The sequence below is a fragment of the Cupressus sempervirens genome, chromosome 10, assembly GCF_028749045.1.
Source record: "Cupressus sempervirens isolate cs-2001-9-10 chromosome 10, ASM2874904v1, whole genome shotgun sequence".
NCBI lineage: Eukaryota > Viridiplantae > Streptophyta > Pinopsida > Cupressales > Cupressaceae > Cupressus > Cupressus sempervirens.
This window is the reverse complement of record NC_143127.1, coordinates 152,857,954-152,930,042: the sequence shown is the minus strand read 5'-3', so window position 1 is coordinate 152,930,042 and position 72,089 is coordinate 152,857,954. Positions and strand designations below refer to the sequence as shown.

The window sequence follows — 72,089 nt, the reverse complement described above, 5'->3', positions numbered from 1 at the left end:
ATCCAACCTCTTAAAATAAACACAATTATTTGAATGACACCTATTATATCCATGCTCATGCATAAAACTATCAAATTTCAGATACCATTGCCGAGGTGCTTGCTTCAAGCCATATAAACTTTTCTTTAATTTGCACACTAAGTTCTCCTTACCTTTGACCACAAATCCTTGTGGCTTAGCCTTATATATCTCTTCATCCAAATCAGCATGAAGGAAGATTGTTTTAACATCAAGATGCTCTAAGTGCAAATCTTCAGTAGCCAAAAGACTTAAAATAATACGGATAGAAGTCATCTTAACAACAAGAGAAAATATCTCATCAAAATCAATGCCCTTTTTCTATGAAAATCCTTTCACAACTAACCTAGATTTAAATCTTTTCTTACCTCCTTTCTCTTCTTTCAACCTGTACACCCACTTATTCTGTAAAGCTCTTTTACCTACAAGAAACTTGCATAAATCCCATGTCTTATTCTTCAGAAAAGAGTCCATTTCATCTTTCATTGCAGACTCCCACTGAATCTTCATAACATTTAGGTTCACCAGCATCAGTAAGTAAAATTGAATACAAAGAGGGAGAGAATCTTTCTGGAGGTCTAATTTGCCTTGTTGACCATCTAACATTCACCGATGTGTGTGGTATTTGTTGTTGCGATTGTTGCACATCATGAGAAATGGCTGGAACATTAGCTTGTAGAGTATCATCCAGCACTACATAATCATCTTCTTTCTTCTCATTTTGCTGCAACATATCTTTATACAACACTTTCTCATTGAATATGACATCCATGCTTCTTAAAATTTAATGATTTACAAAATCCCAAAGCCTATAACCAAATTTATTAATGTCATATCCAACAAATACACATTTCTTTGACTTAGCTTCCAGCTTGGTTCCATCTTTAGAATCTATGTGAGCAAATGCTTCATAGCCGAATGTTTTGAGAAAAGAATAACTCACCTTCTTACCAGTCCATGCTTCCTCTAGGATACCATAGCTCAAAGTAGTAAAGGGGTCTCTATTAATCAAATAGATAGTAGTATTGACAACCTTCGCCCAAATGTGTAAGGACAACCCAGCGTGCAACCTCATGCTCCATGCGCACTCCATTATACTCTTGTTAATGCGTTCAGCCACTCCATTTTCCCGTGGATTCCTTGGAAAAAATTTCTATCTATGAATACCATTAGTGGAGCAATAATCTTCAAATTCATGACTGCAATACTCACCACCATGATCAGATCTAAGACATTTTAATTTTTTACCAATCTCATTTTCAACCAAACATTTCCATTTCTTAAAAGTTTGAAATACATCAAATTTTTGTCTAAGGAAATAAACCCATAATTTTCTAGTTGCATCATCAATAAATGTAACATAATAATGAGAGCCACCAAGGGAAGATACTTGAGCTAGTCCCCATACATCTATATGCAAAAGCTCTAATTTCTCCTTTTTATTTTCCTTCCTAGTCTTTACAAAACTTGCTCTCTTTTGTTTTCCATACACACAACTTTCATAGAAATCCATATTAACACATTTTAGACCTGGTAAAATTTTCTGTGAATGAAGTACTTTCATACCTTTCTCACTCATGTGCCCAAGTCTATTGTGCCACAACACTATATCAGAATTTACAGTAGCTATTTGTTCCCCCAACTCAATTGTAGCAACTATTCCTGAACATTTATTTTTCTCTGAAACAATTAAAGTAGAAGGAACAATATGACTTGTACAAAGATATAAGGTGCCTACTTTCACACCTTTTTCTACTACAAGGGAACCTTTTGAAACCTTCCAATTTTTATCATTAAAAGTAACTACACAACCCTCATCACCAAGTTGCCCTGCTGAAATTAAATTCCTACTCAACCTTGTAACATGTCTTACATCATGTAGTAGCCAATGATTCCCATTCTACAACTTAATCTTAATTTTTCTCTTTCCAAAAATTTTATAGGGTTCATTATCCCCCAAATAAACAAGCCCAAAATTCCCTTGGACAGAATCAATGAAATAACCTCTATGAGTTGTAGCATGCAATGAAGCACCAGAATCTAAAACCCATGAATCATCAACACTTTCTAAAGAGAGAAGCAAAGCAGCCTCTTTGGATTTGTTACTTACCACATTTTCCTTCTTGTCTCCATCTAGTTTATCTCCTTAATTTTTCTTTCAATTCAAACAATCTTTCTTTTTATGACCCGGTTTCCCACATTACCAGCAGTTGTTCAGTCCTCTCAATTGAGACATCCTCCCCTTTGACTTTCCTCTTGATTTCCCATGATTTTTGAAATTACTTCATCTCTCAGTCGTTCTAACCCTACTTTGTGCATTCAAAGCACTCCCTGATGTAAATCCACCTGAGGATTTCCTACGAGTTTCCTCACTCAAAATAACACCGATCAGATCATCAAAATTTAGGGTACTAAATCCAAGAACAGAATTTCTCACATCTATTACCAAACCATTTCAACTTTCAAGCAAAGAACACAAAATCAAGAGAGCCCTATTTTCCTCCTCAAAATTGATACCCACAGAAGATAACTGACGAGTAATAGTATTAAACTCATTTAAATGATCTACAAAAAATCCACCTTCTACCATTTTCATATTAAATAAATGTTTCATGAGAAATACCTTGTTTGAAGCAGAGGGCTTTTCATATAGTGTCACTAGGGTTTTCATCAACTCTTCTATTGTCTTTTCTTTTGTAATATTAAATGCCACTGATGGTGCCAAGCATAATCAAATGCTTCTAAGTACCTTTCCATCCAAAAGATCTCATTCATCATTTGACATAGATCCCTAATTCTTTGCTTTGCCTTCCAACGGCTTCCATAAATCCTTTTGATAAATATAATCTTCCATTTGCATCTTCCATAACTAGAAGTTCTGCCCATTAAACCTGTTAACTCTTAGCTGACCCTCATTTGCTATCACTCCCACTCAATCATGAGACTCCCACTCAACCATGAGACTTTCCTATAGAGGATAACTGAAAAACAACTAGGCTCTGATACCACTTGTTAGGATTAAACCACAGATAGAAATAACAATTACATGCAAATATAACCAATAACAGAAAATAATCGATCACACAGAAAAGAACACAAGATGCCAAGATTTAACGTGGTTCACCCAATCCTTGGGCTACGTCCACCAAACAACAAGTTCGATATTATTACGATCCAGTGATTATAACCTTATTACAATCCATAATCCCTTCCAGCTCAATACCATCGCAAGAACCAATTTCACATCACAACTATGAAACAATCCCTAACCCTAAGCTCTTTTATACAAGTATTTTTACTGCTTTAGGGTTATAATTAATAATTACATGTCAGCCCAAAATCTCGATAAAATAGTGCACAAAATTTTTTTTGAGCCCCAAAGAATTTATGATGTATAGTACTTTCCTAATCAATCACCACAATCTAACAACATCAACATGGAGTTGCAAAGGGATCTTGAATATGGTTAGAGTACTTTAACCTTGGGGGGCTTGGTATTATTTCTACATCATACTTCAAATTTGATTCTTTGTACCTTCATACATTTACATTATTTTACATGCATTCGCATGTACATGCTAGGGTTTCACTCAAGGAGTAGATTCTTAGCATTTTAGCATATTTACATTCTAGATCTACACATCTAGTATATACACATACACACGACATTGATTTTTGGAGAAGTTGGTTTTTTTTATGGTGCCCCTGATAAACATCAACCTCAAGGGAATGTGATCCTCCAGGTCAACCTAGACCCTGCTTCTCTTCTAGATGAATGATTTATGGGTTTTGTTGCTTTAGTCATTTCATTTTGGAATCCACATTTAGATGTTTAGAAACAAGCATGGATCCACAATTTTTGGAGCTGAATTACATCTTCCACTATGTATTTTAAGGTGAGAACCTCATTTTTTATTTTACCTCTTAGCATTTACTTTTTTTCAAATCTATATTGGGGCATTTGTGTACATTTCAAATCTACATTCATCTTACCTATCTTGCTTTGATCTCCCTTCAATCTCATAATATTGCATTAAAGAAACCTTGCTAGTATACTTCCTTGATAAGTTTCTAGATTTTTTGTTGGTATCCATTTTTTCTCTTTGGCTTTTGCTAATAAAATTTAGGGATTGTTAAGAGTTATGCTTGGAAGCCCCTCTTTATCTTGTGTTGAATGACTTAGGGAGAAAGTTTTGAGCTTGTTTCGCCTTGTTTGCATTGTTATCATTGATGTCAATTTCACACTTGAACACCTTATAAAATTCTTTAGTATAATCCTTCACAGTCATATCCTTTTGTCTCAAGTTCTATAATTTCTTACACAATTCAAGTTCATAAACTTAAGGAATTAATTTAGCCTTTAATCTAGAAACCATAAGTTTCCATCTACTAATCTTAGGTGCATTCTTGTTGTCTCTATCTTTCTGCGACTCTTTCCACTACAAGGCAACATGACCTTTCAATTTAGCCTATGCTAACCTAACCCTCTATGGATCTAGAATATTCTGAAGCTCAAAATAATCCTCAAGTTCATTCATCCAATCTATCAATTTCCTAGGATCTAATAAACTAGAATAGTTTGACACCTTTATTCTATGACTCTTACCAACTTGTGCCAAAGAATTGAATCAAAACAAAAAGAAACTGCTTCAATCTTCAACAACTTGTTCACCAAACAAGAAGTCAACATGTCTATAATAAGTTACCAACAAGTTGCACAAGTTCTTTGCATTTGCAAGCAAGAACTATGGTTTTCCACCTCACAACCAAGAAGTCTAGATCTTGACAAACCCATCAAGATCAACTACACTTTGATACCATTATATGCAGTACAAGGTTGGTGTATTCCCAAAAGAGATGACCAGAACCACTAGCGAAGACAACACAATAGAAATAAAAAAAGATACAAATGAGTACAACCTCTTTTATTAACAAAATATATTGAATTACATCAAATGAACACCATCTATGTCAAGTTATAAGTCCTTCCCAGTTACAACCAATACATTTCATATTATAGACCAACTCTTATACTTTAAGCCTTAGCTATCATTTATTATCTATATTAACCATATTACTAATGATGATCCCTTACATGACACATCTACATCACAAATATAGCCATCTAAACATACAATTCAACTTGAGTTCACATTCTCCCAAAATAGGAAACATGTTATACAATATAAGGTTGACCCACAATGAATTAATGATCAAATACATAATACATTATAAGAATACCAGTGACCTTAGATATAGGAGCTCACAGGATCCAAGAAACTATATGAAAAGCCAAAAAAACCTCGTAGAAGAAAATACCCTTCCATGTTGGAATAAACACATAGGAAATCAACACCCAAGAAAATGAAACATAGCTCTGAACATATGTAACATTAAATTCTGTGAACATAGGAGACTAATCCAATATGGGTACACAATAAGAAGGAAAGCTTGCAGAATATGGAACAGGAATCAAGTGATCATCAACTAAACCATCAGACAAGAACTAGAAAATAGAAAACAAAGCAAATATGTTTTTGGGCGATGCAAGATTGCCAACATCCCAAGGATGCTCTTGCATCAAAGGAAGACTCCATGGATACATGGTACATCTATAGGTCTCCCATAGAACTGTAGGGAGAATGATCACACAAAAGTGGATAATGTTGGCAAGTGACACCATTTTCTAGTACCCTTCCAATGCTATTACTCAAATACAAAACTCAGTCATAGTGAATGCGTTTCGTGACACTTATATGTATGTTTACTTCATAGTTTTGGAAGCTCCAGAGGACACCATCCTTATTCAATGGGTAAAGGAAAATAATGCACTCTACAAACTACCTCAAACATGTGTAGGAAAATACACTTAGGAAAAAATAGCTAAGAGCTACATTTTCTTTAGGAACACATCGTTGTGCATGCAAGCACTTCTTGGAAAGTAGGAAAACTATCTACTAATTACAAAGAATTACATTAAAAATAATGAAACATGACTCGTTAGAGAAATCAAGAAGGTAGGAATGAAAATTTTGGTTTAGGAATAGAAATTAGATGCTACAAGGATACCAATTAGTACAAAAGTAGGGTACCCCCTATCCATGGTAGTAGATTTAAAATGACAACAAATAGCTACTTAGCCAAAGTGATTTGTGAGATAGGTAACAATCTCAATTCAGATTCACAATCAAGGAAAAATGCTCCCATCACCTTAATCCAATTAGAAGGATGTTTGACCGTTGTAGAGAAATCACCCCATGACTCATTGCATATTTATCACTTACCTACAATAACTACATTAAAACAACATAGGTGGTTGAAATATTGAAATGATGAGATAAAAAAATTAGTTGTTTCATGTTTGATGGAGGTCACACGAATTTTAGCACCTCAAGAACCCTTTGAAGAAGACATAATGAAGGAGTTATTTCAACTTATCATTGATAATTTTCAACATCTTGGGGACACTGGAAGTTGTCTTTTTGAAGAAGGGCAACCATACTCAAGTCATTTGCAAAAATCATACTATGTAACCTCTTACTTGATATGGGATTGCATGATTTAATAAATACCATGTTTCAACATCTATGAGACACAATAAGCGAAGAACACAATACAAAATTTATTTCAGCCATGAAAAACATTATGCTCATGACAATTAATGAGAGTGATGCCCATTTCAAATAATTCTACAAATGTTGTTAGCAATTTCAAGTAGAGAACAAAAGGCTTCAAAAGGTGCTTATAAATTGGTCAACATAGTTTTGAAACAATGTGAGCCAAAATTTTAGAAGTATAAATAACAACAGGCTAAAGACAAATTAAATACCAGGGAATTATAGGATGTAGGATCCCAGGAAATGAGTAAGAACCAAATGTGGAAAGAGCATATTTATTTCACTTCCAAACATTTTTGGTTGGTCACACTTGCGAGGATAAAAAAGAGGAAGAGTCAAGTCAAGAAGTGCATATTAGTGTTGGGAAAGTTGAGAATTCGTTAGTCCAACTTCAACATGACAAGGACCGTGAGAAGGATGATGGTGAGAGTTATTATAGCATCTTATTTTGTGAATTAGAGGTTATTATTGACAAACATTATGGTGATCATAAGGCTGAAAATGAATCTCTCCATGAGGCTGAACTATGTGAAAACAATAACATCATATTTGATAAGGAAATACATTTGCATGGGGAAGAAAGTCACAAAAAAGGAACAACTGAAAATGATGATGTTAATATAGGGGCTGATTTGAAATACCAATCATAAATTCCATTTCTAGTTTATTATTTTAGAGCATAGAATTTGAATATAAGATGAAAGTCTCAAATGATGCAGTGATTATAGCCTTTGTGCATTTTTCTAACACCCATAGAAACATTGAAGAAATCATGTGGGAAGTTAAAAGTGTTGAAAAGGAGAAGGGAATAAGGATTGAAATCAATAGTGCACATCTTCACATTTTTAAGAAGGAATTGGAAAGAATGAAATCAAACTACTTGAAACTACTCCAAAACAAGGATATAGTCTTCAAACATGTAGATGATAAAGAGAAGGATATAGATGAGTTATGTCTGCAACTAAGTATGATTAAATACTCATTACATAAAATAGAAAATTAAATTTATGGGACAACTCACCAAGATAATGATCAAGAAACTAAAACTAAGGAGATTATACAAATAATATAATGAATTCATACCCTTAGTGAGTATGAAGGGGGGAATAATATGTACACTTCACCTTATCAATATGAGGTTTGTTATGTTGAAGAAGACGTTAAGACTAGCAAGTAATCAATTGCAAGAATTGTGATTTTTATATCAGTAGTTATACAGCTTCACATTACTAGGTGAATAAAGATGAACCAAGTTGAAACTATGAGTGATGATCATTTCGTTGATGGAGATATTGATCTAAGTGAAGGTATCATATGAGATGACAGCTATTTATTTATTGGTTGGTGATTTTACCTATACTTCATCTTCATCTATTAGTGGTTTCCCTATGCAATCTATCATTATATTTTCAAAATTGACATGGTTTACATGGAGTAATGAGCGTACATAGATTTGTGGAGTTACTTTTACTTGAGGGAAATCCCATATGAGGTGTTTTTCTTTCCTATTTTATGGCATAGTGGTGGCATTGTTAACATTCTTGATGTTGATCCAAGTTATGATTGTGACATCTTGAGACCCGATGAGTTGGTTTCCTTGCATGTGGGAGTTGTGTTTGGCAAGTACTTGTTTAGTTGGTTGATTCAAGAGATTAGTGATTCATCGATCTTCTATTTGCACCTAAGATCGTGTTGATAGGTTGATTTGGGATTGAGGAGTTAATAGGATGGTCATTTTGCATTATGTGGACTATGATGAGATACTCCACTACTCGAGGCTTGACACAATAGATTAGAGTCACAAAACTATAGACAAAACAATGTTTCATAGACCAACATGGCATCCAAGGATCATAGTGCTAGATAGGTTGCATTATTATTTTTGGTGCTACAACATTGCAGGTCCTAACTTTAGAGTTATGATTATGGACCACAAGGATGCTAGTAGATGGATTTGGGACCCTATTATTGGTTTATGGACTCATGATTTTTTGAGGGAAGGCACTATCAAGAAGGGAGGATCGTATTGTCCCCTTTATGGGACATTACGAAATTGAGGACAAATTCATGTATTATTGAAATTGAACTATGAGAGAATAATGTAATTGTATAAAAAGGGGAGTCAATTTAATATCATAAAGTGGGCTTAAATGTGACAAAGGAGGAATAAGACAAAAAAAAATAGGAGAAGGGAGCTAAAGTGTCACAGATTTAAGCATTAAAAGAAGGAAGGCCACATTTATTTGGACAATCTTGATTATTTCATTTCAAATCAATTTTCTCATGGAGAAAATTTCTTTCATTTTTAGAACCAGATATGAGGACAAAAACCCTCTAGTCAGATAGCAGTGGACAAGAACCCGTTTCAAGTGTCTCACTCATGCTTACACTTATCTTTATTGTCCAATTTGACTGCCTTTGATATTTTTTAGATTGGAAAGTATTGTGTTATTATATTGTTGATTTTTATAATACAATAAAAAATTTGAAGTTGTTTGGAACTAGGTATTTTACTGAGCATCTACTAGCTCATTTACTAATTTATACTATTGGTTTTATTTGCATGAGCTATTTTTATGTTATGAAATTTGTTTTGAAATAAATTTGGGAGAATATCCATTCAAAATATTGCATAAACCAATTGAAGTTGAAGAGTTAGGAATTATAATCCAAAAAGAATGTGAAGAAGTATCTCCAACTATGATTCTATCATCAAAGAGAAGAGAATCCCCCTCAAGTATGTCTCCCAAATCTACAATATGAGACTCAATAAGAAATGTTGAAACGCCATCCAAGTAGTCATCCCACATTGCCAAATTTGAAGCTCTATGATCATCATGCTGAATAGTAGAACCCATGGCTAAAGAAGTAGGAGGTGGATGAGTAGGAATGTCAACACTTGTCTCAAGAACACAATGATTTAAGCATCCAAAGTTCTCCCCACTTACAAAATTCACCCTTGGTAAATGGGAAAGCACATCATGAATATCATCATCATCTAAAAAATGTGAAAAGGAATAAAAGTGTGATGCATGACCAACAAATCCCATAAATATGACATCTCTCGTCTCCATGTCCCTAATATAGGCATAATTAAGAGTGAACTCAACAATTTTACATTTTTCCTCATGAGTAATTTGGTAAATCGAAAGGAGATTAGTGGTCAACGATGGTACACAAAGAACATCATTAAATGTCCTCTCTCCTACAGGAACATAAACTTTCTCGCAAACCTTCATGCACATGTTGTTGCCCATTAGTATACGTCGAGAATGACAAGGTTCAATAGAAGAAAACATATCCATAGAAGATTCCATACGATCTAATGCACCCGAATCAAGATGTCATTTACCTTGATCAGGTTGTGTGGAAGTAATGAATGATTTTCCTTTACCTTTATCTTTAAATGATGATGTAGATATAGATTTTACCAAATATTTAATAGGAGTAGACACTAATGAGGAAAACTTGATATTGCTCTTTTGAAGAATGTGAGTGTGCTCATCAATCTTCTTGTGGAAACATTTATGCTCACCATGTCCTAAATTTTTACAATATACAATTGTATCTCTCTTTCTTCAATAATTCCTCTCTTGAAGAGGACTTGGATTCAGACTTATGTTGTGAAGGAGAACCTTCACCTTTTTCATGTTTCTTATAATCCTTGTGTTGCTTCTTTCATTTACCTTTGAAATCCTTTGGAGTGGAGTCATTTGCAACCAATATTTGATGCTTTGAAGGCTTCAATAGACCTATGTGTGTTATTTTTTCTTATTCCCTTGTGAGCTGAGCTACGAATTCATCAAGAGAAGGTATAATGTATGCACTACCAAGAGCATCCATAGTAGCATAGAATATCAAAATAAAGATGGATTATTTAGGACCTAGTTTGGAAACAATAGATAATATCAATTTTTCATCATCGTAAGTAATGTCACAATTTGAAAAATCTAATCTAATAGAATTGGAATTAGAGAAAAAGTCTTGAATATTGTTAAAATCATAAGGATTTAGACATATAATCTCATTCTCCAATCTAAATTTTCTCATTCTATCAAGTTTACCAAAGATTCCTTCCAATGTTGCCTAAGTACCATGAGGATGTGTGCAAGATGGCATGTAATATAGAAAATCATGAGAGATGGTAGATCTAAGATGTTGGAACTAAAATTGAAACAATTGTTATGTTGTCATTCATGTCAAACCTTATTAGTAAGATAGTTACACTATCTGAGTAGAGTGTCATATCAAGATAATTGATGAAGAGGATTTGAGAAGATGAGATACAAATGAACCTAGAGGAAAGGTTGAGTTATGAGAAACTACAATGAGCACTTGATTAGTTAGACCTTGACAATATAATTTGATTGTTGAATCATAACCTAAGTGGAGAAGATGGTTGTATTGAAGCCTAGAAAAGTGATCAAGAGAAGACCAAATGCATAGGCTTGACCAAGAAAAGAGCAAAAGATTAAGGAACTAGAAGTATATGTTGAGTGATGCTAGTGTTGATCGAGTGATGGTATAAGCCAAGCATAATACAATGTTGACCAAGCATTAGTATTGACCGAGTATCAGAAAGTATGGTGAACAAGAAATTCAGTGATGACCGTGTGACAACATTTGACAGTTTATGAGGAAATCTTGATTTCTAGCTGACATAATTGAATTCTTGGAATATGTAAAACGTGTTAAGGATGGATGACCTAGAGAATTTAATACATAACAAATTGTGTTTGAGCATTTGTGTGCATGGATTCAAAGAGAAGTTTTGAGAAGTTTCTAGAAGAGAAAGGAGGACACGAAAATATGGAAGGACTCGATGAATCTGACCAAACCCTAAGATCTACGATGATGTTCAAGAAGCAAAAAAATACCTATTTAAGTAGGCATAAGGGCTAACCTAATTAAGGTTGGAGTAGTTGATGTTATTAACTGGTGAACTTGAAGGCTAAACAATGAAGAGTGATTGCTTGAAGGGTTGCCAAGTGAATCAATGATGGAGATGATAATGGAGGCCAATCAATGAGTCAATTGTTGAACCAAATTTGTGATCTATATTTCCAAAGTGAGTTGTATTTATCAGATCAACCCATTGTTACTTTCTAACCACTGTATTAGTATTGAAACCCTTTAATCAAGGTTGACCTAATAGTCATTTTTAAATCCCTTAATCAAGGTGACATTCTAATCGAATGTTATAAAGCCCTCTAACAAGGCCACTCCTAATAGGGTGATTAAATCCTTTAACAAGATCACATTTAACAATGTATTTTGTAACCATTAACAAGGTTGGCTCCTCACACGACTCACTTTAGAAGAGTGAAAAATTGTTAGCATGTTATTGGTGGTTTTTTCCAAATTGGGTTTCCACATTAAATCCCAATGTCATACTTGTGTGGATGTTATTTGAGATGTTTTACTATTAATATTTTACATTCTGCAAATTTTCTATAGAGATCGAGTTACTCAATGATTAGATCTAAAGTATTTGAAGTGATTAAAAGTTGAATAAGTACATCATGACCTAAGGATAACTGATTTACCCCTCCCCCTTCAGTTATTCTAAAACATTCTAACATAAGAGATCCAAGTGGTTTATCCCTTTGATCAAACTCATTTTTCCTTTCTGCAACATTTGTAGCTAATTCTAGATTCTATCCAAGAATCATCCTAAGTAATCCAATACTCAACAACTGATTAGAAACTTCTTCTTTCCATTCATGATAATTATATGGAGTGCGCATTGCGACTTTTGAAAAGTCCAAGTATGAACCTAGATAATGACTCAAAAGAACTAATAACTCTTTCAAATGACTGATGCAAATTAGAAAAACTAAAATACAAGTATTAACCAAGTGCAAATGTATCCTCAAAATGATATATTTCTAAAAGTGATGTCCATTACAAATCACTAAAAAACTTATTGTAGATCTAAAAAGTAGATGAAATATCATGCACCTTCAAAAAAATTTGCACATGAAAATGCTCGTATTTGCCCAAATGAAGCTCTGGATATTGCCAATTCTAGGATTAGACATGTATAGTCATAAAAATCTACAAATTCTGATCAATCAGGCCACCAAAATTTGAAACTAATTCCACCTCTAGGAAATTCAAGAAATCTGACCCCAAATTTAAAAAGAAAAATTATCAAAAAAGAAGCAAAATTGAGCAAGATATGAGTCTTTAAAGATGAACTGCAAAAGAAAAAGCTCAATTGGTAAAGGGAAAGAAAATAACTAGTGATGGTGTCAACAACTTGAAAGATCAAATTTGATGGTCGAATGACATTTGTAGGAAAAAAGACCCCTACTCTTGTTTGATGTGCAGATGGGCATCAATTTTAACCCAATGAATTTGTACTCATGGAAAAAAGGACTACCTAACTAAATCATTGACTAGTTTGATTGTTGATGTGGCAGATGACTAGGAAAACTTGAATTTTTTTACTCATGTGGTGATTTTGTGTTTTATGCCAAGAGAAGGTCGTGGATTTGATGCATCACCCCGATGTGATGAGGTAGATTGAGTTGTCTTCAAATGCCACATGTCAATGTCTGATTAGCTTTGCTTTGCAGGTTGAAGATGCTAGAATATGCCCACATTGTGATTGATTTGTCATTGTTGGTAGGGGCAACAAATCTCAATGCACCACCGAGGGAGACCATCACTTATTGGAGATTTTGGTGGACAAAACTCGTGAATGATTGGTTCGTACATGGATCTATTATGAGATTTATCAAATGTGTCATAGAGGAGAGGGTTGCTAGCTATGTTAGGTTGCTCAATGGGGTGTGTTGTTGGGTAGATGTAAATACCACCTTTTCACAGGCTTGTCACATAAGCCAAATTCCATAAATTATAGAAAAGTCAAAGTTAAAGTCAAATGGTGATACCCATTTATCAAGTGAGCAATAATAATTTCTTCCCAAAAATAATATCTTAATGATTAATTACGCATGAATTAGACCTACATGTCAAATGTCAAATAGATAAACGAATTACTAGTCAAGTGTCCACCAAGATGTTGAACATTAAAAATCATCACATGACTAAACATGTAATCAATTACATTCAAAAAGTAGACCTACACACTTCAATATAACAAGAGAATACATAAATCCAAAGTGTCATACATCAATGAGCATCATAGAAAATGTCAGCATGCATGTCAAACATGAAACAATAAGTACCTCATTCAAGTAAAATGTCATGAAAAGAGAAACCATATACAAGAATATAAACAATGTCATTGGACCGATGTCCATCTACACGCATCCATGTCTCCTCAGCCATCGAACATCATCCATTTTCTACCTCAAGAAGAGAGTGTGGCCCAAACACTTTTATCGTTTAACCATCGAGTGGTTAGCTCCCCCTGGGTTCTTCCTGACAAGAACTTGCTAACCCTACCCGAGAAGCCTAGCAACTTGGAACTAATGGATCAAATGGATTTGATGCATTTGTGTAACCTATCTACACGCACATATGCCTATATATATAACTAAACATTGATGTGGTAGGAAGATGAAACATAACCAATGCATAGAGAAAACATATGCATAAAATAGCTTTGGCTAAAGCATTTAACACCAATTTTCCTACTGATAGGTAGAAAAGAAAAATACATAATTTCCATTTACTACCTTTCCTTGTTAACCCACATTCAACAAGCTTCCAAGCACAATCTTCCTTACAGAAGGAAATGAAGAAAAAATAGGACACAACTCTCAATATACTTTCTCATAATGGAAAAATATTTTTAATCCATTCTCATTGCAAGGAAATGACATCACAAGGTAAGGAAAAGTCATATGTTGTAACAAGTAATGCGCAATAATAAAAGAGAACAACCATCACTATTTGAGCTGAAAATTATACATAACACATTGAAAGTCAAGCTAATTACTTCATCCAACTGTATATTTCTCAATACAGTGTCATAGTTAGAAAACCATCTTCTAAATAAGTAATTCAACATTACATCTAATGCATGCACCACTCAGAAGATAAATATAATAATAATTTTTGATCATTTAGGATGGTCACACCTTAGTGAACAATCAACTTGTTAGCATATTACAATTTGGAAACTCAGTAGTGTAAAAATTTCACAATGACGTGCATGCTTAAACATTTACCTATATGGAGGAAGACACTCATCTACAATATACAATAAAACTTACAAAACTAATATCTGATTTGAAAGAAAGCTCAATTAGATCATGTCTCTTCCTTTGCATTTCAGCCAAATTACCATAAATACAAGTGTTGGATTAATTAATTTATTGACATCAACATGTGTTTTTACCATTTCTAACTCAAAGTTTAAATTCCTAATTAATGGACTTTTCATTTCACCAAACAATTCTAATTTGTTTGAAGCTTCCTCAGTAATGGGGAATATAAAGTTCATTCCAGATCCAAGTCACGTTTTAAAGTTAAAAAGTTAATCATTTATGTTCTTCCCATATTAAGAGTTGTCTTTTTAGTTCCACCTACATCGTTGGTATGCAACAAAGTTTATGAACTGAATTTGATAAAAACAAAACAAAACATAGGGTTGCACTCTATGCTTCTAACAATGTTAACTACAAGAATCTAAATAAAAATCATTTATGTAACTCTACGTGTTTATAGGATGTTCAACGTATTGACTGCCCATGAAAATAGATCAATACTCGTTAGTAGTAATCATCATTAATATAATCATATCTCATTTCATTTTAAATCATCAATGAATATAATCATTTCAATATACAACATTATCAAAGTTGTCATAGAACACATACTTATCTTTTGGTATACATCTCATATGATAATCATCATTAGGACATCCAAAAGCAAAAAGATTAAGATGCATCAAAGTATATCATCAACATCATGTACCATATCAACATGTATGTAGAATAAATAAGACATGATTATTTAATTGACTATATCGAAACAAAATATTATCATGAATCAAATCAAGCATATCCTAAGGAACAATATAGTCACATAGTCGATCAACACATCAATCGAATAAGGTCTAAATCAAAAGAACTCAAGAAGTCTGAAACACATAATTATATAGTCGAACCACAGTTCGACTAAAGTCTAAGTCGAACAACATATCGACCGAAAGTCCAAAATAGGCAACTCAAGAAGACCAATACTCATAGTCACCAGTTGACATCCAATGACCAAGTCAACTGAGTCAAATGTGTCGATGACTTTCTACAAGATAGGAGTCACGTAAGGTGGGTCGTAACAGTAGAGGGATGCAAAGGCACCTTGGGGCTCGGAAGGCTGAGTTGGTGGCAATGAAGAGGGCTTGCATGCCCTTCACTAAAGGATGTCCCAATTATGACGCCTTGGGATTTTTTCTCACATGTGCAAGCAAAACAAAGTTTTGGGCTTTAGATAGAAGAATTCACCCACCTAGACTCAAAGTAATGGTGTCCGATGAGTAAAATTTATCACTTCAATTGCAATCTACACTCGTTGCAATGAGCAGATTGATCGAGGTTAAGAAGTGACAAAATATTTGGGTGATGGTTTAACATCTGATAGAATATGTCGTGGTAGATTTGATTCAAGACCAAGGGATTTAAGAGAACAATTTAACTGCAAAGAATAAATTGGAAAAATTTCATGATCGAGTTGTACAACTTGATTTGAATTTTTTATTATCTAATTTTGACTTTAGTCGAATATAGGCGTATTTATATATTCAATTTTAACCGAAGCTGCCTTTAGGACATAATGGTAATGTCTCAATTTTGACTTTAGCTAAATATAGACATAATTATAATTAAAATTTAATTTTAACTGAAGCAACCTCCCCAATGTAATGGTGGTGTTCAAATTGTCGCACCTATAATGAAATCAAGCTAAAATTGCACTTCTTGAGAAGAGGTCTTCACACCTTGAGAGCTCTGATATCATGTTAGAATTTTAGGTGACTCTACAACACTCTCAGGACCAAATGAAAGACCAAGATAACTTCCACAAAAGTTGGGCATAACATATTTAGATGCAAGAATGATATTATTCATAATGAAGATCAATGGATTACATGGACATGATTGATTGGGTCCAATGGATTACAATGGATTGATTAAATTGTACATAATAGACCTCCTTATATAGGAAAGGCGATGAGAGACAATGATAAGGAGAAGATAACCTATCACATGCACAAGTTAAAATGACATGTTTACCAAAGATAGATCATCCTCCATTTATCAATGATAAAGGACAATTATGTGATATGTACACTAAAGGTGGATTGAGATAACAACTATCATTACTTAGAGACGAATCCTCTTACACCATGTGCATAATCAAGGTGCAAAATCCTAGATGTCTCAATGACAAACTACTATGCAATGCATTATCCTAATTAAGTTCAAGTAAGTGTAATTAGTGAATATTTAAATACACCAACACATGTTAAAAAAATCTGGCATCTCTATGTTTCTGAGCTTTTTATTAGTGTTGTTGGAGTTGGGCTTGTTATTAATGATAAATGGCCAAGGCTAGTTCTTGGGCAATCAATCTCTTAACAGAGTTCAACTCATTACATGTCTGATTGGAAATAGGATAGGGGTGTCAAGGTTGAACCTATATTATTTCCATTAGGAATTCAACTTCATATTCATCTTCAAATCAAGGATTTATCAAGGAGATAAGTTTGTTACCTCCATCCTCCTTATGTTTACCTAGAATCTCAACTTCTAAAGAAATCACATTATTAACATTATTATTTGTGGAAGGAGCTTGTTCATTAGGGTCCTTTGAGATTATCTCAAGGTTAGGCATCTTATAGGTTTCAACATTAAATCCCCCCTTTCTAGTTTTTAAAAGGGTCAAACCTTCCTTCCAAGTATGTGCATTAACTTTGCAATGGAATCAAACATTTAAATTACACAGGAGGGATAGATCCCAGGAATATTGTTCATTCTCGATGCACAAAGAATTTTTGTCAAGAATACCAAATATTTGGGGCTAGGGCTATAAAAACCCTAGTGTTGAGGTCAGGGAGAGTAAGCCTAGAATCCTTAACTTACAACACTAAACCCATAGGCTTAAGAATTTGGTTTAACTTCATAGCATGGAATTTATAAAATAAAAACAATTTCAAGCAAATAATTCCAATGTGCCCCATTCTAAAATAATATTTAACAATAAATGATAATAACATAACTAAAATATAGAAATAAACATAAAGGTAAGTATTAATAATACAATATAATATAATTGCGTATTAATAATACAATATAATATAATTGTGAATTAATATACTTAATCAAGGTCAAACTCCATCAGTAGAACAAGTTAAACTTAGGCAAGCGCCTATAATACAATGGTAAATTGTGAGCCTCTTATCTAGGAGGTTTTGGGTTCGAGTCTACTCAAACTTTATAAATAGTAATAATAGTTAATCAAAACACATAATAATAATTACCCTTTAAAATTTAACAGAGATTAGATTATATAAGCAAAGGTAAAACCAACCCAAACAATAGAGCGAAGAAATAAGGAGGACAAAGAAGTCTAACATATACAACTGTTTGTATGTTAGTCATGTAATATTCATTGGTTCAACTACTTATATGTAGCGCTTGTGTTGTGTCAAAAAAATATGTTAAACAATAGTAGGACAAAGATATTGAAGTACATTAATAACAATGATTTGAGAGTGATATACGCTAATGTCCATGAGTGAAAATTCAGTAATAAATGAAAATATTAAGCACCAAGAAGACATTACGGAAGTCACAAATGTCGTCCATAGTTACAACAAGAGATATAAAGAAGACTGTAGAGGGGAATTTATACATACATGGATTTAGATTATATGTATGGATAGTATGTACTTGCAAGTTCCTCTTAGGGCCCATTTGGTTGCAAGCGTAGGAATTGAGAATTAGAATAGAAAATTTGAATGAAGAATAGGAATGGAAAACTGCAATCCAATCTTGTTTATCCTTTGTTTGGTTATGCAAGCTTAAATTGGAATAGGGATAACTTGCAATCGGCGCCATTGGAAAATCGCTGAAATATTTGAAAATATTTATGAAGATGCAATCGACGCCATTGGAAAATCGTTGAAATATTTGAAAATATTGAAAACAAAGTTCAAGCGCTCACCCCAAGTCAAAGCAGATTTGAAAATTTAATCAAAATTGAGAAAGTTAAAATGAATGCAAGAATAGCAATTCTAATTACAAGTATTTTTTGGAATGGACAAAAGCTCATTTTGGGGTTAAAATGAGAATACGTTTTCCTATTCCACACACCAAACAAAGAATACAAATCATATTCTAATTTCCTATTCCTATTCCGGTTGTATTCCAGCAACCAAACGGGCCCTAATCACTTGCTAGTACAATCAAGAGATTAGAGCATTTATAGAGTAGCAAAGTACTCTGGTCACATGTCAAGGTAGTCTGAACATGGGTAAAAGCGTTGAGGGAGCATACTTATACATCATTTTTCCACCCTGCTCACACTAATCCTACCGTCTTCTTACAGTTAGTGATTAGGATACTGATATAGAATTAGGGGTGTAAACGTGCACTATATAAATCAGTGATTGTTTTCTTAATCTAATTTAGATGCATAGTATATATGTTGATCATGGTCAATCGACGAGTTCTTGGTAAGAAATATTACAATACAGCTAAATTTACATTCAATCCACATTCTAATTGGCAATTATAGTAAATATCGATTAGGGACATTACAATAAATGTCTCGACTATAGGGTGCATTTAAAAAAATTATGAAGATTTCAAATTTGCCATAGATGTATTAAAATTTAAGTTTAATCCTTTACACATGGATGGGTCCAACATTGTTCTCGAATATCCTTCAATAAAAATAGTAAAAATGATGTGAAAAAAGTTTATCAAACTTCGGAATAAAAGTAAAAAGGTCTCACTGCAAAAAAAAACTACACATAAATGGATACCAGGCAAAGTAAGATGTAGCGAGTTCAGAATTTAATAAAGACCGCATAAAGAGGACGAACGTGAGAAAATTAACAAAATAACAAGAGTAAATGATAAATGACAAGTCTCTTCACTACCAAGAAAAAAGTTTTTAAAAAATGTGGAGAATCAAACATACTTCTTATGTTTAGAAAGGAGTGCAGACCAACTTCAATAATCAATGACGGCACACAAGAAATTAATATTCAGGATATAAAGGAGTTAATATTTAGGGTATAAAGCTTATTTTGGCCGTCACTGCTTGCTCAACATTTTTAGTAGCAATTTGTGGAGCTGATGACCCCATGATTGCGGATTTTTGTTGCTTATTTTTTAGCAGCTATTCAAAATATAATGTTTGAATGAAATTTTAATAATAAGAATTATATATTAAAAAATTTGAAATAAAATAGGAGGCAATAAAGGAGAGAATAATTTGCAGAGCCATGTGTCATATTTCTCAATAAGCAGCGGCTGCTTATTCCAACCCCCCATTTATCATAGGGATAGATTTCAATTTATCATTTTCTCACCATTAAAAAATGGCATGGGGACTAAGAATTAGGATATCAGGACACCTGTTTCTTAGTAAAGCACTGGAGCCATATTGAAATCCCTTCAAAACGATTCTCTCCGGGTTGGATCAGATACATCATACATCATAATATTCACCCGTCAAAGCTATTGTTTGTTGATGCAATAGGTAGATTAAAAAGCTGAAAAATTCATTCCATGTTTCATTAGAAAACAGAAAACCACAAATTGCTTCCATATAATGATTAGCGACTTGAAACAAAACATAAGAAATAACTGAACCGAAACTCTGAATGATTTGTATAAATATTGCATGACTTCCAAAATCCACTCGTTACAGAGTGAAAATATTCCTCATTCCCATGTAGAAACGCCTGCCAGATTTTCTTTCTTAGTGCATTCCCCGATTTGTGAGTTAAAATAAGTTTTAACAAACAGAAACTTTTATCCTTTCAGAATTGGTCAGTAAAAGCAGATGGTGTATATAAGCTTCCGTCTGTGCTGCCTCTCAAATCTTATAACTATCTCATCTATGTCATCCTCCCAAGCATCAACTGCCTCAAGCTGCACACAAGAAGGTTGATTGAATTACTTTATTGGAATGCAGAGATTAAATTCCAGACACACCCGAGATTCAGTCTCAGCTGTTGCATGATAAGCAAAATAATGATGTAGCATGATATAGTTCCTACACCAGTAAGGAAAGTATATGATCACAAGTATCCACTATGCAAACTTTTTAAGGATGTAAAGTAGTAATATTGGGATAGTGCAATCTTCTCAGATAGTATATAAACATCTCACCTTCTGACATAAATCCAGTGCCAAACGTGCACCAGAAGCTGCTTCTTCATGATTATCTTTGACATCCAAATTGATCACCAATACAGTTTTCATTAAAATTTGATCTCTATTATGAAGGTCTGCAAGCATTGTAGAAAATCAAGATTAAGTGATAGAAATTAAACCCTAACAGTGTCCTTCCTGCTCTCATAATTCACACATTTTTTCAGACTGTCCATTAGTTGCAAAGTTTTGTAACAAACTCTAATATAGCTGTGAATTGTCAATCGCCTCCGAGAGACTTATCACAGAACCCTAATTAGTTTGAAAACTTAACCATAAATCATGAATACTCATGAATACAAGTTCTCTAATTAGAGAACTGTGAACGAAACAAGTCAAGCTCCATTATACATACATTGGAGCAAAGGTTTTGGAAGCTAATATAGAAACATGCATTTCAGAATCCACAAATAAACAAAATCCAACCTTCAATGACCATGTCAAACACCCTCTCTTCAAATGTGAAAACCACATCAAACGAACCATCAGCAGCATTTTCCTGCCACCGCTGTGGTGCCATTTTCACATTTAAATTCCGTTTAAGCATCTGCAGAAGTCCATTTCTCTTATATCTGTTCTTTGGTCAAGGGAACAGCTGGATGATCAAATCTAATCCATTAAATCTTAATATCAGTGATTAAAATTTTCAATTGTGCACACAAACACAATGAATTTTGCCAACATTAGTAGGGATAATGCTATGCTTAAACAAGTGAAAATTTTCAAAACCATTCTTAACATCTATATTATTAAAAGAGAATAGTGCATTTGTATTGATAACAAAAGCATGCTATATGATTCTTACAACAATCTTAGTATTATTTACCATAAAAAGGGTAGGATACAGCTCTGGATCTTTACGCTTTAGATCATCAAACATTCTTCGATAAGGAGTTCCAAATTCATATACATTGGGCTCCCTGATTGAAGGTCCGGGCAATTTCACATGGGCTCCAGTACCATAAGAACTTACATCAAAACCATGCTTCTTTAACAAAGCATGTGCTTCCATACTGCGATTCTGGTTTGATGCACACACCATAGCATGCCGGAGTCTCATTTTCAAAACAGCACAAGATCCAATAACTCTCCAAAGCTAATGAACAAAATGTAGAAATCTAGATAATGTTCTTGTCTAACTCATAAACTGAATGTCACACACAATAATCAGCCTCCCTTCAAGGTGATGGAGATAATTTCTCACTTTCACATTTCCTGAATTTATTAAAAAAAGTCAATTAGAAAACTCTTTCACGATCCTCTACACCAAAACCTTTTACCAACATAGTAAAGCTTCTTAAATAATCTGCATTTTCCTAACATTAGTTGCATACATCTGAAAAAATTGCTATCAACAGAAAGAATTCAGAACAAGATTCAGCCACCTGATACATATAAAGGGAACATGAAAAACTTTAAAAACATATTTAAGCCCAAGCGATTGAGCTCAAGTGGAACCAATTCACTGGATTCTTATTGTAGATATTCCAGTTCAAATCCCCATAAACAACTAATGTGGAGTTCTAAGTGGCGACTGTCTTCCACTGTAGATTTCTACTGGCGATATCTAAGATAAGGAACCAAATATTGTATTGCTCATAAGGAGTTATATATTAATCTCTGCTGGGTTAGACATGTTAATTTTACCCCAGAAATAAAGATAAACAGAAATCAGGATGAACAAAATAGATGCAAGATACATACACAATTACCCTCAAGAAAACCCTTCCAAAATTGGAGGGAAAAACCCACCCACACAACAAAATACCACTTTATTGATAATAAAATGTTCAAGTGTACAACATCTTCCACTTGATTCGATATATAAAACACTAAGTTGCCGGTTCGCAGTTCAGTTCCGGGTTCGGGTTCAAGAACCAGTTCGCTGGTTCGACAAAATTTTGAAAAGGGGTTTGGGTTCGTTTGGGTTCGTTAGTACAAAAACATGTAAAAAAAATATTTTTAAAAAAAAATATATATATATATATATATACATCTTTACGAAGCATGAGTTAGAATTAGAATGTAGCATAGTAGCATAAACACATTTGAACAACAAAAAACTTTAAAACAGCATAAACAATATAGTAGCAAACCACAGCGATCATTGGAACCCCTAGCGACTAGATCTCTTCCCTTTCATTTAAAAAATTCATAACTGTATCTGATTAGTTTATGCAGATCAACAGTAAGTTTTAATAAAAATTTCTTCTTTTCATAAATTTATTTACCAAACTCTTATTATGATTAACATAATCAATTGAACGTGGTTAAAAACTAATTAAATCTAGCTTGCAGAAGGTAAATCCCTTTGACCAGCTGAATATTCTTCAACCTCTTTGGGCACAATCTCCCAAGCACTGATCAACAACAGTAAACTGGAAAAAGACCATTCATGGAGGCCTCTGGATAACACAATCTGACGTCCCAGATTCAATATTCTTTAATACAATTTTTAATATACCTAGAGGAGAAATAATCAGCCAAACAGTGATAGACAATGTGGTAAGTAGCTGCCCCACTTGACCATATTCATGTGACCGTAACTTTCTTCTGCAGGGCAACATTTCCCAATAAAACGTTGTTTATTGTTTAGTGTTTGAAAAATTCATATTGCTACTCAAATAGGCCCTGAAATTCCTCGAAATTGGTCATGGTGGTCGCCACATGTTGAGCATCTTCTCTTGTGGGAGTCTCAAATTTAGTAGCATTTTGATTCAAATAGAAAGTGTTTTACAGCTAGGGATTACTCAACACTAAAAAACTGTGGCATTGTAATGCCTACCAACCCGGACCCAAGATGTATCAACATAAATTAAATTAAAACATGCTGTAATGTGGAAAATTTATATGTGGTTCTCCTGGGTTCGAACCCTGGTCCGAAATTTTATGTGGTTCTCTTGGGTTCGAACCCTGGTTCGAACCAAATCGAACCAGGCCTCCAAAAATGAACCCAGGTCGAACCGGACCAGAACCACGAACCGGTTCAAACCGGTACGTGGTCCGGAGGGGGGGGGGGGTACCCGTGCAACTTAGATAAAACATATAAAGAGGCTCTTCACATTACAACCGAAGGTCTCTTCAAATTCCTAAAACATGATTTTATTTTCAAATACAGCTTTTTGTATTTTCGTGCTTCAACGCATGTTGGATGACACATTAATATTACAATTTATCATAAATGTCCTTTTTCAGCTATAGGTGCCCATAATGATAATAACATCCATATTTCTAGAGATAAAGATATCTATCGTAGCTACAGTTCCAGCACTCACTCTTAGCAAGAGAGAACTTTAGCTAAAAGGTAACACAAGGCTGCAACCAAAAATGTCAATCATAAATTCTGATCACATAGATCCAAAACATAATTCATGAAATCACTCAACATGAAACAACTACAAGAATCAAAATCAGCTTTCATCAGAGACTTGCTCATCGTGATGCTGTGATGGAATCTCTCAACATGACAAACCTGCAAGAATAATAATCACAATTCATCACAAACTAGCTCAACGTGACGCTGTCATGGAATCTCTCAACATGACAAATTAGTAAAGTTTACAACCAACATTTTTATCACGGATTCTCTCAATGTTATACAGTCATGGACTCTCTCAACATGACTTCCAACTCCCATCACAAAATCTCTCAATGTGATGATATCATGGACTCTCTCTACATGACGCTCACTATGAATCTCTCATAAGTGAAAGAGTTACCAGGTTGACCTTATAACTATTATTAATTTCACATTAAAACACCTCATAATCAGCAAGGAAAATCACAGTTGAGTCTTGTTTCCAACAAGATTGTTTCCAACAAGAAACTAAATACCACAAACATTAGAAGCGTGTATAAGAAAGGAAGGGATACTATAAAGACTCCCTCTCAACCAAGAACAACTCCCTCTGAAGCTGAATATCTCCCTCTAAAGATCATTGGTGTTGCATTCCACAATCAATAGAGATTAAATTAACATCACCTTATCATGTAGATCAAACAAAGACTACTTTGATCAATGCAATAAGATTTTGTAATTCAACATCTCCCTCTAAAGATCAAAGCAACATTCTCATCCAGATTGCATAATCCTATTGCGTCACAGAAGAGATTCTGACTTGAGCCTCTACAATCAATGTACTACTCAAGGTATCAATATGAATTTACTATCAAATCTGATACATGCATAATAGAAAACTATAATACTCATCTCCAAAAGCAGAACAAGTAGACAAAATGTGCAGAAAAGTGCAGCTGCTTTACACACATCTCTAAAAACACACAGCTTGAGCCCTTTTTGAATTACTTTAACCAATGTCATGACATAAACACAACATCAATGAAACTGATGAAACATGCAAATATGATACTGAGGCAACAATAATAAGAATCAATGCCATGACGAGCACCAAGCAAAATCAAAACTGAGATCAATATCATTGTCATTGAAAAATCAGCAGCCTGCCAATACCCTTTGCTATTCTGAGAACTTCTGTTAGCCTTTTTCTGTGTAGAGATACGATCACACTCAGAAGAATATGCTCTAAACTGAGAGAATGATTTCAGAAGAAGCATAATGCCTCAACCCCTAATCATATCATGACCGTAAATTATGACCGGTAAACCCAGAACTTGCATGGGTGTCAGAGGAGGAATTTGTTCACCGTCGACCAAAACATGCCAAATTGTATCCTAAGAATATCACGCACATAAGCAATGATACTACCGTAATATGTGATTTAGATACTGCTAATAGAAGCACCGAAAAAATAACAACAGCATCAAACTCCAGCTCTGTGCGAGCACGTATATTTGTCTTTTTGTGAGACCAAGAAGAAGGTTCAAAGAAAACTATCGGGGGTAATTAAATCCTGTTTTCCCCTAAAACTGAGTTGTGAATAGACATCCGATGTTTTCCTACCATCCATTGAATGGAAGATCAACAAAGACACTTGGGCGGTCAAACACATATCCACCGCAAACATTAACTTCACCGGCCAACTCACGCTGGGAAAGAGGTGTTAAATAACAGCAGAGTTAGATTCTTCATTCACCAAAAACGAACCTCAGGAAGACACAAACAACCCACGCTCTCTTGTTCATTAAAATATGATATACTAAAGCTTGAAGAATTCAAGCACTTGTGAGGAGCTTGATTACCTTAAAAAATGAGCATAAACAATATTATTCCAATAACAAATTAAATGAACCAATAATTTTAACCATCAATTGAGAGGAGATAACAGAGCGGGGAGTATAAATGAATTGCTGCTCAATGGAGTGACCTGCATGCTAGATTGTGTCTCAACAACCACAAACATGTCTTGAGGATTTAAAAGTACAATGGATACCTGATCAAATTTCACTACTTTTCCTCCTGAAACAAGAATAACAAAAAAAAATCTTCGTTTGTTTTGCAAAATTCATACGATCGGGAATTTATCCATCTCAGTTAAAAAAAACTATACCAACAATTATTATAAAGAAAACAATGGAATCATTGAACCAATGCAAGAACCGAAGATGCATGTTACAAATATGCCAGCAAGAAGACTAAATTTTTCTTCTGCTCATCTTGAATAGATTCTTCAAGAATTTGGAGAGATTTCACCCGAGCGTGCATGGAGACAAGGGTAAACATCGTAATCGACAACATCCAACTGTTATCATGTCATCTTTTAAAACAAGCCACCTCAACACACTTAAAGCCATGTCATACTAACTGAGAAATGAGGAAGATAAAGAAAAATATGAAAGAAGCAACTCACAAAAGACCACAAGAGAACACCTGTAAATTTATCTTGATACTGCCAGAATGTCACCATTTAAAATAAGAAATCACAATAGATACATGAACTAGAGAAAAGAGACTTCCTTAAATGCTATTATCCAACCTAGCTCTAATACCAAGTTTACCTCAGAAATAAAGATAAACAACAATTAGGAAGAACAAATTAGATGCAAGAGACACCAGATTATCCTCAAAAAACCGTTAAAAAATTGAAGGGAAAAACCCAGCCACACAACAAAATATCACTTTATTGATTATAAAATGTTCAAGTGTACAATGTGTTTCGCTTGATGCGATATATATAACCTAAGTCACAAGGTTCGAGTTCAAATTCGAGTTCGCCAACTATAAAATTCGGATGAAGTTCGACAGAGTGGAAAATTCAAAAAAAAATTCGACATTAAATTCACCCTATATAAATTTAATATTTTAAAAATATAAATAGTATATCCATAAAATATAAAAATAGTTTAATGTTTATAAAATATAAACAATAAAAAAAAACTTTATATAAAGAAACATAAAATTTATAACTACTATAAGTATTAATAACATTTATTAAATTAAAATGAATTGTAATAATTTTCTAACTTTAGGCAAGAGCCTACAACACAATGGTAAATTGTGTGCCTCTTATATAGGAGGTCTTGGGTTTGAATCTACTCAAGTTCAATAATTAAATAATAATAATTAATCTTGACTTTGGCCTCTTATCGATCAAAAAAAAATTCTAACTTTTATAAATAAAAATTAATTAATTAAAAATTTATATTTTTTAATTTAATATATTCTTTATTTACTATCTAAATAAATATACTAAAATATTACATCTTGAATATCAAATATTTTTATTGAAAAGAAATAAAAAGTATTAATAATAAAGTTATTGAAGTGTAAATGCAAAGTTTTAATAAAAACAAATAAAATTTAATAATAGTAATATTTGATTTTTTTTAAAACTCTATTACAAAAATTAGAAAATAAGCATCCTTCAAAATTTTAAAAAACTACATACATCGCGATCGTGATAAAATTTCTAAGAAAAAAATTTGAAAAAAATGGTCCGACCAAAACAGAAAAGCCCAATAGTGGGTGCACAAAGATGCAAATGCCTTACAGGATGGGCTTTGTAGGCAAACGATATTAAGCCTTTAAGCCTTTGCAAGCATAGGTTTGGCAGATGCCGGTGGTAAAGAAAATTGAATGACTGGTGGGAAGCGTCGGGATGCCCACATCTAGATTTCGTTGTTGAACCAGCTCTCCTTTCGGACTTGTCTAGATTTGCAGATTCACGCACTATTGAAACCAGTGGATCAAATACCTCAACGAAAATACTTAACATTTGCTTAACAAAAAAAACTGGCCGACTGCTATGTGAATTTGACATGCATTTTTTCGAATTTTCTAGCTTTTTAAATTGTTCGCCGAATTTCGAACTCCATGCTAGAAATCCGGCTAACCTTGTGACATAGTATATAACACATAGAGAGACTCTTCACATCACAATCAAAAGTCTCTTCAATTTTCTAAAACATGACTTTTTTTTCAAATACAACTCTTCGTATTTCGATGAATCAATGCATGTGCTATGATACATGTCTCTATATTTTATATTATAATTTATCATAAATGTGAAATGTCCCTTTTCAGCTGAAGGTGACCAAAATGATAATAACGTCCATATTTCTAGAGATAAAGATCTCTATCACAGCTACAATCTCCAACGAGACACTCTTTTGAGCTATATTTGTAATCTATCTTCAAATATATATATATATATATGATAAAACTTCAGAATCTGTTTGATTTTACAATTAATCAGATAGTTCAGTTTACAATTCAAAATCTGTTTGATTTTATATTTGGTGCATATCTTCACACTTCCAGTTTAAGAAGGTTTAAAAGTCAGGTAAACAAAAATAGATAAGCATATGCATTAGAGATAAAGATGGGTGTAAACGTGCAAAGTTTTAAAAAGCTCTAAAATTCCAGAACTGTATCTTTGCTTAGCAAAAATATTTGCATTTATATCTGTCTGCCTCTATCCATTCTTTTTTGTACAAGTAGGGAACATTAATAATTTATCATATCTATAGGCTCAAGAAAGCATCTCTAAATCCTGCAAAGGAGAGCAAATACATAAAGTGCAAATAAAGGAGTGCAAATATGGAATAATTTATAAATTATTGTAGACCTCCAAATGAAGCGTGTCTTCTAAGGTTTTTTTTTCCCTAGTGTCAAAACCAAGTCAGCATGCCACCCTTTTGTAAACCTTTCAAACTAAAAAGAGAGCAACAAATGTACAAATCTTATTTTATTTCTCTGTTTTGTGTAGAAAACAATCTCACAATCTAAAGTGTTTCAATATAATCATTCAATCCAACATGGTGCCATTACTGATCTAAGGTGCTAAACTTTCCAATGTCAAGAGTACAAGGGGTATTAGATAAAATAATAGTTGAGTGCTGAATATTGTATATAAAATGTAATTAGAAATAGAGTCATGCGAGATGCAGGATACCTTAGTATGAAAAATTGAAAGGTCAAAGATCATTTGTAATTTATTTTACTAGCCATCAGGCTTTTTGTATCAGCTTTTAAGCCCAAAAAGTCCTTTTTCTTGGTTGGGAACTGTCAGCCTCCCAGCTTGCATGCTTTTCGCCACCTGTTCATATGGCTGCATCTGCAGCAGACAGATTGCTAAGCCCACCATCCCTCCATGTTTTCTGCATCAATTCGCAAATTGGAAGGTGTTTTTTACACGGCCAGAAACACAACCCTATAGGATTTTGTATTGGGTAGACTTGCAGACTGGATTTCCATTTTTGATAGATTCATGGCTTTGATTGCAATATCAGATGTTTTGACCTCAAAAGCAATCCAGTACTTAGACTAGGATATGTGTGTGTGTGCTGAAACCAAGACTGTAATCCAAATAAGATATTTTAACTACAAAAATGGTGCCAACTTTCCAGCTTAGCAAGCTGGAAAGTATTTTCTCTCTGTCAATTTGTCAAACAGAAGAGTCCAGTGGTAACAATCAATGTTTGGTTAGTTCCCACATTCTTTCTCTATTCAATATGGAAACTTTCTCTCTTCAAAATGTTTCTATTTCTCTCTTTGTTTGTTATAGAAACATTCTTGTGTATACTTGTATATATAGATCATTTATGATCTCTGTTTAATAACACATTCATTTTTTTACCATAACATGGTCTCAGAGCAAGTCGATGGGATTTCATAAAATTTGGCAGAATTTTTAAGAAAAATTCGAACCTCTTTTAATCAGGAATTTTTTTCCAAAAATTTTCTTTCTGTTTTTTAGAAATAAAAATCATTAAGTATTTTATGAAACTTTTGTGGTTCGTCTTCGAGGATTTTTGCTAGAAATCACAAGCTTGGAAAAGGGTTCTAACCCCGTGATTTCTTGGTTGCAGCAAAAGTCTCTAATTTTTAAGGGTTGCACGTACTTGCATGTGCTTGCAAGTTGCTTGCATGTGCTGTTTTACCATGCAAGTCTCGTGTTTTGCCGCTCTTAAAAAAATTTGATGGGTTTTCATAATTTTTCCCTTACAAAAATTTCTGATGGGTTTCTATAATTTTTCCCTTAAAATTTTCTGATCCTGTAGTTTGCAAAAAAGTGTGGGATTCCTTGGCACGTTTATAATCTTTTCCTTAAATATTTTCTAGTTGGGTTTTACAGTTTTTCCTCAAAAACAAAGCTTTGTATTGTTTGGTTTTGACTGATTTTTCACCTCAAAAAATCATATTAGGTTTTAATCAAATTTTCACCTCAAAAATTGTGTTGGGGTTTTGTCAATATTCTCCTCAGAAAACATGGCTTTTTGCAGTTTGTTTAGGGCATCATGCTCATTTGCAAAGTTTTGAGGGTTTGCCGATTTTTCCACAAAATTGCACTAGTTGTTCTCAATGTTTGTCTCTGTCTCCAGGGAAGAGCAGCTTCATTATCCAATATCAAGTTGAATATTTTGTGATGACTTTTGATAAGATGTTTTGCTGATTCTACGAGGGTTTGTGGCAGAGTCAGTGACATGTTCTCGTCTCATTTTGCAAAGCATTTTAAAGAAGGGGACGCCCTTCTCTATTCTTTTATGGACGAATTTTGGCTTCTTGGTCATTAACAATTTGTAGATCCAGAGAGGGTCTCAGCAGCAACAAAAATTTTGTAGAATTTGTGACCAAAAGACAACTGTTAGACAATGACTATTATGGGGGGTATTAGAGTATTATAATGTTTCTTTAATGGTCATCTTAGTTACTCTTTAATTTATCAGTTAGACAATAACCATTAAGGGTAGACCATTACTACAGAAATGCAGAGCGGGTTCCCCTACAATTTTTTTTTTTTTTTAAATTAGATTGACCATTAAGGGAGGGTATTAGAGTTAAATCTCTCTATTTTTGTTTCTCTCTTTTCCATAGATTTACTTCTATTTCTAATGGTCACTCATTTTCTATGTTTCCATATTCTCTATGTTCAATATGAAAAATTTCTCTCTTTAGAATGTTTCTATTTCTCTCTTTGTTTGTACAGAAATATTCTTGCATATACTTGTATATATAGATCATTTATGACCTTTGTTTAATAACACGTTCACTATTTTACCATAACATGAATCAATAACAAAGGCTTCAATTGGAGTTCCTAGTGACTCCACGGATACTTAGGGATCTAAGTTGCCGGTTTGGATTCTGATTCGGATGCAGGTTCGACATTCGGGTTCGAAATTCAATCAAAAATTTTGGGGGCTGGGTATGGGTTTGTTTTAGGTTCATCTGTACAAGATTTTTTTTTTTTTTTAATATATATATGTAAAATTATGCTACAGCAAATAAGTTTATACACCACTATATGAAGTGTGGGTGTGTTTTAGAGTTGGGTCAGTTGGATAATAAATTAGATTATATTTAAACCAAAAAAACTTCTTTTCAATGTTGAAAATTAGCCTCATAGTGAATTGAAGCAAGTTCTATTCTTATATGATTGATATATATGTGTTGATAAAAGTTTGAAGTGTAAGGTTGATTATGATTATATTTATAGATAGATAGATAGATATGTATAAATATATAAATATATTATTATTATTATCATCAAAACATATATATACATAAAATTCATATTACCTTATGTTAACCTTGCCTAAGTATCGGTTCATAACAAAACTGCAATCTTTTAATGTCTCCCGTTAACAACTTGTATATGCGAATCATACCCACGTAGGATCATGACCCTATGTGGCATAGCCACGTAGAGTCATGCCCCTACGTGGGTGTAATGTCCCCACTTGCTGTCAGCATCAGAATTTCAAGCATTAGCCTAATATTGGATCCTCATAGGCTAATGAGGATGGTTAGAGGGTCTTTTGAAGATTGATTCATCTCCAACATTCAGGGATTTACGGATTTGGCCTTCGTTCGATATCATTTGGGCTTCATTTGTCATACTTACTATGTATAGTAAGTCAGGAGTGATAGAGATGGACCCTTTCTATTTTTAGAAAGTGTATTTGGTCACATGGGGAATTATGAGGAGAGATTCCTATTTCAAACAGCATGGCAATCAAACAAGTATTTCAAGAGATATTAAAGTTCAAGTGACTTAAGTGATTTATTTAAATATTTTAATGTTATTATAAAGTTATAAAGTAACTTATAATAATAAAGTCACTCTAATATTATAAAGTGCAAATATAAAGTTACTTTATGATTTAAAGTCACTTTATGACAAAAGTAACTTAAGTGACTAAAAGACGAAATAGTCTTTTATCCCACATTGCTAAGTTGTTTGTACCTCTCCTCAATTCGAAATTATAAAGTAAAGCATTTGCATTGGGATTGTTATAACGAATATATGTTATTTTTTCAGATCCTGAAGGTTGCTTAAATGTGACTGGATATTTCCTGAAGACGAAACCCCTTAAGGAAAATAGTGAGGCTGGACGCAAACCTAGTACTCACATTGCACTTTCAGAACTGAGTTTTGAACTGATCCATTGATTTACAGAAAGTTGGAGCTTTAACAGCAGGAAGAAGAGTGGGTGGTTGAAATCAGTATAAGGTATTGGCACGTACAGGTCACTATCTGGCAGATTTGTGCTTGGATGGCAGACAGAGTAGATAGTCACTCCTTAGCCAGGGAAAAAGAGGTTAAGGTGGGGTTAGGAAATCTACAGACCGGCACTCCTACGTACTCCATAGTAGGCTCATGCAGCAATAATTCCCTACAGAGCAGTGATAGTCAGGCAGTGGTAACAGTTATACCAAGGCAAGGAGACCGAGAGTGATCACAGGGGACTTCCAAGTGGACTTACAGAGTTTCTCACACAGCAGCAGCATAAGCATTATCACCCCCAACAGCACGGGTATTCCCATCTCCAGCTAACGGCATGATCTATCGTTGAAAATCGATCTGTATGTTATCTACCTCTGAGTTTCACATTGATTAAGTTGGTTTTTGTATAACTTCTGAAGTACGTAGAAGTCAGAATGTATTTCGACCATTGAGGAGTGTATTGCTGGATTAAATTTTCATAACTCAGTCTTGAAATTTTATGTATATCGATATACCAATGCTGTGAACTCTTGCAAACAATAAATCAAATTGTTGGGTAATCTGTTAATTTGGTTTATAACCATTAACCATCGTCACAGTGATATCAACAGTTAACAGCAGTCACGAGTATGCCAACTGTTTGTTGAAATTCGCGTAGTCTCATTATCCCATTGTTATCTCTGAACATATTTACATTACTGAGCACTCCACGCAAATATTGTTTTACCATTAAGATCTTTATTATGGGAGGATTATCTTGTCTGAAATAACAGTCAGTTCTACTTAAGAATATATATTGTATTAGAATCAGCAGTGGCCCTTGCTGGATGTATACAGTGATATCAAAACTCTCATACCAGGTCGCTCATAAATTGTTTGTCAAAATGCCATTAGTTCAATTCTAATTTCTTGTTCAAATAAGAGCTGGAATATTTCAGTTGTGTCAGAGCTTAAGATCTGCGTTACACGCCAACTGTTTGACAAAATTTCACTGGTCAGTGTTTAAATTTTCTGATTAGACCAAGCAGGGGTTATTACAGTGGGCTAAAACTCTTCAACTTATATATAATCCTATTCGTGGTTGGGAGAAACATCAATTACAAAGGCAATGTATATCTCAGTCAACGAATACTAAGTCTGCCGTTCAGTCTAAATCAGGTATGTGTGTATATATATATATATATATATATTCAGAATACAGACTTATATGTCATATTTAATCAAATTCAGTCAAGGTTATTAGTTATATATATTCAGAAGATCTGCTCCCAGATTACTACACACTTTAGTACAGAAATTCTGTCAAACTAAGATAGTTTGAATCTCCACCAATTCGATCAATAAATTTAACATTCAAAATAATAAAAACATTAAAAAGTCAAACTTTTTTGGTTGCACGCCCAAATTCCTCCAAGGTCCGAAAAAGTGAATCTGCACGGAATTCATCAAACAAATGAGGAATTTGACAAGAACCGGAACCAAATTAGCTACAAATTGAATGTCAAATTTGCATGCTGAGGGGCGAATATGGTAACTTAGGAAACACAGCACCTTTGGTAAGACAGTCTATCTTTTACAAAGACTTAGTCGATGAATTCTTGTCATTCAGTGATCAAATGATAAAGGAGATTGATAAATGGGTTCAAATGACTGTTCATAGAATTGTTTCAAGTTGATTTATCTAAAATTTCTCAAAATACAAATGATTATTTGGGTGGATTAAATTAAAGGTTTTTGAGATTGCATATTTGTCATCATGTCAAATGATGTTTCCACATGAAGAATGCCAACATTCCATGCGGTCTTGGGGACCTAATGTTGAGAGCCATATTTCTCTGAGCTAACTTTTCATCGATTCTATCACTTGCTGGAAACTGTAAACTTTGTTGTCGTTCTTAATCTTTGTTTGTCATCTGTAAACTTTGTTGTCGTTCTTAATCTTTGTTTGTCATCTGTTCTCAGAGAGATCTTGTTACATTCACAATAATGAAAGTAGCCCTTAATAGTGTTGTTCTGCCAATAGTTATCATATTCACCATGCGCGTTTTTCCCCTACTTACAAAAGTACGAAGACAAGCTTAAAATGTAGCAGCAGGAGTACCAAGATTGGATGAGAATGGAGATTTTATCATTGCATCTACTGCATTACATACTAAATGGATCATAGTTTTCCATGTGCCTATAGGCACATAGTCAAGACTAATTGGTATAAGGATGATGTTACCATACATCTGTAAGAGATTAGACCTTGATTTCTCAGGAAAATGCAATTGCATTTTCCATGGCCATGGAGTATAAGTGTCTGCATTTGTTACCTTTTATTCTCAGTGTAAAAAACTGGTACTCCGTTATCCTTTTTTTTGGCATTGATTTTCTATATTTTTTAACCTTTTCTTATTGATTTTCTATTTTATAACCTTTTCTATATTTTTTAACCTTGGTCTCAATTTGCTGCCAAGTTGGGACTGGGAAAGGACTAGCTGGGAGGGACTAATCCCTGGGGATGTATCATGTAATCAATTGCCTGCAAACCATGTACATTGGGGAAGTGTGAGCCTCGTAATCGAACCCGAGACCAATGGGTGAGCAAACTCATGGCCCAAGCCAATCCCTCTACTTGTGAACTTTTGAAAAAGTACAGTTATGTAGAATAAAGTTTTGTAATACATTTTTCTTATTGGATGGGTGTAAAACTTTTCCCCAATTGTATTCTTATCAGGAATGCTATGAAAAACACAGGTTGTGCAGAACAAATTTCTATTATGTAGTGCTAATGTAAGTCATAGTCATTCTTCTTTTTCTTTAGAAAGCTTATTTCATATATGCTCACTAATTCATGTCAACTGTAGTGTGGCTATCTGCTATCTGCCATCTGCTCTCACATCCATGTTAATGTTGGTCAAAAGCTAGAATTTGTTGTACATAATGCTTTTGAAAATCTATAATTGTAATTGAACTTAGTGCGACACTCACACATTCCCGTTTGCATGTGAAAATAACTTGCTCTACCAGCCTAAATTCTTAGTGCATTGTTATAATCACTTAGCTTCAATGGGAATCAGGGAGATATTTTATATCCAGCCCCCAAAATTGGCTGCTAATAAATACCCACAAAGTTATCCGTCCTGCAAAGAGATATTTTAGCTTTAGTTGCTTGTGATTCCATCACTTAAGGTAATGTTTCAGCTTTTGTTTTGGCATGTAATGTTTCAGAAATTGTTTTAGCATTTCAGAAAGAGGATATATCAAGCCAATATTGAAACAGATATGCCATTTATTTATTTCACAGGTTTTTGTTATTTAAATATGTAGTTATATTTGAAAATTCTAACATATGCAGTATGCACAGTTCTTGAGCATTACCTTTTAAGTTGGATTCACAAAGTTTTATCTGATCAAAGAATTAAAATATTAATTTCCATTTTTTATAGTCAATTGTTTGCTGCAGTGTGTTTTTATTTCCCTTGTGCGAACATCCTTTTCCAGTAAAAAAACTCCACCATTGAAAGCACATAACCAGTGTATTATTCAACAACACATCACAATTATACTACACTTCCATTAAATTATTTACTGAAGATGGGATTACCACTCCTTACAATATTTACCAATGTGCAATAATAGAACACAAAATAGGTTGATAAGGAGCAGACCCGTATTAATGGTGACTGCCATTCATGACATTGGAGAGAGCAGTAAGAATTTCAACCCATCAACATTTCCAGACACTTGAACAAAGTGCTGATTACCACTGCGATTCTGTTAGACCAGACTGTATTGCTGAAGGGAAAAGTCGCATATTCTGAAAAAAGCCAATCTCCATGTGGTTACCAAGTACTAGAGACGTGAAACATCAAGAGATCCTTCTGTGATTACTTCCAGTAAATCTCGCAACTGCCACTATTAACTCCTATTCGATCCTGTGGATATCACAGATGTCGCTGCTATTCTCAGTATTACGCTAGTCACTCCACCTTCGAAGGATGATATTCACATGCAGGTTATTTACGTGGGACAGATTTATGCCTGCCTGTATCTGTCCACTATCCCGTGAGCCCACTGTATAGAAAACCGCTGCCCCTGTATAAATCTTAGATGATAGTGATTACACTTGCATTAAACTCTCCTCCCAGATTCTGCGGCTTGGAATGTCTGCCTTCTGGATTACCATCCAATCTTCAACTGATGTCCTGTAGATACTCAAACCGTTGCCAACCAGTGTCTCTTCCTGCTGTACAGAACTTCCAAACTTCTTACCAAATTCCCAAACACTGAATCAATCTCAAAACTGATAGTGCAGAGTGAGATACTAGGTTTTCATCTAGTCTCATGTTTTTCCACAAGGGGTCTCGTCCTTGGGAAAAACCAGTCACATCTAAGCAACCTTTAGGATTTATAAATAACATATATTCGTTGTATGAATCCCAATGTAGCTCCACGCTTTTATAACCTAGATATGAGGGGAGACAAAAACAACTAGGCAATGTGGGGTTAAAAGCCAATTTCGTCTTTTAGTCACTCGAGTGAATTTATAACTTTATAACATTAAATATTTAAATAAATCACTTAAGTCACTCAAACTTTAATATCTCTTGAATACTTGTCCGATTGCCATGCCATCTGAAATAGAAATCTCTCCTCATAATTCCTCATGTGACCAAATACACTTTCTAAAAATAGAAAGGGTCCATCTCTATTACCCCTAACTTACTATACATAGTAAGTATGGCAAATGGAGTCTGGATGAAATCGAACGAAGGCCAAATCCATGAACCGCTGAATGTTGGATATGAACCAATCCTTGGAAGACCCTCTAACCATCCTCATTAGCCTACGAGGATCCAATATTAGGCTAATCCATGAAATGCTGATGCTGGCAACCAATGGAGACATTATAATGTGCTAGCTCAACAAGTGTGGCTCCCTCATTTTTATGGCACTGTTGAGAATTAGTGTTCACATAGGTATGTAGGTTAGCTATAAAATTGTTGACAAACAACTTTATGTTATTGTTAGTATATAATATTGTTAGTGTGGTCTGTTAGATAATATATATTATATGTTGTACAAGAGATTATAGGTAGGTGAGTTGTTAGAACAACACATATAGTTAGAAAGCCCTTCCTAAAAACTAGGAGATTAGACTCCTATATGTGTAATATATTTGAATGAAAATAATGATGCATGTATATCTTGTTTTTAATTATTATTGCTTCTATCATTCTCATAATTTCTTTTACGGTATCAGGGCTTCCTTTGTTGCAACCTCTTCCGAGCTTTGAGAATTTTCACCATTTTAGTATTTGAGGTCCAGTGACACTGAGAAATACCATCAAGAATCGTCAATTTTTTATAGTCTCACTACACTTGGATTGTGTTGTGGCGGATTGAATTAAGCTAAGTCACAAGGTTCGAATTTAAATTCGAGTTCATCGATCATAAAATTCGGATGACATTTGATTCAAAAAAAAGTCGACATTAAATTTAGCTTATATAAATTTATTTACTTGTAAATTTAAGTAATATATCCACAAAGTTGTCAAAATCGTTTGACATTAACAAATAATTAAACTATATAACTCAATATTATTTTAATTTAAAATACTATTGTTATAAATAACAATACTATATTAAATATCATAAAATTCGTATGAAGTTCGGAAAGGGAAAAAATTCGCAGAAATTCAAACTTCATGGATGAAATTCGGCGTTTCCTGTGACTTAGGAATTAAGTGATTCACTTTCCTAAGCTTGTTGATTTCGCTGACTGCCGTCTCATTTGCCAGATCCATTGTAGCCTCAATGCTATCATTAGGCCCCATTTGGAGATGGGTCGACTTATTTGTCTAATGATTCACATGTAGTGTAGTGCATTGAATCAATTGTTGCCTTCGTCAACTGGTAAGAAGGGCTGCACCTTGTGGCTTAGCTCATTGGCAGCTTTGGTTTATACCACATTGTTAGCTAGGATCAGCTCAGCATCATGAATTAGTGGAGATTTTAGGCCTTGCAAATCGTAGTGCTGAATTATCTCTCGGTCTTCTATTTGTATTAATTGATCCAGTTTAGAGGATTCCCGTGAATAAGACTCTCAATTTCAGAAAAAGGCAGGCTGCATCAGTTGGTGAGATGTGATCAGCTATGTTTAATGAGATTGCCAAAAAATTTGAGACATTAGGTGTTTGACCACATCTGCCACCCAGAGTATTGCTGCAGTGAAACTCCTATTTCTTTGGGTGATTTTTCCCTCGTGAAACATTGCTCTGAAGAAAATTTTGACCGTGATAGTATTTACAGCAAGAATCATTTTGTGATGACTCATATTCATTCTCATAGTGTCTACTGGTCCAAGAAAATTTGATCTACAGCTGAATGACGATCACATCAGTATCACTCTTCCACATGACATCAACAATTCCTTGAGTTTCAATAATTTTTTTGGCAAATAAGAGATTGGTCATGGTTTACTATTGCATTTTTGGACTTTATCAATACTGAATTTGGCATCTTACAAAATAAAACAAAAAATGGTATGTTGCACTATCTCTCGACCACAGTAGAGGCACTGCCCCTAGACCCCCATGAGGGGTGTTGCCCCTTGTGACCTTGCTGGGGGCGCTGCTCCCAAACCCCACTAAGGGCATTGCCCCTAGACCCAGAATCTGCAATATTGTCACATCTTTCTCTGCATCGATGAATGGACAAAACAATTCTGTTTTCTGCAAACCGATAATTCATTGATCCTATGCCTTGTCAACTTGTGGGTTGAACTGTGCATAAACAATATTCATGCTAAGAAAACAATATTGACAGATGTTTGATGAAAAATAGAGGCAAAAATAAAACATGGAATGTCTGCAGCTAGATCATGGATTCTGGTACATGGAGCTTTCGAATAAGAACACTTGAGCAAATTTGAACCCTATGTGCCTGATTTAAATTTGAAAAGTAATAGGTAATTTGAATTCCAAAAGACAAAGAAAAGAGCTTTTCTAAATCATGATCTTATATTGATTTTGGCATGAATATGTCAAGCAGCAGCTCTGAGTGTAACCTTTTCATTGGTGATATAGTTTTTGTATGTTAAAGATCAGAAAGATTGCAGAAGTGCAAATCACAGGCCCAACACCAAATGAAAAATATTCACATGTGCTTGTGCTTGACGAGCTTTATTGATAGTCTTGACTGAACTCAAAATATTGAGTAGTGGGGCAACCTTACGATGCAGAAAACATGATGCGCAACACACCTGAGCTGCAACAACATTTCTGCCCACAGGAGACAGGCCTGGTTCAACAAGGTGCACCAAGAGATGGTAGTATGTTGTTTGCCATTTCTGCATATTTAAGTCTTACCGAGTTCACAATTCTTTGTGTGATGTATTTTGGCATTAGAGAAATCTGGTATTAGTGGGTATTAGTTGTAGTTTGAGGATATAGTTTTAAGCTTGAAAATTAGCTTTCTGGTTTAGTTTCTTCAAATATATGTTTCTTCAAAATTTAAGAAGTATTCAAAAAATGATAGAAATAAAAATTCTCTCAATTGTAATTGGAGTGCATGATCAGTGGTAACTGACACTCCTTTAAAAATTACATTACAGAGGGGAAATATTATTTTCTCATACTAGATAAAATGAGCCTTGAAACCCATATTTGCTAAATAACAAACTGACTGGAGGATGGAGGCATAGGAGGCTGGAGGAAATCCCGTCAGTCACACGTGACGGGATTGAAAAATTGTTTTAGTGACAAAACCATTTGTGCCCAAATGACTAAAGCCTAGATCAGTTCCTAGGTGGCAGTGGCAATGATCTACAAAGGTGGTCATATACGTGACAAGGACTTGGTTCTCAAGCTATGTAAGTTGCGGTTGGATGTGTATGTCCCCAATCACATTTCTTGGTTGTATGTGAATGGATAGCATGTCCCCATTAACAAGATGGTGTAAGTGATTGGAAGTGTTTGTTCCCATCACATAAGTTGGTGATTATGATTTAATGAGTTTGTCTCCAATCATAATTGTTGTGAGCAGATGTGTGTCCCTATTCATGACTGATGTTGAGTAGATGTGTTAGTCTCTATCCTTGGATCCATTAGTAAAGTTAAAATCCCTTGTAAAGATTAACTTGAAGTAATTGCTAAATCTGGTGCTTCATATTCACTGAGATCTCAGCCTGCAGCTCTAATGCTGCTTTCCCAGAGAGTTTAGCAGTCTAAACAAAAGTTGAAGGCATCAGTTCTAAGTTTAGATCACAAAAATCCCAGTTAACCCAATTCTGTGAAGAAAATGAAAATTTAGGATAAAAGAACATGTTTTTGGAATGACCACTGAAATAGACTCTAATAAGTATATAACAATGATCAGAACCAATATTAGTGTCATCTAACGACTTATATTATTGTTACAATTTAATATTGTTAGTGTGGTTTGTTAGATAATATATATTGTTAGTTGTATGAGAGATTATAGGTACATGAGCTATTAGAACAACTCACACAATTAGGTAGTGGTTCCTATAAACTAGGAGATTAAACTCCTATATAAGTATAAAATATTTGAATGAAAATAATGAAGCACATATATCATGTTAATGATTATTATTGCTTCTGCCGTTCTGATTATTTCTTTTAGTGCAAATTCAACATCCATGTCCAAGTTTGTACTCTAGACTCACAAACAAAATATTCTGTTACATATAATATGCTGTCATAGTCGACACACTAACTTGGGCTACTCACTTGGTCATGTTTTAGCTGTAGCAAGATGCTTTAAAGATTCTCAGTCCACTTTTTAACTACCCTCTTACATTCTCTTATGCATTTCATAGAATCTCTGATGTGCTTACAGTGTCAAGATGCTCTTACACATCTTTGAGGTGGCTGAAACAATGTGTCAAAATATCACTCAATACCCAATGTATGATTTTTGTCTCACTATGGAAGGATGAGATAATAATTGACATCATTCCAATAAATATTTGTGGAATAGTATTTGGAATGCCTTACATCTATGAGAGGTATTTAATATTTGATAGTAAGAACTCATGATCAAGTTATACTAGGGAAAATCAAAAGTTTCAAGGTTAGTACAACCCAAGCAAGGTAGTTATACAATGAAAACAGCAAGTTTCCATTGTTGATTTAGTCTGGCAAACAAATAGAATCAAATCTTCTTTCCTAGCATTGTAACTGCGTAATCATGATTCCTCTTAAGAAAAGAACAAAACCTCTCTGCACAAAAAACACAACCTATCAGCTTTCTATTGCACGATAAAAGACTGCAACTGCTAATTAAATATATTGTATTAGAAGAGCTTCTGGGAACTGATTGATATCATTTCTTTGTATTTGAGATCACTGTAGATTTAATTGTTTTCTATACAAAAGATCTTTTAATTTTAAGATTTGTAATCACTAAAACCAAAGTTCCCACTATGGCAAAGATGAAGGATAAAGGTAAGTATATGATTTTAAATAGGCAATACACTGTATTCTCTACCAGTAAGACATGGTCAGGTAAAACAAATGAGATAATGCATGTTTCTTGGTGCAGGATGAAATATCCTCGGATAATCTTTCAAATCTGATTTAAGTAGTTTGAATCTTGACATATTTTGCTTCATTGCATTGCAAAATAAAATGCAAAATAAGCATTCAAGTAAACAATATAGATTCCCAAGGAAATAATTGCTTACAAACACAAATCTAATGATAATTACTCTGGTATCTAATATGCATGGTTGTTACATCACATATACTGCTATTATAATGCTAGAACATGCATAAATAATAAATATTCCTCCAGAACCTGTTTAAAACAATAGACATATGCTCAATGATGAACCTGGAGTGAATCCACCTCTCAATTAGAGCTGGGTTTCTGTCCAACCCACAAATATCCAAAGAGTTTCTGTCCTCAGATATGGCTCCAACTGTCAAACCAGCAACAACGGGGAAATTATCAAAAAATAAATAAAGATTTCATAATAGAATGAGACTCTAAACCCCAACTGAACCTTTTAAAAGAATCCCCAGCCAGAAAACTTAGTTCTTTAATGTAGCAACTTAGGCAAATAACAATATTTGCCTCGCATTTACTAATTCACCCCCATGGCCTAGTAAAGACTTTTGTCATAACTTAAGTTGGCCCCTTTTTCATAATTGTCAATGAATAATTAAATTCGTATTAGCAATAAATGTAGCTATTTCCTCGTTTTGTTTATTTAAACATATAACCCTCTTTATTAATTTAATGCTTTGGTATTACTATTGATAGATAATAGGTTAGCATTATTATATATTTATTTATTGGTGTGCTAGGCAAAAAGGGTATATTACACAAGAGCACCAAGTTCAAGTCTTACATATGAAGTCATAGGTTTGGGTTTCGAAGCTTTTTGAGTTCGTTTAATGTAGTAAGGCCATGACAAGGCCATTTGTCATGTTTTTGAGTCATTGGAGTTTAATTAGGCAAATGTTGTAAAAATTACAAAATTGACAAAAGTTTCAAATTGTAAACATGCAAAATTGCAAAATTTAGAAGGATGAAAGGTCATTTTGATGTGGGAAGTTCCAAAGTAGTTTTAGTCAGTTTAGGAAATTGGTTGATGCTTTAAAAAAGACATGTAAATGTTGAAGGCAGATGGTAGTGGAAATTTTAGAAGTTGAATAAAATAAATTGTGGTTTCTCACTTTTTTTCGGTCTCCTAAACTTTATTGACACTGTACAGCCCATACAGGTCTTATTCCTCCATTGGCAGAGGTCATATAGTGAATCTACTTTCTTAGGTATTGGTTTTCGTGCAATTTCACTTAGTGAGCTTTACAGGCTACTTTCAAAGACTGCTTGTGAAAGACAGGAATAAGGGGTTGAGGGCATAAAATATGACCCAATCCATAACTGTAGCTTCTGTAACTGAGGGGAATGGGTCCAATAAGGTAGGGCTAGGTCTTGCTAAAGTTTTTATGATGACAATTTAATAAAAAAAACAAGAGTTTTCCTAAGATTTACTGCTTTTTCTAAGTTGCAGACCCTTAGATTTTTCCGTACAGTGGATTCATGATGACCAATATAGATGATTGTGGGGGATATTGATTCTAATTTACACCAAATTGAGTTTCATTCAATTTCATGTTCACTTGTGAAAGATATCACTGTTTTTCTCTTAGGTGGCTGATACCCGGGTCTAGGATAAACAGCAAGCTTGAAATTTAATTAATATTTAATCTAGCCATGGAAAAATCGTGTAACCTTGTGGAGTAATAGATTATGATGTTCTCTTGAAGACTAGTATGGTTGTGGGGTGTAATGTCCCCTTTCTGGGACATTAGGAAATTTAAAGACATTCATATAATATTAAAATTGACTATCAGAGCATGAATTAGAATTATAAAAGTTCAATATTATATTATAAAGTGGACTAAAAGTGGACAAGGAGGGATAAGACGAAAAGACAGAAAGGTAGTCAAAGAGTCACAGCTTTGAGGATTAAAAGGAGAGAGGCTCATTCATTCGTTTTATGCTTTGTTTATGATTCAGATTTCAGTTTCTCTCTTGCGAGAGTTATTCGGAAAGCTTCGGCTTTCATCCAGCAAGAGGAGTAAACCCTTGTGCCGATAGATAGTGGACGCAAACCCATTGTCCGTAGAGACATCACATCAAGTGTCTCGTGTGTGCTTACAAGTTTTTTCTTAGTATTCCAATCTGACTGTAAAACTGTGTTTAAGATTGGACTTTTGAATGTTGGTTATTGTATTGCTGATGTATAATGCAATAGCATATTTCAAGGTATTTTATGAGAATCTATGGTTTTATATTATTGGTTTATAATGCAACTTCATATGTTTATGTTCTGAATATTATTTTGAGAAAGAAATTGGGTCAATAGCCATTTGGGATATTTCAGTGGTATCAGAGTTGGTCTTGCTACTAGCCTGTGTGGTTTTCTAGTAACAAATTTAAAAGAATTTGCAGCTTCAGAAGTAGTTTCTATCTTGTTTAAGAAGACAATTTTATTGCTGTGGGGAGGATTGAAATATTCCGGGAACAATATCCAAGGATAAGTAGGAGATAATTTCCACAGCAAGTCAAATTGTGATATTGCTATCAGGATTTAACTATGTGATTTTTGAGTCAAACTCGTGAAACATGGGTCAATGAGTTTGACTCAAAAATCACACAATTAAATCCTGATAGCAATATCACAATATCAAAGACCGAGAAATAGCAAGTCACTGGGCGAAACATTGAGGGGTGCAAACACGACCTTCTTATCGAGCCTTAATATTTGTTGAACTCGAGTAATGGAACTAATGGGGAAATCTTAATCACCAAATATAATTGGTGGGCCAATTTATATTGGGAAGGACTTAATTATGTACGCATGAATTTGTTTCCATAAACAGTCAAACTTCCTGTTGGTGGCAATAGCAACAACACACACAATAAACTACAGAGCATTACAGGTGGGACAAATGCTATGATTTTAGACAAAAATCCAAAATAAGATATCTGCATGTAGCAATGGTAATACAGTTGTTAAGTCAAGTTCATTAGCTTCGCGTGATTTGAAATGGAGGAAGCTCTTGAAAGGGATCCTTTTCCTTCGAAGTTCCTCTCAGGAATTGACTGATATATGTATGAAAAACAAATGGTCGATGCCTAGCTATTTCATTTCCATTCCAAGCAATCCTTATGATACGGATTACTTCCATGCAAAAGTTAAAAATATTGAAGAGTTCTTCATCTATTGAACTTAAGAAAGAATGTCACACTATCGGATTAAATTGTGGCTTCGAAGGAGCATTGGGGGTGCTATTTTGGGCCGACAAATCAATAATCTTTAGCATTAATTTCAAGCCGAGAACATTAACGGATTAGTATAGCTGAGTATGTGCAAGGACCACCAAAGCAATAGCAAAGCTTATCGAGACGTGGGTTGTGAGACTGCAGTTTAGGAGAAATTGAAGAAGTCGAATCTCCTATTTGCCGCTAGATGATATTATCTTCAGAGTGGATATTGTGAAGACTACAATGTAGAGTTGAAGTTTTACAGGCGAACTTTCCTGTTATGCGGAACGGGTAATACATGTTGGGCATTACATTGATCCAATGTTTGTTGTTTCTAAGGAAGTTAAGGGAAGAAAAGTAACATGTCTGCCGGGAATAAAATAAGTATCTTGTGCATATCCATTATTTGAAGCTGTCAAAATATTCAACTAGAACTGGAAAATGTTATAGTCACTGTCGTTACAAATTATAAAGGACTCTAGTGCCAAATTGTCATTTAGACTGAATGGAAAATAATTGACAAGATTAAAAAGGAGTCTCGATTCACTTTTCCAAACATTTCTCTGCCGCATAGGGGTCAATAGGAGTGGGAAAGTAACTGATAAAGAAACTTATTAATTGTGTCTATCGTTGGTTGGGAATAACGGTGCTTTGTAGAACGACATGTCTCAAGTAAAGACATATTCATGCGTAGGGAATACATATCATGACTTCCACTTTAAAATTGACAGAGTATAAATTTTAATTCAGGTATTGATACACACTTGCGATTTCAATATAGTCTATAGCATATTTAAAAACGGGCATTCTTTGCTCTCTATTTAGAAGCATTAAGGTTGTCGAATCTCTACTTGCCGTAAGGGCCATGCTAGAAGATAGATGAACCAAGTGTTGAATGATATCCCCAAATGGATTAAGGCATATAATAGTATGGAGTGAGGTTTGAACACAATACAAATAAATTCGTTGTTATTGGTTATCCTGCGTGGGGCCTGGTTGTGGTTTATAAATGTAGGTTGTGATTGTTTTTGGTGAAACTGGTTGTGGCAAAACAACTCAAAGACCTCAATTTATATTACAAAATGAATTTGAATCACTTCGTGGGGTGAAGTGCAATATTGTACACAGCCTTGTCGAATCTCTGCTATATCTGTGGCCATAGGGGTTGCGTTTGAAAGAGGTGAGCCTTTGGGGGAAACAATTGGTTACCAAATTCAGCTTGAGGAAAAGAAATTAGCACATACTTGCTTGTTATTTTGCACCAATGGGGTACTTCTTAGATAGCTGGTACATCGATCGAATATTTATGCTTTTACTCATGTACTAGTGGATGAAATCCAAGAAAGAAGCTACAGGAGGCCTAAATCATCCATCTTCAACCATTGACCCAACCTTGTCTCCAAAATTTGGCAACCAACATTTACAGAGCTTGGTGTATTATCTCATTCCTGAGAACTATTCTGCAAAGCATTATGTATATTATATGATGCCTATGAGACACCTGATAAGTCACTTGGGAGTGTGAAGGAATACTGTGAACTATCAGTTAGAGCAGGTACTTCACAATTAATTGATTCTAAATGTTGTTGACATATAATTAATTGTGTTAATTATGTACGTGTCTGATTTGAATATAAACTATAAAATGTCTACAAACGAAATTCTGAGCAACAGTTCTTCCTAGCAGTGCAATATAACTACCCCTCACATTTAACTTTAAAGTATCTCTGAAAAACTTTGGCTAATTCCCCTTCTAGTAATTGTGAGCATCATATTGGTTTAGAATATCTCAGAGGGCTTCTATCTGTTTGACTAAATCACCAAGATACTGTTGGTAGAAGGAAATTGGTCGAATTTGGGACCGAGACTATTCATTCTGATAAATTCCACCAATTTGTGGTTGTTGGATATATGTTGGGGCGGAATATTTCCAATACCAGAACTATTACCTAGTGTCGTTTTACAGTGAAGGAGGACTTCTATGACAATTTTTCTACGATGAGTAGTAATAACAAGATATGAGAACAAACACGCAAATTGTTTGACATAATTCCAAAGTATTTAAGAAGGATTGAGGGTGAAGCTTGCACAAAAGACTTATGTCTATCTAAAAGTTGAACTGTGGTGTAGCTGAAGCAATCTATTGACGTTGTGCATCCACCAACTGTTTGACAGAATTATATGAGCAAATTGGAAAGTTTTGGTTGGAGTCGATTCCAGAATATTAGTTGGGAAAAATGCCTAATCAAGACAGGGTTACGAAGGACCTTACTCAAATTAAACAATAGTTGACCTATAATTTCAAATCTGATATAAGAGCAGATATACACAACATTTATGATGAATATAACAAATTTCCAGCACGAGTTCTAAGCGATTTTTTTTTTTATTATATGAACTTTCATCCAAAACTTCAAAACAAGACCAATATGGCAAAAAAGAAGTATTTTGAATTGGTCCAGGATCTCCTTGCGAAAGACAAGTGCAAAAATTTTTATGAGGAGTTTTCAGCAGACCAAAATCATCTAATAGATAATCTTGAAAAAGAAGGGAGTCGACTAACATTGATTTGAAGCCTTCTCGAGAACATGTAGAAGATGTTACACAGGGTACAAGTTTCTAGGTTGGTGATTTGGAGGTCAGCTTTGACAATCATGTTGATGAGGCCGATTGTAGTCAAAGTAATAGCATGTTGGAGTCTTTGTATGATGAGCCTTTATGTACAAACGATAACATAGCAACATTTTTTCCTTTGCATTCAAATCAAAGGAACAAGGGAATGGAGGCCTATGATTTTGAAAGGTGTGATGAACCATATGTTTCTTATATACATGATATAAATTTAGAGGAACAATCCAAGATGACATTGCAAAACAATGAGTTGCTTCAACATGACAATAATGAGATGCATGCCTTAAAAAGCCAGCTGAAGGTTAGTGAAGACATGATTGTGGCATTTTCGGTACATTATGACAGCACTCACAAGATGGTTGAGGATCTCTATTGGAAGGCTCAAAAGGGAGTAGGAGATTGGCTTGTTGTTGATTTACAAGTGGTCAAAACAGCCCTTTAATCTATGAAATTAAATTATTTATGTTTGCTTTTCGACAAGGATTATATTCTTAAGGTTGATGGAATATATGTTGATCAGTTGAGTAAAGGAAAAAATGAGATTATGGAGCTCAACGGGGAGCTTAAGTATGCTCATAAGGCATTGGATGATACGCAAATTGCTTTTCAAAAAGCAAAAATTCAGGTTAGGATCACAAATCATTCTCAAGAGCATGAGAGTAAAGAAAGGCAGGAGTTTTCCCAAGAAGTAATTAATGAACTTGATAGCACTCAGCAGACTTATGACTTGGATAGTTGTCCCAAAAGACCAAAAGTACCAATATTTCAAATCGCATTCAGCTTGTAGACAACCCTTTGTTTGAAGTAGATGCTGATTGGATAATGGAGAACCCGCTATTCGAGTCTGATGATGGCACACTCATTGATTTTGGTCAGGAGTTCCAGATTAACAATTGTTGCAACCAAAAGGTTGCTGCCTTGACAGAGGGACATATCACTGATTACAAATCAGCCTGGGGCAGCGATGGGGTGAGCAATATAACCAAAATGCAAACAGTGAGAGGGGCAGCGTTGTGGCAATTGAGCAACTGGAGTACTCCACCCACTATGGGCACAAAGCAGCAATATAGTAAAGATAGTTGGGAAGATGGATGGCCCTTTTGTTTGTGGGGTTCAGGAAGAACATTCGCATGGTTCGTAATGTTTCCAGGAGTTGGTTGACACACAGTTGAGTTTCCACAATTATTTGACCCCAGTGGTGCTTGTGATCTCAATTGGAGTAAGATTCTCAGTCGGATTGGGGATCTTCTTGTATATGATGGTAGCACACATCAGGTTGTTCTAGTTGAACATGCACATGGGATGGTTTGGGATCCAAGTGTTGACCGTATGTATTTATGGCATTTTGAGAATTTTGTTGTAGTTCTACACATTTTGAGATTGGATGCAATGATGATCAGAGTTGTACGGCCTACAGATGCAACGATACTTCATAGATTAATATGAAATCCAAGGACCTGGTTGATGGAAAGGTTGCATTTTGACACCTTGCTTTGCAGTGTGGCAGGATTTGTTTTCAAATTGGGCTATAGCGCTACCTGCAAATTCATATGGGACCTTGGTATTGATTGCTTGAGGACAAGCAATCTCGAGGATGGAAAATTTGTAATGTCCCCTTTTTAGGACATTAGGAAATTTAAAGACATTCATATAATATTAAAATTGACTATGAAAGCATGAATTAGAATTATAAATTGTCAATTTGATATTATAAAGTGGACTAAAAGTGACAAGGAGGGATAAGACGAAAAGACAAGAAAGGAGTCAAAGAGTCAAAGCTTTGAGGATTAAAAGAAGAGAGACTCATTCATTCGGCTTATGCTTGGTTTATGATTCAGATTTCAGTTTCTCTCTTGTGAGAGTTATACGGAAAGCTTTAGCTTTCATCCAGCGGGAGGAGTAAACTCTCGTGCCAATAGACAATGGACACAAACCCATTGTTCGTGGAGACGTCACATTAAGTATCTCGCGTGTGCTTACAAGTTCTTTCTTAGTATTCCAAACTGTGTTTAAGATAGGACTTTTGAATGTTGGTTATTGTATTGCTAATGTATAATGCAATAGCATATTTCAAGGTATTTTATGAGAATCTATGGTTTTATATTATTGGTTTATAATGCGACTTCATATGTTTATGTTTTGAATATTATTTTGAGAAAGAAATTGGGTCAATAGCCATTTGGGATATTTCACGGGGAAGGAAAACTTGTTTGGTGAAAACAAATGGATGCCCTAGTACTGATTTTTGTTATGCAGCAGTATAAAATGGTGACAGTTGTGTAATTTTGAAATATGTTTGAAGCCATGAGTTCTGGGCACCCAAAAGTGAAGAATTTGTTAGCTTAGAGGTAGATGCTAACTGTTGGTCATGGTTGTTGAGAAGTTGGGTGGAGTTTCCAAGTGGATGCTTTGGAAAATAGGCCTAATTGGCCCCTGAAAACTTGAAATCAGCAAAAGTTGACCAACCTGCTCCAAAACAACTCCTGCTAGTTCTAGGATTTTTAATCAAAATCCATAATGAGTACCTAAAATTATTTTCATTTTGGGTCAGTTGTCACTAGGTAAAAAGCTATGGTCCAAAAAACCCTCGGATAGGACCACTAGGCCCTAAGGTCAATTTGTAAAGGAATTATATTTGATTGTTGTATAGGGCAGTTGTAAACTGACTAATTGTGTTTATTGGGCTTCCTTAGGACATATGAAGCCATCAGATGTTGGTTGTAGCAGGATTGTGGGTGTTTCCTGTTAAGCACATGCCTAGTCATTAGGCATTGTTGTCTAGTTTGTCAAGATGAGTTGATGGTTGAGTCCTTATGTGAAAACACTTCACTTTCCTTAGTTCTTTGAGTTTGACTTGCCTTGTATGTTGTCTGTTGCCCTCTGCATCAATTGGTATCAAAGCAAGGAAGTAGATCCTTGAAGGTGATTAGTTAAGGTTGGAAGTTGAAGAGTCATAATGCATCCACAAGATAACTTGGAAAAGGAATTCAGAGAGAGATATGCAAAGCTGAAGGGGAGGACACAAATGCAAAAACAAGGTATGTAATGTGCTAATAGATTCAGGTTCTAAAGATAACTTGGTTTCAAGTGAAATGGTTGATAAGTTGAATCTGGAAAGAATTCCACATAAAACACCATATAGGACATTTTGGTTAAACAGTGATCAGTCAATCGTGGTGAATGAACAATCCTTAGTTGACTTTCAGATTGGTCAATTTAAGGATAGCATTTTTTGTGAGTTTTTGCAATGAATTGTTGTCGCTTAATACTAGAAAGGTCATATCAGTTTGAGAGATATGCTTTATATGATGGGAGAGCAAATATATTTTAATAAACATGGAAAAACTTTTTCTCTAATACCATTGCAGGAGAATGACAAAGGGCAAGATAAGATAGCAAGGGTGATCATGATAGGTAGAAAGGAATTTCTAAGGCACGAGGAGAGAAAAAACAAAGAAGGTGCAACCACTGCAGAGAAAGAAAATGTTGAGACAATAAGGATAGTCAAGGATGCAATGATGAAGAGCAAAGAGGATGGTGAGTTGGTGAAGAACTCAGAGATAGAAGACATTGAGAATGAATCCTTCGCAAAGATTCAAGAAAATTTTAAAAGCATAGTGGAGACAATGGAAATACCGAATTTTGTCAAGAAAAGGCAAAGGAGGTTGTAGGACAGTCAAATATTGTCAAAACAGAGATGAACAAGTCTGACAGAGATAATGAAGATTCAAGAAAATTTCGAAAAGCGTAGTGGAGACAATGGAGATACCGAATTTTGTCAAGAAAAGGCAAAGGAGGTTGTAGGACAGTCAAATATCGTAGAGATGACCAAGTCTGATTTGACAGAGATAAGTGGAAGAGAGAAGATGAAAGTGGGTTGCCTAAGGAAAAATTGGCCTATAAGGTCACCATGGAAGAGATATATTGTACACTAAATGAACAAGAAGATGGAAGACAGCAGATATCTGAATGTAAAGAAGATGGAAGACCTGATGACAAAGGGGTCTTACAGGCAGACGGAATGAAGGTGGTGGTAGAAGGTAAAGGAAAAGAAAGTGAATGGATTATGGAAAGCCAAGATGGGCTTGTGAAGAGTGAAAAGGTCATGGTGCCAGGTGGGGGCAGTGTTGTGTCCCTTGAAAGTAAGTGAGGGAAATGGGCAGTCAAGTACTGCTAATACAGAAGTATATAAGTTTGAAAACACAATTATGAATGAGGCAAAAAGTCTGATACAAGTTGTGAAAGTGAAAGTTGCAAAGAGTCAAGGTAAAAGGCCAGTGAAAGAATGTAAGATAGTTGAGGTTGAAGAAAAGAAAATAGAAAACATGATGGATGAAGTACACTGTCCATTGATGGGACAAGTAATTAAAGAACCTGAGAATACAGTGAGGGCAAAGGTAAAGAGTCTAGAGCAAGAAGAGAAAAAGGGAGTACACTGAGCCTAGGAGTGTGATGTCCCCATCCTAGAGTTTTGAAATAAATAATTTTAATAAATTGCAAAAGAAGTGTTTTATAAAATAAATAGATAATGATTTATATATTGACCATTAAAATAAATAATTATAGATAAATAAAAGTATAATCATAATAAATATTATTTTAATTATATATTTAATAAAATATACGTTTAATTAGCAAAGTTAATTATTATTTATTAGTCATTATCAAATAACATGTCTATTCTCCATAAGATGCAACCTTTTGGTCTAGGAGATTTAATGAAGATTAAACTCATTCCTTTCACCATAAGACAATTCTTATTTAATATATAGCATATCTCCTATCCTATGGGAGAATAGCAGATTATAAATACAATTATTACTCAACATAAATGAAGGAGGAAATATATCAATGAATATAAAGAAAACAGAATGATTATTATCAAAGGAAATGAATTATCTGCAATGCTGGAAGGCACTGTTTAACAACAGTTCATGCTGTAACATACTAATGAGAAATACTGATCTACAAAAAAATACTAAATCAGAAATAAATATATTCATCTGTATAAAATAAATATATTCATAAAATATTAATAATCTTATATATATCCAAATTACCTATTTCTATTGACTTATAGAAGGGAAGTTGCAATGTTAACAAGGAGGGGCTTGTATAAATCCAAGCAATGGATCTTTGTCCCAAGATAGGGTGGCGATCAGCAGCCCCAAGCGTCTTGCTGGCATCATCCCAAGAAATGTTTAAGGACTTGAATCTATAAACTTTGAGGGAATCCATTGCAAAGTTGGTATCTAGGCAACTTGGTTAACATCTACTCCCTTTGTCTTGAGCTGGAATAGTAATAAGGTTGGACATGAGCATTAAAGATAACCTATATCTAATGAGATGATTGACTAATCCTATCAGGGACATTACAATTCAAACCCTAATTGAGAAATGTAGGATAAATTAAGTTCAAACCAAGGGGACATTACAAGCGGAATTAGAGCATGATCCTGTCATCTTGCAGGGTAAAAAGATAAAAGTGTAGAACCATTCTAATGAAAACAAATCTAGACGTATGTACACATATAATGAAAATTATATCAATAAAGAACCGATCATACATATTATAAATGAATGAACCTGACAAAGTGTGTATTATGTGTCTACTCTATGTATGCTTAATGTCTTCATGCAGCAATGTATATATTTCATGTTTTCAATGTGTATGCTTCTCGTCTCCATGCATCAGAGTGTATGCTTCATGTATGCTTCCTGTCTTCATATAGTCATGCATATGCTTTCAAACGTATATTTTCTTTGGTTAATCTATAATAGTATGACTCAAAGATATGATTTTCAGATTAATATCAGCGTTGTGCAACTACTCGCAGTGAAAGACTTGTAAAAATTAACATTGGTTGAGGACAAACAATTTTGGGGAGGGTAGGACTGTGATGTCCCCATCCTTCAATTTTGCAATAAATAATTTTTATAAATCGCAAAAGAAATATTTTATAAAATAAATAAATATTAAATAATGATTTATATTTTGATCATTAAATAAAATAATTATCAATTTATAAAAATATGATCATAATAAATGTTAATTTAGTAATACATTTACTAAAATATGTATTTAATTAGCAAAATTGATTATTATTAATTAGTCATTATCTGGGAATACCATTTTCAGTCTCACCAAATCTGAATACAATGTGGAAATGGATCAAAGAAAAGATTGCCAATAAACTCAGCAAATGGAATAACAATTATTTATCTCTAGCTGGAAGAGTACAAGTTTGTCAAAAGATATTATCCGCATACATGATATATTACTCCCCTGCCTGGTTATTCAATCAAAATCAGATCTGCTACATTCAGAAAATTATTAGGGATTTCTTGTGGTCCAATGGAAGAGGCAATAAGAAGAAACATGCAGTTAAGTGGAAGTGGTGCACTATGAGGAAAGAAGTAGGTGGGATGGGGCTAAAGGACTTAAGGTTGCAAGGAATTGCGCTAGCAGCTAAATGGATTGCTAGGTCTATAAGGGGAAATGAACCCTGGAAGATTCTGATCAGACATAACATTGCAAGAGGTGTCCCTTGTAGTGGAAAAGCATGGAAAGGAATGCATATTCATGACTTACTCGCAGGCAAATGGAAGATTAAAGTTGAAGGTTCTGTCATTTTTAAAACTCTCTGGAAAGCTTGGGACAAAGTGAGACAATGGGTGGTAGGGGCTGATTTGATAGACCACCAAGGAAAGCTATGTGGAGAAGGATCCCCAAGGTGGAATCCGGAAAGGAAAGGAAGACCTCTTGCTTTCCTGCAAGGTTGTTCAGCAAAAATTTGGTATAGGATGGGCATTCACTCTTTTAGCAACCTAAGCCTAGATAACCAACTGATATCTTGGGAGAACCTTGCCTCTAATTTCAGCTCCCTCAGTCACAAAAAAGAACATATGCAGTGCTTAAGGAAACCTGGATTAAAGCCAAACTTCCTCAAGTTTGTGGCAATGAGATTGATGGACTTCCCCCCCTTGCCTGGCCCGATGGCACCAAGCTCTTTTCCACCAAAGCTAAATACCTATATTGTATGTTATCAAATAACAATGAAGTTTTTGAGTATCTCAATGTCAAGTGGAACCGTAATTTAGATCATAAAACTTGGACCAAACATCTTTCTGATATTTGGCACCGCAAAGTGGAACCTAAGATTCAATTTTTTATATGGCAAGCTCTTCTTCATAAGCTCCCTCTGAACAACGTTGATGGTCTTCCCTTCACCAGCTCCTTCTACTCCAAGCCTGAAACCATGTCACACCTATTTTCAGAATGTGATTTCACTAAAGAGATCTGGAACTGGTTCGGCATCCATATCAAACCCAAGCTCCTCTCTTTCCTTGCCATTACTAGAAACATCCCTGGACTTCCCAAACACTTGAATGTTTTTTGGGCTATCTTTTCCTCTTATTTGCTTTGGTCTATTTGGTTAATTAGGAATGATGATGTATTTAAAGATAGGAGTAGAATCCTTGCTGAGTCTCTACAGAGACTCATTATGCATAAAATTTGTGTGCAAGTCACTATCAGATATAGAGTGAAAGATAAACAAGCAGTGAAGATAACCAATGCTTGTGTTAAGATACTGAAAGATGGAGGAGTACAGTTTGATACAAAGGCTGAGACATATGAACCAGACACCTTTGAGGGCACCCTCAAGGAAATGGTAGAGCAAATCAAGCTGAGAAAGCTAATAGAAAATCTGGATGGACATGGGGATAGTGACGTGCAAGTAAGTAACAATGACATTGTGATGGGACCGTGCTCCAGCAAAACCAAGTTGGGCAGAATGGTAAACAAAATTGCTGAAAGTTGTGATGCCCAGAATATGATATTGTTTACTGAGAACAAGAAAGAATTCAATGAGGAGAGAACTCCATGCATCTTGATTAGTGCATCTCCCCATGCACCAGCATTACCCTAGAAACAGCTCATGAGAGATTCAAATACAGTGATCAGAGATGGAGCCTTGAGGCTCAGGTGGTCAGATGGGCCATTACCATGGATGGCTTGGATAGAAATTTAAGTTGATAGGGTTATGTAACAGGTTGTTAGTCTCTTCTTCAATGAACAATCCATTTTTTTTAATCTTTTGTAGTGTGATTCGATGTTTAATGAAGACCTGGTCGGACCACAGATCAATTGCTTGTTCTTCTCTTTTTTGTTAGACAGGTGGTAACGTGATACTGATATGACTTTACCTTATAATTAATAGAAAAAAATAACATGTCTATTCTCCATAAGATGCAACCTTTCGGTGTCTAGGATATTTAATGATGATTAAAATCATTCCTTTCACCTTCAAACATTTCTTATTTAATATATATCATATCTGCTATTCTGTAAGAACAGCAGATGTAAATACAATTATTACTCATCATAAAGGAAGGAGTTATATCACTGAATATAAAGAAAACAGAATGATTATTCTCAAAGGAAATGAATTAAATGCAATGCTGGCAAGCACTGTTTAATAATGGTTAATGTTGTAATGTACTAATGAGAAATATTGATCTACAAAAAAAAATACTAAATCAGAATTGTATAAAATAAATATATTCATAACAAATTGATATGTGTGTGTGTGTGTGTCCTATTACTATTGACTTACAGAAGGGAAGTTGTAATGTTACCAAGGAGGGGCACTCTCTAACAACGGTTAATTTTATAACATACTAATGAGAAATACTGATCTACACAAAAACTAATAAATCAGAATATATATATTCATCTGTATAAAATAATATATTCATAATAAATTAATAATCTTGTATATATCCAAAATCCTATTACTATTGACTTTTAGAAGGGAAGCTGTAATGTTACCAAGGAGTGGCTTGTAAAAACCCAATCAAAGGATCTTTGTCCCAAGATAGAGTGGGGATCATCGACCCTAAGTGCCTTGTGAGCATCGTCCCAAGAAAGGATTAAGGGCTTGGATCTATAAACTTTGAGGGGATCCATTGCGAAGTTGGTATCTAGGCAACTTGGTTAAGGCCAACAACTTTTGTCTTATGCTGGACTAGTAATAAGGTTGGGCATGAGCATTAAAGATAAGTTAAATCCAATGAGATGGATGACTAATCCTATCAGGGACATTAATCCTATCAGGGACATTACAATTCAAACCCTAGTTGAGAAATGTAGGATAAATTAAGTCCAATCCCAATAGGGGGCATTACAAAGAGAATGGCAAAGGTTAGTGACAAGGATGGTAAAAGTTCAAAAAAAAGATGAAGGTTGCAGTCACCTCTATTACGAAGTAATTGGAAAATATTTGCTTGTTATTAACAATGATCAAGAGATCAATTTTTACAAGAGACTGAACGATGTTTCCTTAAGAAACAATTGTAAAGAATAGAAACAGTCTATTCTAGAAACAGAAAACTAAATATTAGAACATTCTAATATTTATAGAAGATTACAATAGATAACCATTAGATACTAAACAAAGATAATAGAAGCTATCTATTATCATAATACCCTCCCTTAATGGTTAATCTATCCAGAGCATGAAGCTGTCAAAAAATGTAAAAAGCAAATTCTATCTGCTCAATGGGCTTACACTATTTGCTATGGGCTGCAAACCAAATTGCTTAGATAGGGCAGCTAAGCTGCTTCCAACATTCAACCTTCATGTGCCTATACTTGTGGCAATAGTTGCATTGAATGTTCTTTATCCAGGAGCCTTCTAAATCTGGAGCAGAGGATGTTTGTTGAGAAGATTGCTAATTGTGGCAATAGTTGCATTGAATGTTCTTTATCCAGGAGCCTTCTAAATCTGGAGCAGAGGATGTTTGTTGAGAAGATTGCTAATGGTACTTTGTTTAATGCTCCAAAACTTTGCAAATGAGCATAATACTCCAAAACAAACCACAAAAAGCCATGATTTTTAGGCGAAAATCGAAAAATTGAACATGATTTTTGGGGTGAAAAATCATTCAAAACCCAACATGATTTTTGAGGTGAAAAATTAATCAAAACCCACAAAGGAATCCCACATAACTTTGCGAATTACAGAATCAGAAATTTTGAAGGGAAAAGTTATAGAAACCCATAAAAAAAAAATTTAGGGGAAAAAATATGAAAACCCATCAAAAAAAAATTATAAAAACTTACCAAAATTTTTAAGGGGGGCAAAACACGAGACTTTGCATGTTAAAGCAACACATGCAAACAACATGCAAGTACATGCTGTAGACACCTAAAAATCCTTTAGAAAATTAAATATTTTTATTTTCTGAAAAAAGTCTCTGATGACATCATCATTTATTAATTAATTATTTATTTAATTAATTTATTTATTTTTATGCCATTAAATCTCTTTATCTTAATTAAAAATATTTAATTAAGAAATCCCTCCCAAAAATGTTTAAATCTTATTTAAACATTATTTCCTTATTTATTAATTATTTAATTAATAAATTGACCAAAAATTCCAAAATAAATAAATTATTTTTTTTTTGCCCAAAGCTTGGCCAATTTCCTTAAGACCACTAACCTCTTCCAAAATCTTCTAATCCTTTAATTTTGATTAAAGGCTAATCTCATCATTTCCTACCCTTAATCCCAACTCAAAATATTTAATTAAGATTAATTTAAATATTAATCCTCATGTTTATTAAAAAAGTTTTAATAAATATCTCCTCAACCCAAACCCTTGAAATAAATAAAACTTTATTTATTTCCTAAAAATCTAATTTATCCTCATCCTAAGAAGTTCTAGACTCTTCTAGAAAGTCTTCATCCTCATCCTAGGAAGTTCTAGACTATTTTAGAAAGTCTTTATCATCATCCAAAGTCTAGACTCTTCTAGAAGATGTCTTTAAACCTAATCCTAATCCCCTCCTAACCTTGTCACATTCTCTAAAAATGGGTTAAGACTTACTAACCTAAGCCAAAGTTAACAAATATCTCCCCCTTCACCCACCCTCATTAAATGCCATCCACTTGCCTATCCCTAAGCTAATCCTAAACCATCCTAATCCATCCTCTAATCATTTGCACAATCCTAAGCAAGCTTAAAACCTTCCTAATCAAGCCCCAAGTCGAAATTCCTCTCATCTCCCTCAAAATATCCCAACCATAAAACTTTATGAAGCCCACTAGGCCATAAATGACTCTTCCAAGCCCGTTCATTGCTCTTACAAGCCATTATGAGGGTCTTTATGAAGATTTTATCCCTTGAGCCTCCTTTGTTGACTCATCCTTCCCCTTTCCTCCATCCTCTCACCCTATGACATGTGTCACTCCCTGATTGGCTGTAAGGAAGCACAATCCATGTGCTCTCCTCTCATGCAATCTGAGCCCTCTATGAGCTTTTCCCCATCCTTGCATCTTAGCCCTCAATCCCTCAAGCCTCTTGCCTATAAATTGGATCCTTCCCCTTTGCAAAAGAACACAATCCATGAAGTAAAGTCATAATGTCATTTTAAGAAGCCATTTTACATCAAAACCATACACTCACACCCAAATTCCAACTCCATTTGAAGCCCTTTTTGAAACATAAGCTTGAGCATACATCCTATCTATTTAGACAAAGCCACTCAACAAGAGAGCTTCTCATTGAGAGAGCCCATTAATGGCTCATATTCTCAATTGATAGCTCATCTTAGTCTATCTTGAAGTTTACGAATTTTGTTTAGTTTGTAGAAGCTTTATTTAAATTTGGTTTCTATCAGCATACTAACATTGCTCATATACACATGCAACCCTCAAAAAGTAGGAGACAGCTAGCTCAAAAATCGAGGCACAAAATTGAGGCACCCGAAAAAACAGACGACAACCCAATTGAGATCTCAAAAAACCCACCAAGAATCTGAATTTTTTTTATCCGGTACAAAAAATTAAGGTTTAGAACAAAAACAGCCCTGCTGCAAAAAAAACCACAAAAATGGCAAAAATGTGTAGAAGAATAGACGAATCTGGACAAAAATGGGTTGCAAAACCGAACTAGAAGTCGGCGGGTTCGGATCTCTCAGGAGTCAGAATAGAAACCCTAGTCGGATTATAGAGAGAGTTCGAAGCAAATATGCATGTAAATAATTTCGAAAATAAAAAGCAAATAATTTCAACCAAGAAATTATAATTATTTTTGAAAAAAATTAGAGAATTGGCTCCGATACCATATTATGAAGTAACTGGAAAATATTTGTTTGTTATTAACAATGATCAAGAGATCAATTTATACAAGAGACTGAACGATGTTTCCTTAAGAAACAGTTGTAAAGAATAGAGCCATTCTATTCTAGAAACAGAAAATAAATATTAGAACATTCTAATATTTACAGAAGATTACAATAGATAACCATTACATACTAAACAAGGATAATAGAAACTATGTGTGGAAGGAAAGCGTTAAGAGGGTTTCACAAATAAAAGGTACCAAGGATATGATAGGCCAAGAGAAGACTAAAGCTAGAGTGTTTGTGAAGTCTCCAAATGGAATGGAAAAAAAGGATATCAATGTGGTAAGGCTGAGAGTTGTCCTTGGATGACAGGATTGGATGATGGGCAGTGATATGTTGCCATGACAGTGGTTCCAAGAATGGAGAACCTAAAGACAGTTGTGAAGGGAAAAGGTAAGAGACAAAGAGTGAAGGAAGTCCTTTATTACTTCCTTGTTTTGATTGGGTGAGAGCTAGTTTGCAAGAAATGGAGCAGGACAGAGTGCAGGTAGATGGATACAGCAGGTGAAGACAAATCAGAGCATGAAGATGCAGATCCAAAAGGACCATGCAAGAAAGGACTACTTTGCATGGAAAAATCTAAGCCAAAGGTGAAAATGAAGGTCATATGGAGATGTTTCAAGAGCAGAGCAATCAGGGTACCTGCTGCTACCCTCAATTAAAGAGGGCTTTGAATTTCTTTCAGCCAGTTGTACGATGCAGGAGCACCAAGTTCAAGTCTTACAAATGTAGTCATAGGTTTGGGTTTTTTAAGGTTTTGACTTCATTTGATGTAATAAGGTCATGACAAGGCCACTCATGATGTTTGTGAGTCAGAAGAGTTTAATTTGTCAAATTGAAAACATGCAAAATTGCAAAGTTTAGGAAGATAAAAGGTCATGTTGATGTAGGAAGTGCAAAAGTAGTTTTACTCGAATTAGGAAGTTGATTGATGCTTTAAAAAAGACATGTTAACATTGAAGGCTGCTGGTGGAATTTTTTAAAATTGAATGATCACTTTTTTCTGTCTCCTGAACTTCATTGATACTGTACAGCTAAGTCACAAGGTTTGAGTTCGGCAACAATGAAGTTTGAATAAAGTTCGGGTTGAGAAAACATTCAAACAAAATTCGCCATTAAATTCATCTTATATAAATTCAAGAATATCAAAATCTAAATATGTTTATTTTTAAAATTTAAATATTACATAATAAATATAATCAATTAAGTATATTAAATTATTAATAACTAATAATATAAAATTATAAATTAAATATTTATTGATCAAAATAATATAAATTAAATATTTTAATATTAAACAATTAACAGACTAATCACGATTTAATTGTTTTAGATCACTAATTTCATGTACTAATAAAAAACTATTTTGTGTAATTTTCTTTATAATAATTACATATAGCAATTTATTCAAATACTACATATACTCATATTAATAGATTAATAATAAATAATTTCTTAATTGTTATTAATATTGTAATATGTCAAATAATTTTTTATTAAAAAGAAACAATTATAAAAAAAATAAAAGAACAAATGATAAAAACAAATGAAAAATAAAATGAAACCTCGTATTGTTAATTTCTTAGTTTAAATTGGCAGTCAACAGCTGATAATCCTCATTACAACGCCAAAACAATTCTAATGAAAGTCTACTGATTTGAATATTAGGGGCTCTGTGATTACCACAAACTTTTCTGTATTATGCAAACTGGAGCTTTTCCGTGTAATTATTTCCTTTGCCTACTGGAAGAAGTCTCGTGACAGGCACGAGGATTAAGTTTCTGCTCTTTTGATTGACTGTATATTTGCCATATTATCGACAACCATGCATCATAAAGCCTGAACTGATTCAATGTTTCATCCCACGTGAAGAGCCCTCCTCTCTGCCATGGTTTGAAAGGACATCAACTATTTATGAATAGAAGACGCAGCCCAGGAAGCTCGCTTATTGAAATGCACTGTTTATTGAAAAAGCCCGAATCTATTTACTGTAAGAATTTTGGACGAACTAAAACGAATTTTATGGGATTTTTACAAATTTGCTAGATGTATCAGATTTGCCGAACTCTGTGACATAACTGTACAGCTTGTACAGGTCTTATTTCACCATGAATTTTATTAGCAGAGGTTATTCAGTGAATCTAGTTTCTGAAGAATTAGTTTTGGTGCAATTTCTTTTCCGTTGGTGAGTTTTAGAGGCCATTTTCAAAGACTGCCTCTGACAGACAGGAAATAGGGATTTGAGGGTATAAAACGTGAATATGATCCATTCCACCAACTGTAGCTTCTGTAACTGAGTGGAATGGTCCAACAACATAGGGCCAGGTCTTAGAAAAGTTTCTATGAGCAGAAGTGACAGTATGTAATGATGATTTAATGAAATAACAAGAGTTTCCTGTGATTTACTGATTTTTCTAAGTTGTGGAGCCTTTACTTTTGCGTACAATGGATTCCTAACTACCAATAAAGATGATTGTGTGGGATATTGAATATAGTTTACATTAAATCAAGTCTCATTAAATTTCATGTTCATTTGTGACTGGATATCACTGATTTTCTATCAGACAGCTGAAGCCCTGACATAGGGTAAACAGTGAGTGTGAAATTTGAATAATTTTTAATCTAGCAATGGAAAAATCATGTAATCTTGTGGAGTGATAGATTATGATGTTCTCTTGAAGGCTGGTATGGTTGCAGGGAAGGAAAGCTTGTTTGGTGAAAGTAAATGGATGTCCTAGCGATAATTTTTGTCATACAACATTCAAAAATGGCAACAGTTTCACATAATTTCGAAATCTATTTGAAACCATGATTTGTGGGTGCCCAAATATGATGAATTTGTTAGTTTAGAGGTAAATGCTAACTGTTGGTGATGTTTTCTGAGAAGTTGGGTGGAGTTTCCAGGTGGATGCTTTGGAAAAAATGCCTAATTGGTCCCTAAAATCGTGAAATCAGCAAAAGTTGACCAACCCACTCCAAAACAACCTATGTTAGTTCTGGGACATGTTATCAAATTCCATAATGGTTATCTAATAGTATTTTCACTTTGGGTCAGTGGTCACTAGGTAAAATGGTATGGTCTGAAAACCCCTCGGATAGGGCTACTAGGCACTAAGGTCAGTTTGTAAAGGAAGTCTATTTGATTCTTGTACAGGGCAGTTGTAAAGTGACTAATTGCAATGATTGGAATCCCTTAGAACATATAAAGCCATAGATGTTGGTTGTAGCATGGTTGTGGGCATTTCATGTTAAGCACATGCCTAGTCATTAGGGATTGGTGTCTAGTTTGTCAAGATAAATTGATGACTGATTCCTTAAGTGAAACCACTGCATTTTCCTTAGTTTGAACTGCCTTCAATGTTGTTCATCGCCCTCTGCACCATCTCTGTTGTAAGAAAAAGGGTCACACAATAAAGTTTTGCAAAACTTGGGCCAGTGACCGTCTTAAAGGGAGTCTCAAGGATGAATTAGATGTAGACAACTTTGCCTGCATTGAGAATGAGGATACATCAAATGATGAAACAATGCTTAATGATTCTCATCCTCCTTTTAATCACAATTTCGTACTTTAAGCCTTCACATTTGGAGGCTGGAGGCATTGGAGGATGGAGGTTTTCAACCATCTCAAGCTGATTTCTTGCTTTGAGATGGTGCATGTATGAGAAGCGTTTTTGGATTTCCTTTCATGCTTTCTTTTCACTTTCTTTATTGATGCTGATGAATGTGACGAGCACATGTGTTGTCAAGATTCAACTTGAAGATAGATTAGGAGTTTGATGAACAACTCAAATATAGATGGTTGCCCAAAGGTTTATGAGACTATGACCAAGAATTATCACCCTTCCGAGGATCAAGAGACCATTTGAAGGAATTTTGTCCAGAATAATTTGGTGTGTAGTATCCACGTGTTCGGGTTTGAGAGCTTAAGATTCAGCTCAGAGCTACACCTGTTCGAGGGTCACAAGGCATCTTGGGGGCGCATTCAGGATTTGGTTGTCCAATGAAAAGTTTTCTCAAAAAAATGCATTCAATTATGTAATCAAAAGATTTTGTGTAAGCCTTAAGGGGAGGTCCCCAGGGCTAGGTGAATTATGTTTTAAGGATCAATGTATTAAGGGGGGGAATGTTGATGTAAATACCTTGATCACGTAACATGAGTTGTTTAGTTATACCCAATTGTCTGTCAATTGATTGTCTTCTCCTCTCTGTAAAACTATCTGCATCATATGAATGAATAAAATCAGTGAAGCATTATATTCTACTCTGATATGTTAAGGAAGCCATGGCTCAATGCAATTCCCTGACTAGAGATCACCTTGAGAAAAAATCCCATCAAAGAGGATCTTGTATGTAGTAAATCTAGATGCCAATGCAATTCTAGGAACTCCTTGTATACAGTCCTTGGGACACTTCATTATGGACCTCCCAAATTTCGTTTCCAACATGATCGACAAAAAGTCACTTTATGAGGGTTACCAAATGGGTCCCCCAAGACTAGTCTCATCCAAAAGGATAGGGAGGATCTTTAGTCACGGACAAGAGCAGTGTGCCGCACAATGGATGATTCTAGGACATTGGATATAATTCTAGGACCTAGAGTGGGTTGCTTGCAGAACTGTGAAGAAAATCAAATTTCCTTTGAAGTGGATATAAAATGTAGTTGAAAATCTACCAGATTGCACACAGAGTATCTCACAAAGAACAAAGAGCACAAAAGAGTAATCCAAGTCCCAGAAAATAATTGAATCACTCCTGCAACTTATTGAATGTATATGCAATCTTTCTGGCAGCTTTGTCATCTTTTTATATTTTTTGGCTAAGCCTACTTTCAAGAAAATGTTCAAATTATGCCTTAAAATAAGGATCTCTAAATTTTCCCAAATTTATAGTTCATGAACAGGTGCAGAATGCTTTTGTTGAAAGCTGTCAACAACTTCGTCATTCTTTCTATTAGCTGAATCTCCTCATTCTATAATTATGCTTTGAAAATAATCTGGAATGGCTATTCTAACTACATCTACTCCATCCAATAGCATAAAGTCAATATTTTCTAGATTTTCTAAACTGACTTTATCAACTACATTTACTACGTCTGATAAAATAAACTGAATTCTTAATCATCAAGGCATGATGGAGCAATCGGCTTCACATATTTGAGATGCTTTTTAATGCATGCAGAAGAAGTTTTTTGCTTTTCAAAAGTCATTCCAACTGTGTGTATCGAAGAGCTTAATCAATTTACCCTATAACAATCAATTTCCTATCTTGCCTCCTGGCATAGTCCAGCCTTTGCAAAATTCCACACCCACCTTCATAGATTTGATTAGTTCGAGATTCAGAATTTCAGGACTGCAAATGTTTTCACCTTCTATATTTCTCAACTTGAAGATAATTCTATTATACATAGAAGATTCTGCTGAACCATTGTTAAGGAGGTCACTCTTGGTATGAAATGACTTATCTCATCCCATGAGAAACCAATGCCCACTAAAAGCATGTAGCTGTCTCAAATAATAACCCTGTTATTCATTATTATTTCCATCAAACAGAAAATCCCGGTCTTCTCCCGTTGCAAATCATTCAAACCAAGAGCAACTACCATGAAGTTTCTACATAGATCAAGATTTGATAACTAACAAACAAAATATTATGATTATCACAACAGAAGCCTTACTGACTCCGAGATTCTCATAGAATTGCAGTTAATTTTGCAGTTCTTTTGAAGAAAAACTAAATGGGTTTGGGTGCTCTTTGTAAAGTTTCCCAAGCTCCTGCATTGGAAATTCAATGTTGCTCAAAGTTGACAGAGTTGCAAGCAAGCTTAATTTTCCTTCATAAACAATTGATGTGGAGGCAACAAGCTTTGGATATCACAAGTCTCCGTACCAATACTTTCAAAGAAGGGCTTGATATTCACTAATTGTCTTAGAAAGCAGATGTTTCTTAAAGGCTTGTGTTAAGTTATTCTATGGATTTACACTGGGTACATCTTGTGTATAAAATATGGGAGATTAAGGCAATATCTCTGACATTAGTAAAGTTAAAATCCCTTGTATAGTAAAGAAAAACTTGAAGCACTTGCCAAACTGATGCTTCATATTCACCGAGATTTCAGCCTTTGGCTCTAATGCTGCTTTCTTATCAGACTGAACAAAAGATGAAAGCATACAGTTTTAAGTTTAGATAACGAAAATCCCAGTTAACCTAATTATGTGTAGAAAATGAAAATTTGGGATGAAGCACAATTTTTTGGAATGAGCGCTGAAACATGAATAGGTCGTACATTAGGGTTTATTGCTCTGGGTAGTATACCACAGTGAACAGAACCAAAATTAGTGGAATTAAAAGACTTTTTCAGGTGGAATGCAGTTGTGGGCATTGAAAAAAATTAAAAGTAAATCATAACTATCAAAATTAATGTAACACAGCTGTCCAAAACACCAATACGCGGAAAAATCATGAAGTTAATCCGTTCGGAAATTGAACTTACCTGAGAGATTATGGTGCGGACTAGACGGCACAGCTCTGTAAATTGTCTTTGCATTCTGAGTTGGACCGTCTCTCCACATCACATGAACGCTGAGAAAAATTGGATTATGGATTTCATCGACTGTTTTATCGGAGTTTTGGAAGATGTCCCTCGTTTCCCCTCTTCCGGCGTTTTACTTTTATCGGATAAAGAGAAAAATTACAATACTAATACTCTTGCCGAATGTAGAAAAAACGTAGGTCTGGTCATCTAATTGTTTAAATATGGGCTCCTCCTTGTGAGAGTTGCCGTCCAGCGGTGTCGGACCCCTGGAAAGGAGAAAACGGGGTCGATAAGCAAAACAATGGTGGGAATTTTCTTGATGGAAAAAATCTGAGGGGCGGAGGCTGTATATAATATAGCTCGAGATGCTCAGCACTCAACCCTTCCGACTGCCTCATGAAAGAATTGGACTCGTTGTCATTAAAGGGAGAGAAGGAGAATGGAGCTAGTGCCGGTGTTGGTCTTGGTCTTGGTCTTGGTGCTGTTGCAAATGCAAATGGCCAGAGTCACAAAGTTTTAACAAGAAGGAAGGTGAACGATCTGAATTCTCACTCCAAAAACAAAGCAATTTGTTAACAAGAGACAGAATGCGTCATAGTTTGTGCCTAATGCATAATGGTTGTAGAGGTGTAGATGAGCGAGAATCTAAATTGACATTGTGAATGCATTAATTTTTGTCTAGAAATGCACTTGTGATCTTATAGGATTGGTCATATTTTGCTATTAAATTCTTGTCTTAGAAATGCGCTTGCAATTTGATAGGATGGCTCATATTTTGTTGTTAAGTTCTCGTCCTAGAAATGCGCTTGTGATTTGATAGGATGGCTCATATTTTTAATCATTAACACTGGACAAAAACTAGGATAGAGATAAATAGTAGTATACAACAATAACAACATAAACATATATGCAGAGGAAAAAAAAAAGATAGATAATATAGAGGAGGAAGAGGAAGAGAGAAAAAATAGTAAGATCGAGTGATACCAACATAAGTTGTGTGTGTGTGTGAGAATTAAATATAATTATTTTTCTTAATAAAACAAATACTCAGAATAAAAGCATGGTTATAATAAAAAATTAAAATATATTATATTTTAATTAATGAAACTAAGAATTTTATTTTTATATTAAAACTCATATTTCTATTAAAAAAAAAAATTATTTAATTCATTTTTATAAAATTAAAATAATAGTAATAATTTAACTACTTTTATTAAAAAAACCAAGTTTTAAAAAAATTAGAAATTCAAATACAAAGATATAACATATTGAAATTATATTAAGAAGACATATTTATTAGTGTGTTATATATATAGAAGTATAATTTGAACTTATGCATTACATGAAGTTTTAAGAACAAGTTATATCAAATAGTAAAAAATAAACATCAATGTAAAACTAATAATAAATATATTTAAAATAAGAAATTAAAAATATTTAATAGATTGTGATAATTAATATCGATTAGACATGTGTGAGGTGGACGATAAAATGATTGAAAAAATAAAATCTTATCAATTTGTCACAAATGTGTAAAAGATAAAGTTGTAATTAATATATTCATTAATGTAAGATGAAGTTGTTAGAAAATATTTGTATTTTTTGTTGAAGAAAATTAATTTTCTCCCCCACCCAAAATAGTATGAACCAATAGAATAGATGAAAAATGTGATTTATAAAATAATGAAAAATTAAGAAAAAGATATAAACATTTGAAATCTCATATAATCTTTTAAATTCTTTAAATTGATTGGTTAGTGTTAATGCCATATTTGCATTGACATGAATGCATAAGTATTCTTGCCTTGGCAGGAACTAAAAACCACTCACTCCTTGTAAATAAGTAGCAATGCTTAGAGAGTTTATACACTCTTCTTCTACACCTAAATGAATTTTAGATAAATTGTGATATTTATGTTTTGTTACAAACCTAATGTTTGTTGAAGAAAGATTATTTAAATTTATGTATTAATCCCTATAGAAATAAGGATACCTCAAAATTCACAAAATCTATAGTATTCAATATTTATTTTTCTTTTTTAATAAAATTTTGTCTGAAATTCTTTAATTAATATTAATAGTAATTTTTTAATATAAACTCTTGAAAAAAATTGTGTTATCAATGATTTTTTTTAATGGAAAACTTATATGAAGAATTGTAATAAATCAAAATTAAAAATTATTTATTTTCGCAATTGATTTTTGGTTCTTTTTCGAGATCTAATTCATTGATAAGTAGGAGATATTCTCCATAGCAGGTCAAATTATGATATTGCTATCACAATTTAACTATGTAGTTTTTGAGTCAAGCTTATTGGCCCATGTTTCATGAGTAGTGATTCGCACGAATCCATCTCTCTTGAGAATAAATGGAACACTTAGCACTCATTGGATCTAGGTGATGCACACAGAGTGCTAAGTGTTCATTCCCATGAATCCATCTCTGATGACAATAAATGGAACACTTAGCACTCATTGGATCTATGTGAGCATCACCCAGATCCAATGAATTCTAAGTGTTTCATTTATTCTCGTGAGAGATGGATTCATGTGAATCACTACTCATGAAACATGGGTCAACGAATTGTACTAAAAAACTACACAGTTATAAGTGTTACATTTATTCTGATTAGGGATGGATTCGTGTGAATCACTACTCATGAAATATGGGTCAATGTATTGTACTAAAAAACTTCACAGTTAAATTTCGATAACAATATCATAATCTAATTCATGACATGTCTAAGAATAAGATCTTGATAATAACAACTACTCAAGTGTAGAGATTGTGTGAAAGTTGATGTCATCACACGTTTTTTTCTTCTTGTCGTTTGTGGCCTCCATGGTAAAACTTGGCAATGTAGGAGTCAAGACTAATTTCAGCATGAAAAATATTCCTTTTGATTGCACTGCTTTCAATTTCTTATTAGTATTGTAAAAAGATTTGTAGATACTTGTCAGTGGTTAGGCATATTGGTTACAACAAAATGTTACTCTCTCCAGGATTTTGATCTATTATCTTTCAAGAATATTAGTACCTCAACTATTTTTCCATAGTACATGATTGATAATAGGAGACTAAATTTGGCGGTTAATCTTGTTGGTCGGACAATATTTTTTATAATTTTGGTTGTTTATTCGGACTCATCTATCATAATGTACTATATTATTCTTTGCTATCAAGCCTAGTTTTGTTGGATATTTATAAATAGATATATTTTAAGAATAATAGTAATAGGAAATTTCACTTTCCTACAATCTTTTTCAAATTTTATTTATATTTTACATTAAAATAGTTAAAGACCATCAAATTCAAAATATTCTAACTTCCACTCCTAGAATGATTTTTTATATTTTATCCAAATGAAAACCTATAAAATATTTCAATGCTATAATTATCCAAAAACTATGCATGATTTCAATTTAGTATTTCTATATTATTTATGGTGACAACTTAACCATGTATGATTTAATTGCATTTTTTTTAATTGATATGTTGAGATACTTGATTCAACTACGCATGGTTGCATAAAATGATGGGGATTTTTTAACTATGCATGACTTCACAATAAGGTGGGAATTTTCTCTTATTAAGGGTAAACAATATATTGATTTCATATAATAAGACTTAAATGCAGGTGTTGCAAATTCCATAAGATGAAATTGTTGAACAATAAACAAAAATGCTTAAGTACAAAAGAGCACTAGATATATGTTAAAATTGATGATGGGAAAACCATCATAGAAATAACTCTATTGTAGAAATCTAAACTCATTACACTAGATATCTGTTAAAATTCAAGATGGGAAAACCAGGGTAGAAATAAATGTATTGTAGAAATCCAAGCTCATAAATAATGAAACATTTACAATGAAATAAATACCAAATACCAATCTACTTACTCACACATGAGTCCCTTGTTGCAATTCTAGAACCAACCCACTAATTACATTTAACTCTTGATATATATATATATATATATATATATATATATATATATATATATATATATATATATATATATATATATATATATATATATATATATATAATTCAATAAGATGACATATAGTGTGTCTTTCAAAAGAGCAGGTTGTCAATTTCATTTAAGAATCAATAGTTAAAAGGGTAGAGAGATATAGGGAGGGACAGATGATTAATATGAAGAGAGAGAAGATAAGAGAGATGGAGAGGTGAAAATATTTATAGTGATCAAAAAAAATGGGGAGAGAAAAATAGCTAGAGAGAGTGTGTACGAGGGAGATAAATATGAAGGAAAAGGCAAAGAAGAAGTGAGAGGGAGAGAAATAGGAAGAGGGGAGAGGAAAGTGAGGAGATGAAGAGATATAATAATAAAGATATCTAACATGATAGATAATAGATACATAGATACATAGAAAAGATCAAATAGATAGAACAAAATAGAACATAGATAGTAAGGGGTGAATGATAAAGAGACAGGTAACATAAGATAGAGTTCGAGAGGGAGAAAGAAGTGTATGTGTGTATAAGAAATATATAAAGGAAAAAATTGGGAGGTAGACAAGGAGTGAATTGGAGACAAAGACATAAGGGTATAAAAATAGAGAAAGAAATTTAGAGTAAGATGAAGATGAAGAGATAAAGATAATGAGATAGAGAAAATTTTAAAATACTAGTTTTAAATAGCTAAGTTTCCCATTTCTTTTCAAAAATAACAATTTGAGAGAGAGAGAGAGAGAGAGAGAGAGAGAGAGAGAGAGAGAGTAGATAGATTGAATATCAAAATGGATGATAGTTGTCAATGTTGGATGGGCAGCAGGAAAAATAACAAAAAACACAAAACAACACAATGTGCTGCCACACAATAAAATATATTATATTTCATTCACCATGATCTCAAATGAGTACATAGTGCCTTTTTATAGGCAAGCATACAATATTCTAGAGAAATCTAGCATTAGCCGAAAAGACAAAATATCTACAAACTTCTGGAAAATATTACAGCCAACTCAAACTTCTAGAAAATACTTTAACTGACACACCCTAAACCTAAACCTAAAAATCTAGAAGCATCAGACGATTAGTAGAAATTAA

General features: G+C 34.1%; 1 protein-coding gene across 4 annotated transcripts; it reads right to left on the bottom strand.

The window, feature by feature from the left end:
• Positions 1–20,429: 20,429 nt before the first annotated feature.
• LOC149533034 (Ssu72-like family protein) lies at positions 20,430–67,681 on the bottom strand. Of its 4 annotated transcripts, none has more exons than XM_089804827.1 (6): positions 66,971–67,589; positions 42,673–42,796; positions 21,844–22,213; positions 21,425–21,570; positions 20,957–21,075; positions 20,430–20,716 (listed from the first exon to the last, which is right to left on the bottom strand). In XM_089804827.1, the coding sequence occupies exons 3-6, from the start codon at positions 22,056–22,058 to the stop codon at positions 20,615–20,617; spliced, it is 582 nt and encodes a 193-aa protein (XP_089660953.1). In that variant the 5' UTR covers positions 22,059–22,213; positions 42,673–42,796; positions 66,971–67,589; the 3' UTR covers positions 20,430–20,614. The 4 variants fall into 4 exon arrangements, with proteins under 4 accessions (XP_089660953.1, XP_089660956.1, XP_089660955.1 ...); XM_089804830.1 differs by having other exon boundaries at positions 42,724–42,796; positions 66,971–67,498; XM_089804829.1 differs by having other exon boundaries at positions 42,709–42,796; positions 66,971–67,407.
• Between the last annotated feature and the right edge of the window lie 4,408 nt (positions 67,682–72,089).

What these genes read in the sequence shown, in the direction of transcription:
- LOC149533034 (XM_089804828.1), bottom strand. Translation starts at nt 22,058, where the DNA reads ATGAGACTCCGGCATGCTATGGTGTGTGCATCAAACCAGAATCGCAGT. An exon ending in AAGCGTAAAGATCCAGAGCT is followed by an intron (nt 21,571 to 21,843) that starts GTATCCTACCCT and finishes ACCAAAGAACAG; the next exon opens with ATATAAGAGAAATGGACTTC. An exon ending in CACTGGATTTATGTCAGAAG is followed by an intron (nt 20,717 to 20,956) that starts GTGAGATGTTTA and finishes TCTTGTGTGCAG; the next exon opens with CTTGAGGCAGTTGATGCTTG.